General features: G+C 39.2%; 1 protein-coding gene and 3 pseudogenes across 1 annotated transcript; 2 read left to right on the top strand and 2 right to left on the bottom strand.

Annotated features, from left to right (window-relative positions):
* Nucleotides 1-16,157: 16,157 nt before the first annotated feature.
* On the top strand, nucleotides 16,158-17,410 carry LOC140946769 (uncharacterized; annotated as a pseudogene).
* A 12,361-nt stretch (nucleotides 17,411-29,771) lies between these two features.
* On the bottom strand, nucleotides 29,772-30,453 carry LOC140926265 (uncharacterized; annotated as a pseudogene).
* A 5,098-nt stretch (nucleotides 30,454-35,551) lies between these two features.
* LOC140926255 (uncharacterized) lies at nucleotides 35,552-40,112 on the top strand (annotated as a pseudogene).
* A 463-nt stretch (nucleotides 40,113-40,575) lies between these two features.
* LOC140926245 (uncharacterized) lies at nucleotides 40,576-42,325 on the bottom strand. The gene is made up of 3 exons (XM_073376021.1): nucleotides 41,438-42,325; nucleotides 40,860-41,020; nucleotides 40,576-40,654 (listed from the first exon to the last, which is right to left on the bottom strand). The coding sequence occupies exons 1-3, from the start codon at nucleotides 42,323-42,325 to the stop codon at nucleotides 40,576-40,578; spliced, it is 1,128 nt and encodes a 375-aa protein (XP_073232122.1).
* Nucleotides 42,326-62,500: the final 20,175 nt, after the last annotated feature.

Below are 62,500 nucleotides of genomic sequence, written 5' to 3'. Positions count from 1 at the left end.
CCAATGAAAAGGTGTGAAAATTGGCTGATTCCACGCGGGCACTTTCAAGTCAAAGAAGACGAACTGTAAAGCGTGCGTTTTTACAAGAAGACGCTTCTTTTTACTTCAATTTAAAGTCGTTTTCCTGCCAGGTTCAACAAAAAGTATTCCTTACGTTGGTAAGTGATGTTTTTCTCAATTTGAGTTTTGATTTACCCGTGTTGTCTCCCCTTTTCACGTACCTGGACAAGTTGGATCGGTCACCTTCGATCACGCTTCGATACTCGTTCGTTTCAATTCTAAAACGTCAGGTTGTTTTTGTGTTCATTTGCCTTAAAATCTCAACTTTTCTGTTTGCAGATACTTATTCGTTGCAGTCAAAAGAAAAGTGTATGGCACTGAAGAGCACGACATCTGCCAAAAGTCTACACGATAAGCAAATTAAGCAAACTTTAACTTGGGGTTTCGATTCTGAAACTGCTCCATGAAAATGTTGCATTTGTGTTGTGTGTTCGTGGTATTATATTGCTATAGTTTTCCATTTTTCGTGTCAAAACCCATTTCTTACCAATGTAAAAGATATTCTAATTCATATGTGTATATTGTTTTTACTATTCTGGTGATTTTTACGAGGGTATTTTAAACACCACATTTGCTTAAGCAGATCAAAACCTACCTACATAAAAGACTATGTCAATTCTATGTAATTTCTGTTTGAACTCTAATTAAAGGCCGTGTATGTGATATGTTTTACCTACTCAAATACTATTAAAATCCTATTTCAAACCTATGCAAAGACTATTTGTTCTGTGTGCAAAGTATATGTCATCTTTAAAAAAGGCTATGTTTTCACTATTCCTAGGCTATCTGAATTCTAAGGAAACCCTATTCAAAAGCTATTTAATCAACTGTCCCCTGTTCCATTTTACTATGTAAACTCTATTTCAGTCCTATGTGAAGGCTATTTATTTCCTATGATTTTTTTTATAAGGTTGACTATGAAGTCTAAAATCTCTTTCTGACAGCTAAGTAAATTGTATGTATAGGCTATGTGGAAACTATGTCATTTCTGCCTTTATTCCTTCCTTTAAAAACTGCATAGCTTTTGAGTAGGTTCCGTTTGACTAGCAAAAACATAGCATTTTCGATACAAAAAACATAGCCCTGGCATAGAAACAACATAGGATCTGGTTAAAGCAATGTATGACTCATTAACATAGGTTTTACATAGCTTTGTGACATAGCATTTGCATAGATTCTACATAGTGTCTGATTCTACAAGGGAAGTCTTGAATAGCCTCCTCAACAAACTCGGCATGTGAAAGAGAAGATCTGTTGTTTTGGAAAACCGCTGGTTCCAGAAAACTAACGAAAGGTGACAACGTTAAGAATAAAACTAGGGGTTCCAATATGCTTCCAAAATTCAAAGTTTCTACGAAGATTTCCCTTGCGTACAGCGGACTTATACTTAACTCAAACTCAAACAATTCACTATCGCAATGTACCTGAGCGATATCAGCAACCTCCTCATCAAAAACATTACTGCCTTTGCACCGGGTTGAGTGTGGGCTGGGTCTGTAGCGGCTGTATGAGTATCCTGGGGTGAATGTGGTTCCGTGATAAGTACTTCCTGGGCTATCCAAGGAGGCAGTACATTCTCTTGCCCAGTGGCTGAGTTTGTGACATTTAAAGCACCTTGCGCGGTCCACGTAAGCATCTCTAGCGCCTGAAAACAGATGAAATAAAATCAGTATCAAAAGCAGATAAAACGAAAAAACACCCGTAGAAACCTGAGAAAAGGGAGAGTGGGTGGGGCCAGATGTTAAAAGTCCGAAGCAGAAAACAGCTTGAAGGTGCTAAGGTCATAAGCGAGAGCGAGAGAACAAACTGAAAACAGCATCTTGAATTGGTAAAACGAACCAATTGGAAGCTACGATAAACGCACTGCGACACCTACAGGCGACAAACTGTAAGAAAGAATGTGAAGCTAAAATAACAGTGGAAAATATATTTACATTCTAATTCGCTTCGCTCAAACAAACGTAAATTAGTTACTGCTTAAATAACCGTAAAAACCAGGCGAAATCAGATATGGGCGGATCGCATGCAAACCCTAACAAGCGAGAGAAAAAACAAAGTACTCCAAAAAAGATCCGACAAAAACTGAGAGAGCCCAAAAAGAAAATAAAAAACAGGCTAGCTCACTGCAAAAAAGCTGCTGATCCGTCAAAGTTGAAGTTCCTTTGAACTTTTTGTCTGGTCCACGACAACCCTGTGTAGGCTGTCTCCTTCTCCTATTTGCTGCCTCCTTAGCTTTCTTCAAGCATTTCTCGTCCTCTGAGCCAGATGCTAACTCATCCGAAACATATTCGTCAACCACTTTCCAACCATCAGCGCTCTTGTCAGCAATTCTGATCAACTTCTGTCGCTTACGAATGAGATCTTTTCCTTCATCTACCAAATCATCCACTTGATTATTTTTGGAATAGTTAGCCGAGTGAATTCTATTGAAAACGCTGTCGATCTGAGCATTAAGCTCAAACTGCTTTTGGTTGCCTTTAAACTTCATTTGAGTCACTTGCTTATCCAGCTTAGGTTTTGAATCGAGCTACTTAGTCTTTTTGTCTAGCTTAGACTCTAAGTATGCTTTGAACATTGAAAAAACTTTGTTGACCATCCGCGATTCATCTCGCTCCAAAGACGTAGGAGTGCCTGTGTTTTCCTCCGCCACGTATCCAGGAGTAGGCATACTCGATGAGATCTTAAACGTCCGGAGCAGAAAACAGCTCTAAAGTGCTAAGGTCACAAGCGTGAGAGAGAGAACAAACTGAAAACAGCATCTTAAATAGGTAAAACAAACCAATCGGAAGCTACAATAAATGTGCTGTGACACCTAAAGGCGACAAACTGTAAGAAAGAATGTGAAGCTAAAGTAACAGTGGAAAATATATTTCCTCGTTGGTCGATGTTGACTGTTCATTTGCTGGTGTACTTCACCACCAGTGTTCCGTATTAAATCATTCTGTAAGGCGTAAGAACAGATCGAGCTTCAGAAATTTAACAGTCCTATTATTCTGCCAATGAAATACACAAAAGCATGTGAAAACCGCTCTAAGAGTGTGATGCAAGAGCGTCTGGTATGACGTCATACACCACAATTTATTGTTTAAAAAAGTAGTATTGACAAGTTTTGAACGGTGTGAGTTTAGGCAGAAGAAGTTTACCTTGACTAATTCTATTTTCTGCTGTTGAACTTTTTATTCGATTACTTGATTTGAGTCTGTAGATCGCTGTACTTGTCTGAGAAATGAACTGAAACTGTTCGTTTATTAAACGCTGTGATCATATTTTCCATTTTGGAATGGAGGGGTGAAAGCTCCTTCTTTAGAAGCTTCTTCACCTGCTTGATTGTAACCATTACTTAAGTAGCACGGAAAAGACAACCGAGGACTTTCACACGTGACCAGCCACCGTAACAACATATGCTGATTCCAAACCATCTGAACACTCTTGACTCCCTCATGGGAAAGCACAGCGTCTTTCATTTGCATTGCAGTTGTCACATCAGTGCCCTCATTTATGAATATCCTAATGTGAAACTTTGCTGCTGCAGTCATTCTGTCAGCTGCTCCCTTCCGTCCTTGAAATCTACACCTGCCACTCTTTTCCAGTTGAAGCCTCTATGGAAGGAAAGGCGAAAAGTGTTGCATAGGATTGGTAGCAGTCAGCGTTGTCTTGGTGAAGGAGTGCCTTGGTGATGTTAGGGTGCTCAGAGGATAGTGAATGAAGTACATGCTGTATTATGAAGATGACTGCAGAGCCGTCTTGTTTGCAGCACTGTATGGGGTGAATTAATGCTTGCGATTGTAGCTCACAAAGGAACCTGCAATAGACAACAGAAATGTGCCATGAAATTTTCCTTGTTGCATCCAATCTGGTTTACGATTCACAATGCATCTGACAAAGGAATTTCATGGCCCAGTCATTTACAATTAGTACAGTGTACTCATCCGACCTGCCTTGGTCCTGTCGAACAGTCCTTAACTGGTGGCAATTCCAGGTATGAATGGCATGTTGTGCTGTCTGAATTAGATAGAGCGCTTCATCACAGTCATCCCCACTGGGGTGAAAGGCATCTTACATCAGTCGCTCAATACCTGCTAGTGTTGATTCTATGGCTCTACATTCCTCACACCTCTCATCATGTCGATGATTACACTGCTGTTTAAATTCTGTTTGTGTTTGGCTACTTAATGCGTACACGCTACAGTGTTCTTTCAGATCTGAATTTTCACTTGCGTGAACCTGTGAAAAAGGAAACCATTCAAAAGAGCTGTGGGCAGTAGTTTATCTGCAAACGTCCTTAAACATCCATTTTTGTTTGGTTTAACAAAACGTCAATGTTAACTAAAACACTTGTTTGTTACACTGGCAAAACGTTAAAAAAAACGCTCTTTTGGTATGACTAAATAGTTAATAAATACTTTAATGCACATTGAAGATAACGTATTCAATAGCACTGAACACACTAGGACTTTGCTGGAGCAAAGTTGCTTTAATAAGTCTAAATCATTTCGTGGTCTAAATTTTTACATTGTTTTCGTCTGACTTGTCTTGTTAACCAAATCTGTCATCGACCGAAGTAAGTCGTGTAATGAAAAATAACATTCTGCCCTTCCAATACGTCCAGCCTGGAGAAACCACTGCTTGCAGGGTAGCCATCCTGCTGTACTGTTCTTTATTTTTACAGCATATCGACTGAGGTTTGAGGAAAACCAAGAAACACGTGAAGGAAACAGTTCTCTCAGACTTCTTACTTTTTGCCATCCGTTAGGGTCAATCTCAAAATTGTAATCTCTATGGGTGGATGCTCGTTGCACGGGATTTAGTTAATACTCGTTATATATTTTTGTGGAGGTGAAAAGTCAGTGAATTTAATCAACTTTAGTACAGCGTGACATCGTGATGTAAATCTCTTCGCACATTGCTCGAAATTTCGACAGGTGAATTCGTGCATGAGTAAACCATTCATTCTCTAGATAAACTGCATTGAGAGGGTATTTGAAAAACACAAAACAATGTACTACCTTTTCTGCTACTAGTAGGGACTATAAAATAGTTTATTTATAACAAAGGCCATAGTAAAACAGGAATCACCAAAATTTTTTTCTCTCATCTCGTGCTGGTTTGCTTAAATTAAGCCCCTGAAACGCACTGTTCTTAGCTTTTTAATTATCCCCTGCTGAAGTGTTCAGCTTCCAATTTTTATAATTTTTATATTTTTGTATCCAATCTGTTATACCATATTATTTTATTATTATGTAACTTTCTCTGGATTAATGTTGTAGTTTAAGTGTAAGTGATGCATCATCATACTACCTGCTTCAATTTTATTTTGTAGAATGCTAAAAAAACAGATAGCACCTGGTGAGAGTAATGCCAAACAGGTTTCATTTTAATAGTCACACCACAGAATTTCGTCAGCAGATTCTAAATTTAGTAAAAGATTCATTATTTATTCTGGGAATGAAGTGATAATTAACACATTTGTTATTGATGTACTGGTTTGTGTGACCTATACTAGCACTACACTTGGTATTTTGAATTTCAATATTTTGCGTTTAGCCTAAAATGTTAGCTGGACTTTCGGGCCGCCAAGAGAAATCAGAGTGATGGGGGAATTAAAATCGCACATAAAAATGACAAGATGCTCACATATATTAAAAAATTAGAGTGAAATCGCTAAAAGAGAACATTGCGGGTTTGATTCAGGGTTGAATTGAATCCTTATGAAATTATATGGACATTATTTTCTCTACCCACAATCTCAAGAAGTGCCAGTATGGGTAAAAATTATTGGTTATTTGTCCTAAACACCCTCGATGAGATCAAAACTAAAATCATTCCCAGGGTTCTTTTCTACCCATCCCATATTCTAGGTGTTACATGACCAGACCCAACCAGGGTCTCTCGATGGAAAGGAGAGAGAACCTGAGAACGAGGTTGGATCAAAACCTGTAAATCCAACACCTAAATGAGAACCAAGCATCCCTGTTAATTTAATGTGGGAGTCAGCACTCATTCATAATAGAGGATAATACTTTTATCAGAATTAGGACTGCAGAAAGACCATAAATGTCAGTATTTTTCTCACTGTATTCGAATTTCATGTCCAATCAGGCAGTCTATTTGCCAAAAAAATGATGCTAAGGCTTATTGTTTCCTATTTTTCCAAAGATGTTCTTATAATAAACCATTTTTACAATTAATTGCGCTAAAGGACAATTCCAAAATGTTGAGTCATTTAAGATTTTACTAACTGTAGTAAAAGAAAAAGCTAAACACTTAAACGCAACCAAATAATTTAGACGGTACCTATATAAGATCCTTTAATTGTCCAAAAAAATGTCTTATTTTATTGCCACACCTACCAACTCTCACGATTCTGCCTTGACTCTCATGACTTTTTTTACTTTTCTCACGGCCTCACAAGACTCCCAATCTCACAGTTTTTTGGAAAATATTTTTCTGAAATGAAATGCTACCTTGTTGAATAAAATTCCATGGGGAATTCTAGTGCCTGTTTTAATCTAGAAAGGGAACAACGGTATTTCATTACTTTTTTGTAGAATCTCCATTTTTTTTTCACAGGTCTCCAGATTCTCCTTTATCAGGGGTTGGCAGGTCTGTATTTCTGTTTCTTACACGTTTATCCTCCCTATGCTGTCCCTAATCAGTTAATTCTCCCTGAAGGAGAAACGGTGGTAAGTCAATAATAGTAGATTAACTACTTTCGGTCTCCACCAGTGAGAAGCACAGTACCCCGGCAGCCACCATGAGGTTGCTGCATTCACTTGATGGGCCCACAGATAACTTAGCTCTTTTGTTCTGCACATAAGGCTGCATCATCAGTAGATGTTTTGCAGCATCTCAGAGGGGTCAGACTAGCTGATGGAGCCGTGGCTGCTGGCTTCGGAATATTCTCTTTTGCCAGCTCTATCAGGTCTTTGACAGACGTTTGTTGGCTGCATGCCTTACCACTAAGTAGAGCCAGCAGGCGACTTCCCCTTCGTTGATTTTCCCCTTGTTTTCCCTGCCCCTCTCCAAACTGATCTTTCATTTCATGAGAAGATCAGAGCATACGTCCTCATCCCCAGAATTGTAAACTACCACTTCCTTTGCTTCCACTGGGGCAATCGTACTTCTCAGTTCCTTTATATCTTCAACTCTTCTCTTTCCAATGCTTTCCTTACATCCCAACTCTTTTCCTGGAAGTTAACATTATTCTACTTTATGAGACATTGATATTGAAACCATTTTGGAAAAACGAACAGTGATTTGTTATCAAAATAGTAATAATTATATAATAATAGTAATTGGTCATCGGCACTTCATTAACTGTATAGCGAGGTTTTTCCAGAATCTATCCACATTCTTGGGTTGCTCGTGTTCTGTGTACTTTAAAATGCATGGAACATGACACCACAGAGAACTGGTGTTGAGTTTAAGGTCATACTGATTTCACAGTAATCGTGGGATTGCACAGGCTAGTGATACAACAATCATTAGATTCGCAAGCACACATAATGTACACAAGCACTGTGCTCAATGTGCTAGGCAGTTGAATTCAAATTTCTCACTAACCCTGGCTTATCTTAACCTACTGGCTGTAAACAACCAAGCCCTGGAGAATAAATTTATCTTGTTCCTCACAGGGGGTTTATTTTTCCGGTCATGAACCCTACCTCCTACCCAGCTAACATTCCATGTAACTTTACTGTAAGACATTTGGTATTGAATCCACTCTCTTCCCTTGAAAAATGAATCCACGTCTGTATACTTAACAAGCGTGCACTTTCTTCTGATCTAAGGCATTTGAGTATGAAAGTGAAAAATAGTATAATCCTACCATTGTTAGACAGTTCCTTTTATTTAGAAACCGTTGCCTCCTTCTTTTCTCCTTCTCCTTACTGTGAGCTTGATGTCTTTGACTCCAATAAGATCTTTTGATTCTTTTTCCAATAACGCCTCTAGTGGGTAATAACACACCACCTGATAACATCATCTCTCTCACATACTTGACCATCTCAGTTCTCACAGAATCTTAAACATGCAAACATGGGATGTTACAAATTTTAAATTATTGCAGTTGGGACAAATTGAATTAAACAGACAATACACCCCACATGAGTCACATCAACTGTTAATAGTTTAAATTTAATGGAAAATACGTGTCCCCAACTTCAATTTTCAACAAATTATATTAAACATGCTATGTATGCTTCCAGAAAATATCCAAACCCCCACCATGGAGGGAATGGGAAATTCCCGGGTGGGCTAGAGGCCCAGGAAATTCCAGAGGTGAGGGGGTTGGACAATTAAAGTTCGAACATTGCTTCTTACGGACCTGGTAGATCATTCTTAAGACATAAATAATTTATTATGTTATTAATGATTCTTTTTTTTCTTAACTAGGTTTTCTTTCTTCCCAAAGCATTTGGGATGCAACTTCAAAGGAATTAGACCGACTACAACTCCTTTTATGGCATGCTCGTAGATTTGACTGCCATGCTTGTTACCAGTCTCCCTAAAGACATCAACACATTCTGCAACAAATCACATTGTGTCAGTCAATCAATAAACTTTGCTTCAAAAGGCAGGAGGTTAAACGTCTTGATCTCAGAATCTAGAGTTATTTTTCTATCTCCTCTCTGAAAGCATAACATGTTTGTGATCACATTGGTATTACAAATTCCAACATTTAACACAGGACGAGAAACCACAAATCTGCAAACTGAAACGTAGCAGAAGTGCGGTTAACTGTTGTGGAAATGTAATGGCTGACGTGTGTTTTCGCTAGTAGATATGTGACGATTTCTGGTGTTTCTGTCACATTATTTCACAGTGGAACTGTACCACTTACATGTTTTTGTCAATTGTCCGTTCGTAGAAACACTTGTTTCCATTGACGGACTTAATAGCAGAACTTGCGGAAACATGAGAAAACGTTTCCGGAAGCATCAACATCTTCTGTTTCCATTCCATAATCAGGATAGCTATTGGCTGGTAATCTCGTGTTTCCGTAATTTTAAATCATTCTTGTCTATTTGTTTTTTTTTACATTTAAGGTATGAATTTTGACCAATTGCCAAATAAAGGTCTCCGGAATCCTGGCTCAGGAGCGCTATCACGAGTTTGCATTCATAATCTAAGTCCCTTAGCAGTTATAAATTACGACACATGAATAAACCAGCAGATCAGTTCACATGAATATTTTTATTTACTTATACTTTGCACAATGTGGCTATTGATATCGCTGTAAGTACTACATGCACAGTACTACGTAGTACTGGTATATTTATTGGCAATTAAGTTAGGATACCCTGTTTGCTAGCTAGATCGTAGATATTTGCTCTCTAGATTAAAAAATTGGATACACACCTCTGAAGCAATAACAATACGTCGCATAACAATAACAATATATATCATATAATTGCAGAATTATTGCAATTGTACACGTTTTTCTATGAATAAACCAACAAAACGATTATGATTGCGACATGCTTGAAAAAGTAAATTCTTAAGAAAGTTCTCTTGAAACAAAAGCAAAATTATAGTCTCTACATCACAAGATTATGGCCTTTCTTTTCGAACTACCCAGCTAGGGCCGTTAATGGGACATGGCCGTGTAGAAGATCTTTCACCACGGGGCACAGTAGCACTAACTCGTCATTGCTTTTCAGTTAAGTGGTTTGAATATGTTTCATCCACTTTGGCGTTGATGTTCCTCAGTTAACTTCTTTCCCAGCGTAGTTTCCTTGTTTTCCTCGGTTTTGGGGCACTACTTGGTTGCGTAGCATTGTCGTTTTCCTCGGACAACATATACTGAAGGGCGTCTGGAGATGCAAGAATCATATATTCTTGCTTTTTCCTTGTCTCCATTCAAGAGGATTGTAGTCTCCTAACAGGATACCCGTCAAAAAGTTTCTGAGAGAGAGCAATGTTACGGTCAAAATCAATGACATCAAAAGCCAATTTAAATTATCAACTAGATGCCCCATTGGCGTTTACTCGTACCTTGTTTAACTTTGTTTGCCCCTTATGAGAAATCGAAAGCAGCTGACATTATGCACAAATTTGGTGAAGCATCTGCGATGATTCTTGTCCTGGAACCGACCTTGTAGCATGCCAACATGTCCACGTGCATGATTGTTTGCTTAAACCTCTCGAAAGCAGTTTGCTGTTCTGCCCCCCCCCCCCCATTACACAGTTAACACCTTTCCTCGTGAGGTCCTATATAAATCGCGCTAATGATCCTACGTCTGGCAATCATGAACTTCGCAGAGTATTGCACTAGTCCCATAAACGACCTGTCCTCACTGATGTCCTTTGGAGCTCTCGCTTCTTGGATAGCTGCAATCTTTTGGTTGGGTTAACACCATAACTAGTCAGTTTGTGCCCGAAAAAGGTAAGCCTTGATAGGCAGAATTCACACTTGCCACTATAAGCATCAACCCGACCCATTTGAGGCTATCCAACACCGCAAACAGCCTCCTGTCATGCTCTTCGACACTGTTCCCATGGGTAATTAAATCAGCAGTTGTATTTACCACGCCCTCACAACCTTCAAGCACATCTCGAACAATTTGCTGGCACTTCCCTGGGGCAGACGTCATGCCAAACATAAGCTGCTTGTACTGGCACATGCAACGATGAGTCACAAATGTCGTGATGTGTTGGCTTTCCTCACTAAGGAGAATTTGGTGGAAACCCCACTTCAAATCAACCTTGCTAAAAACTGCCCTTCTGTTTATATTGTGCAAACGTTCCTCTACAGGCGGAATAGGATGTCTCTCTCTGATAATCGCTTCGTGTGTATGCCGCACATCTACACAAATCCTGATGTCACCATCACACTAAGGTACAACTACCAAAGGAGAATCCAGCCAGTCGGAGCTTCTGGCACCTCTTCAATAATATCTGCTTGTAGCAACTTGTCTAGTTTCTTATCCACTTTGTCGCACAGACCAAATGGTATCCTTCACACTGGCTGAGCAAGAGGCTTCACGGTATCATCTACATGGAGTTTAAGCTCATAACCTTTGAGAAGACCAATCCCTGTAAACAAATCTCAATACCTCTGTCGAATATCATCCTCAGAATGCTCACTCACGACACTGTTCCCCGGAAGGGGACGGACATGCAATAAACTGAGTGTCTCCACAGTCTCTTGTCCAAGCAGAGTGCGCCCTTCACCCTTGACAAGCACATTTCCAGAGTCGGCAATGGTTCAGTAGCACCATAGGCAAACAACACCTTAGCTGCAAGGCGTGATTCGTACTGGATTCCATTAGCTTTCAATCAATTCCAGGTTTTCTGGCCCATCAAATTACACGTAGTTCCAGAGTCAACAGTGCATTAGGCAGTCTACTTCCGAGTTCAGATTGCGACAGGTTTGGCCAAGTTTGAGTGTGAAATTAGGACTTTCTCTGACTGAGAACGTCTCACTTCCCACAGAATTTGCTTCATTGACTACATCTCGTCTGCTCCTGTTACTTCCTCTGCCACTGCCACTCTTTACCTTCTCGAACCTCTTCCCTCCATTTTGGTGACGTTGCATACATGTAATCTGGAAATGTCCTATTTTCCCGCACTTCCTACAACCTTGATCACGTGCTGGGCAACTCTTATCTCTTGCAAAATGTCCTTCCCTTCCTTTCTAGCCTTTTTCCTTTCTCTCACAATGCCTGCGTTCCTCGCTCCACCCACGTTTGCTCCTGGATCCTCATGCTTTCCACACACTACTGAAATTTTTCCTGCCAACAGCGTTCATGTGACTCTGGCTGAAGTTTTCCTCCATTTCTTTCAAATTGCAGCTAACGGCTTCCTGCGCCCAATAAACAATCTGGGGTAACAGTTTCCTGCCCTAAAAACTTAAGACCTAAATGATTTACGTAGCAGTTATCAATAACTTGATGATGAATGTAATCATCCTGTAGGACTCCGAAATCACAGCTCGCAGCCCCCTGCTGAAGCCTACAAACAAATTGGTCCACTGTCTCATAACTAGCTTGTGCAATCTGTTTGAAAAAGTGCCTTTCAAATGGTACAGTTGACTTTGGAACAAAATAGTCATCAAGCGCCTTCATCGTGGTGGTGAAAGAGAAAATCTCTTCTTCGCTGACCATTGTAAAAAGATTTGCACATTGACTCCTGCAGCGTGTAAGAGAAGAGCTCTTTTCTGCCCTTCATCTGTAACCTGTTTTCCTGTCAGATACGATGCAAAAGATCGTTTCCATCGCTTCCATCGTTGGCTGATACCATTCAGATCGCCTTTTGGGTCGAACGCCGTCAATGACCCAACGTCCAGCAAAAGCATTATCGCATCAACACCGCCAGATCCCACTTTGTTGCTTGCATTCACCGTGCCCCCACGGCATCTTTGAATTTGTCCCAATTAAAAACCATCCAAATGTCTCAACTGAAAATCATCCTCATCGCCAATGTAAAGTACTGGGTGTGCTGGCTACAATTACACAACTAACAACCTTTAGTGAATTATTTCCCACTTTTTAAATATGTACTATCTAAATCTTTATAACACCTAACAACACCTACTACCAGTTATGAAATGCATAATGAAGAGGTAATTCCCATGACACTACAGTTATGTGTGAAGTAAGACTTCATATGCTCTGGGTTTGTTTGGATCTCTTTATGTACATCTGCTTATGTACATACGTTATATACATACATTAAGTTTTCAAACCATTCTTAAATCTCTCACTCAGATGTCCTTTGCTTTAAAATTGGGAGTTTCCATCCTGGTACCGAATTTGACCTCAGCCATCTTTAATGATTAACAAGGTCATGTGACATAGTTGTGTAAAGGGTCTATCACATGCACATGCACAAAATGATCAAGAAAGACAGAATTGGGCCTTTTTCCAAAAAGAAAGTGTTATTTTAAGGGGCAACGCCGTAAGAACCTAAAAGTGACAACTCCCAAAGCAGAGTTACTTGTGGTATGATTAGGAACTTTACTTGAACAAAAACCAAATACACACCACTTATCTCCTTGTGTTTCACTGCTGTGGAGGTCACATTCTCTTCAAGGATTGGACTGGTTTTCTTTTTTCATTGACAGGTGAAAGGCGCACAGCAATACTTTGTCTGTCTTGGGTTTGCTACCAAACCAAAAAGAAAGGGTCCACTCTTGTTGTTCTCCAGATGCGGACTGTTTGGATGAGGTACTATTTGCCTCGAAGATAATATCAAAGAAAACAGATTTTAACTCTTGTGCTACTTTGAGCTGATTGCAGGAACAATATAGTTCTTAAGAGGAAAGGTTTAATTGTCTTGTTAAACTGCAGGTTTTCGTTATTTCTTTGTCTGAGCTGTCTGGTCACTAATGATGAAATGGAAGCACTCAACAGGATAATTGGTAAAGGAAATAATAGAACTCTACAGTGTTAAAAGGAAGTGGTGCGAGATTTTTCCCAATAGTGAAAGTTAGAAAGAAAAAGCAGTAGTGACTTCTTGCAGTGGTGGCGGCCAAAGCAAAGAAACATGAGTCAGATTCTCTTTAGGGCAGAAATGTACAGTTGGAAGTTGTCGGAACGAAAGACAACAGCATAAATTGTCAGAACTAAAGGAAGATGGTTTTCCAAAAAAATTATTAGTTAAAGAAATTGCAGGTCTTTACATTGATCTCCAAATACACTTAAAAGGCGGATGAACATTTTAAACAATGTACTGTACTGTTTAATTTTTGTGTTCATTACTTTGTCGATTGCATTTCTGAAATCTGACTCCTTCTTTGGAGGTGACTTGATGCAGTTGATAAGAGTAGTCCCATCGATTTTATGCATTTCCTTAATAGACATGTCATTGCCATATTTGAGAGTAGTAAAGCGGTCTTGTTCAAATGCTGGATCCAAAAATCTTATACCCAAGGGTTGTCTTCTTGTCAAGCTGTTGTGAAGGTCTTTTTTTTTTCAGTTTGATTCATCTAACAATACTTACCCAACAAAAGCTACCTTTAGATAAACTAAAAAAATATTAACAATAAAGAAAAAATAAATTACGATACTTTACAATGAATTACAGTACATTGCATTACAGTCTTGCTACAAAAGTACAATAAAATGCAAGTGTAATGCTGAGTATAACCTTACTAGTTGTTTAATTGTTAGCAAACAAACTTCTCAATTAAAGGCTTCCATTTCTTATAATAATATTTTTGTTTTTCTATCTCGGCTTTGTTTACCACTATAGTTACATAATCACCTCATAACAAAGGCTCTTCTCTGATACTGCAGCAGTATATAATATTTCGCCGGTAGTAAGAGATGATTAGTTAACTTATTGAGGTGATTGTTACCAATAACACCACACAAGATTTTAATGGTTGATAGTTCTAGCCCTATTGATACGTGAGACTTGTACCAGTCCAGGAAAGCTTCCTAGAACTCTGAGACGAACTGACACGAGATTAGCATGTGCTTCAGATCTTGTTTTGTTCCCAAGCATAGATAGCAGAGATCACTGTTGGCGAGATTAGCTCTGAACAATATTTACTCAGTAAAACCTATGTCATGTAAAATCTTGTATTGGAACATTATTAGCTTTGTTTCTTTGGTGCAAAAAAAGCAAAGTTAAAGTAGCCGTGTATGTGGTCTGGTGGTAATCCATTGTCAATACGGCATTGTGTGGCTCTAGGTTCCTCAAATATGTGATTAAAAAAACTCTCGGGTATAGCCTTGGTTGTTAGTGCTTTCAAGCTCTGACGTTGCTGTGTAGGTTGGTGTTGTTGTGCATTTATTTGTTTAATACATTTTTTATATTCATTTGGGCATAACGTTTATTACTCTGTAATAAGTCAAAAAGTGTGTTTTTATCTTGTAACGGGTTTTAAATTCTTCATAAGTAAGGAAATCAAGATCAAGATTACGATCGAGAAGGCTTTTTATAGTGGAAACTCCTCTACTAAGCCGTGTTCGAAAGAAGATCGTAATATTATCAATTTTAATATCTTTGTTGTTCCATATGATCGTGTTTCTAGTTAATGGCTTAGTATTAAACTCAAACCAGTATTGCAGTGTTCTTATGTAGAAGAGTGGTAACTCCTTAATGTTGATATCTTTCCTGCTGCAGTTGCACTTAAAGAGGAAGGAAAAACCTCCTAAGTGTGAAGTGGCTTGATTAGGAATAACCGTCCATGCTGAATTCTCATTCAGTGTAAAGTGCTTTATCCTAGTGCATTTGTGACAGTGAAAGGCGAAATGGAGGCTAACGGTTATCCGTTTCAAGAGGGTTAGCGTTTGTTATCCATTCGTTGTTCTTTCGTACGCTTTTAAAAAACCGTTTGAAAAAATTAGCATTTGTCCGAACCGTTTGCCTATCCATTCAAAAAAAATTAACATCCGTTCGAACGGTTCGGCTATCCGTTAAAAAAAATTAGCATCTGTTTGAACGCTTTGCCTGTCCATTCAAAAAATTTGGTATCCGTTCAAAGGATTCCAACATCCGTGCAAATGGTTAAGACATCCATTTGAAGGATTTTTGTATCTGGTCGCAAACTGAACATGTCCATTCCAAAGGTTGCAGCATCCCTTCGAACGATTTAGCCTCTCATCCTCGACATTTTCTTATCCGTTCGATGTGAATGTAAAAGGATAAAATGACGATCTGAACACTAACAAACATTCGATATTTTCAGACAATAGTTTCCTACTGACAGGTGAGAACTATCCTTGTGCCTGCAGTACTGTATCTTTTTGTCGTAGCAACGATTGTGACAGCAATCGTTATCCTGCAACAAGACGCAGCAAGACGCACAAATCCAAAGATACGTAAAGATGGCTTATTTCTTTATCAGTGACTCCAACGAGATTGTACAAAAGGATAAGAAATTTATGCGAGGAACTTGCAGCAATTGTTTAAAAGGTCACCCTTGTTCAGGACAGTTTTCAGCGGAGACTGTTCTTTACAACTTATATAACTGCCTTGAGCTTTCGAGCAGCGAACTTGACCTTCAGGTCCTCTCCAATATTCAGGTCTTCACAAAAACTGAAAAAATCAGCGACAAAAGGAATAGAAGTCCTTGATGCAGCTTCACTTATCAAACAATTCCAATCTGCAAGGAGATGTTCTTACATCTTTACGGAATTGGCTATTCCATATTTCGAAGACTAAGAGAACATTATCAGGAACACAGTATTTATCCAAGAACTCATGGAAACACCAAACGAGTGCCTAAAAGCGCAACTTCCAAAAAATCGCTTGAGGCTGTTCATGCATTTATTGACAATTATGTTGAAGAAAATGCGATCGTGCTTCCTGGAAGGTTCCCGGGATTTAAAAGTGAAGAGATGAGGCTCTTGTCTTCATTGGAAACAAAGATGAGCGTTTGGAGGGAGCACGAGAAAACTTGTGGTGTTTTAAACGAGAGGCGTAAGTTACAAGAAATTCTTACAACTGTGGGACGAATTTTATCCTGACGTGGTCATCTCTAAACCCATGATGTATCTTTGTTTAACGTGTCAGCAAAACACGACGAAACTGCAGCGAGCTGCTAACCTCTCAGATGAAGAAAAATCAGATTGTGTAAAGGCTCACCAGGAACATTTGGACATTGCACAAAGCAAGAGAGAATGTTACAGGAACCCTGGTAAGGAATGCGAGAGATTTCTTCAAACAATTGACACTAATACTCTGCTGATCTGTGAAACCCGAGGGGCCTGTTCTTTAAATGCATCAATACATTACTCATGACTTTGCACAACAGATACATGTACCAAGCAATGATTGAATAACCATGATGGACTGGGAGAACATCATGCGCATCTTTATGCGGCCAATTGCACCGGCCAAAACAAAAACAGTTTTTTCCTTTGGTATCTGACATACAGAATTTTGCTGAAACTTCACCGCTCCATTACATGCTCTTTTCTAATAGCAGGATGCAAAGTTTGGTCCTGATCAATCCTTTGGCTTGATTAAGAAAGTATATAAGGTGACTCATGTCTCTTGATCGTATGAATTTGCTAGATTGGTTGAGACCTCTAGTAACAGTGGCTTAAACAAAGCACAGCTGGTTGGAGCCCATGATGGTCGAATCATTGTTACTGTACATGACTGGGCGTCATTCCTTGGCCAGTATTTTAGAAAGTTCCCGAACATTAAGAAGTGTCATCATTTCCGGTTTTCTAAGGAAAACCCTGGAATGGTTTATTATAAAGAATTTGTGAACAACCCTGAACATTCTTTCATGTTGTTTAAAACTCAAGCCGTCCTTCCACCCTCCACAGCTACTCCTCCAGTTATATATTCGAGCGAACTGTCTCAAGAACAAACACTTAAGCTCTACCGTGAGATAGGACAATTTTGTAAGCCAGGAACAGAGGACATTGTAGCTCCTGCTCCTTAGCTCTTGTCAAACTGCTAAAATTTATCGATCGAAAATATTCCCTTGTAGAATCAGACACTATGTAGAGTCTATGCAGATGCTATGTCACAAAGCTATGTAAAACCTATGTCAATCAGTCATACACTGCTTTAACCAGGTCCTATGTTGTTTCTATGCCAGGACTATTTTTTTGTATCGAAAATGCTATGTTTTCACTAGTCAAACGGAACCTTCTTAAAAGCTATGCAGTTTTTAGAGGTAGGAAAAAAGGAAGAAATGACATAGTTTCCACATAGCCTATACATATAATTTACTTAGCTTTTGGAAAGAGATTTTAGACTTCATAGTCAACCTTATACAAAAATCAAAGAAAATAAATAGCCTTCACATAGGACTGAAATAGAGTTTACATAGTAAAATGGAACAGGGAACAGTTGATTAAATAGCTTTTGAATAGGGTTTGCTTAGAATTTAGATAGCCTAGAAATATTAAAAACATATGATAAGCATAGCCTTTTTTAAAGGTGACATATATTCTGCATAGCATTAAAATAGGGAAAACACAGAACAAATAGTCTTTGCATAGGTTTGAAATAGGATTTTAATAGTAGGTAAAACATATCACATACACAGCCTTTAATTAGACTTCAAACAGAAATTACATAGAATTGACATGGTCTTTAATGTATGTAGGTTTCGATCTGCTTAAGCAAATGTGGTGTTTAAAACACGCTCGTAAAAATCACCAGAATAATAGAAACAGTATAAACATATGAATAAGAATACCTTCTACATTGGTAAGAAATAGGTTTTGAAACGAAAAATTGAAAAACTATAGCAATATAATACCACGAACACTAATACAACACGAATGCAGTATTTTCATGGAGCAACTTCTGAATCGAAACTCCAAGTTAAAGTTTGATTTATTGCTTATCGTGTAGACTTTTGGCAGATGTCGTGCTCTTCAGTGCCATACAGTTTGCTTTTGACAGCAACGAATAAGTATCTGCAGACAGAAAGTGGAGATTTTAATGCAAATGGACACAAAAACAACCTGACGTTTTAGAATTAAAACGAACGAGCATCAAAGCGTGATCGAAGGTGACCGATCCAACTTGTTCAGATACGCAAAAAGGGGAGGCAACACAGGCAAATCGAAACTTAAATTGAGAAAAACATCACTTACCAACGTTAATAATAATAATAATAACGCGAATATTTATACAGGATAACCTATCAGTTCTAATAAAAAGAACAGTTATCAAAAGGGTCCTGGAATACTTCTTGTTGAACCTGACAGGAAAAAGACTTTAAATTGAAGTAAAAAGAAGCGTTTTCTTGCAAAACGCACAGTTTGACAGTTCGTCTTCTTTGACATGAAAGCGCCCACGTGGAAACAGACAATTTAATTTTCACACCTTTTTATTGGTTGAAAAGGCCCACGTGACGATAATACGCAAAATACGCATGTGTTGAACTCACAGGCTTCCCTGGGAACTAGTGGAAACAAAATGGCTGACAAACACCGAGGACTGCAGCTATTTGCCACTAGCCACTAGCGACAGCGCGTCACCCAAGCCGAAAATGAACTGAAAACTAATCAAAACACTTGAAAGGGGCTGATACCAAGTACTTTTAACGCCTGCTTATGATTAGCGTTTATACTTCTCCGAAGTAAATATTCCGACGAAAAATGCTTGGTCGTCTGGTTTGCGAAAGGATTTCAACAACGTCAAACAAAGCTTGAAATGTCCGCATTTTCTAATCGATGCATGCGTCTCGCACGGTTAAAAAACACTCGTCATATAAGGTGATAATGTAGGGCCTGTTTGTTTCAAGCGTAATCTTGTTGTTTTCCTGTGTATAATGGAAAATATTTGCACCGAATGGTGCACAAGAAAGGTAATAGTTGGCGAGACAGTTATGATTTTATAACAAAGTAAAGCACATAATTAAAGAATTAATCAAATGTATTCATTTTATCTCAGCAATAACGCATTTGTTCTTGTTGGGCTTAATTATACTCATTTCCCAACAACGACACCTCAACAGTCAGATAACCTCAGGCTAAAATCATCTTGAAGTCCTCATGTAACATAGATCGTTTTATAACAATAATATTACAATGGGAACTCAGTATTTAATAATTGCATTCATTAGTAATTCATACTGCCGAGTTCTTCTAACTCCATCTCCCCTTGCTTTGCACATTAAGTTCTGTGATCAGTGATAAAGTCAATAAAGGGCAAGAAAAAAGTTCTGGAATGTTTGCTTGAAAATATGTCTATCTGATCAAATGTCAATATGAACTCGCTAAAATGCCATGAGACATTTGACCAATGTTTACTATAAATGTTCTGTTAAGTCTCTGTTCTGCGCATTTAAGATCAGTGGCAGATCCAGGGGAGGGACCCGGGATGGCCCCCCTTATTTTTAGACCAAACTGAGACCTGAAGGGCCCAAAAAATTTGGGGGGGGACCAGGCTCCCCCCATTATGCTTCCCTCTTGTCTAAGGGTCTGGGTGACTGGCCTCCCCCCCCCTTTATCTCAAGGTCTGGATCCGGCACTGAAGATGGACTTCTGTTTCGGATCATCCATATTAAAGTAGGAGTCCTGGTTAGAGATTCTGAATGAGGTCTGAAATGAAGTATTTATACAATACTCAGACAAAATTATTTCTTCGGAAATGTTCAAGAGTGGCGCATACAACAAATGTAGTTTGCATTGTCATCAATGTAATCACAGACCTCATGCACCCAGCATTGACACTTTTCACACTCTATCCACTCAAATGTGTCCTTGTCTTCACCAGGTGCGTTTTCCTTGAAACAAAATGCACACACTTGGACTTCCATGTCCTCCGATCCTTTGGAGTGGCATCTGACAGATTAGAAGAGAAGCGCTTTTGCTACTCATACAGTTTATTAGGTGGAAACAACTGTGTTTTCAGGTATTGATGGTCAGATCCAATGACAGACAATCCCTTAGCCACGGATATTGCAGATCGAATGTGCTTCAGTGTTGTATCTGTGGTGTCTTTTGTCGGGGCACTCTGAATCAATTCACTCAATCCAGCAATCTGATTAAGTGGATATGTTTTGAGGTCAGCCAGCTGTTTGTTTTCCTGGAGTTGTTTGTCCTGTTTGATAATATTAGACAACTCCTCGCGTTTCTTCTCTATGTCACTGTCACTGGTGGTCTCCAGCTCTGTACGAGGAAATTCTAAATCAGCAGGATGTTTACAGAGTCGATATGGGAGCACAACACACCCCTTATAGAATAATCAGCACAAGAACATTCAAAGGTATGTACGCAAGCATCGCAGGAAGGGCAATTCAACAGGCATGAGCAACCTGAACTTATTCTTGTCACATGATGCACAGTTTGTTTATTAGAGGCCGACTGAACTTTCCAGAAGCTCTCATCCTGCTTATAAACCGCTTCCTTCTTCACTGATTCCCCTTGTTTGTGCCGCTTGATACTTTCACGTTGTCTAACGGTATTTTTGCCCTTCTCAGCTTTAATGAGCTGCTGAAAGGCATTATCTCGAGATATTTTCTGTAGCTTAAATATCAGGTGATCAACGCCACGGTTTTGTTTCTTTTCTAGGTAAACTTCCTTGAGCATTCTATGGAAGCGCTCAACGAACATGGTGTTTGCCCGTGATCCTACCAGAAAACAAGCTGCCCGTTCCCTTGTTCTTCCCACGTATTCTTTCTCGAAATACTTAGCCAATGGCTTTGATTTGCCCTTGATCCACGCCATGAAGTGCTGCAAGGAACGCCTGAAGCTTGTTTCGGATAACTCATTCTGTAAAGACTTCAGTGCGGCATATACCTCCGCCATTTGTTCCTTGTCTTTCTAATGTTCGTTCAGTTTTCGTCGCCAGCTGCGGTCGACGTGCCAGCTACATAACAGTTTCCGGTCTGGCCTCGAAAATGTAGAAACCCAGGCGTTGTAGTAAGCGTCTGTGTCATCACTCATAAACGTTTCTGTCTGTACTTCGCTACAGCGTTCTCGTAAACTTGAAAAAAAGATCTTCAAAGCGTCCGTCGTTTCTTTGTTACTAATGAGCCACGCTACCGGTATACCTTCGTTGTAGTCATCTGTAACAAGAACTGTGACCAGCTAGAAGTCATATGCTGTCGTACCGTGGGTGGCGTCGACGCATATTAATTTCTGAGTATGTTTTTCAAACATTTATTTTTGGAACTGCGTTTGCAATACCAGTAGGAAATCTTTTTCTTCCACACCATTGAAATCAGATTTCTGGCCTTGTGGTTTGAAGAACAAAACTAGATTGAATTCCTCGCATTGCATCTCTTGTACCTAGTAGAGAACACTGTCAGTGTCATCACTAGCTTTCTGCATACAGTTTATATTATACTGTTGCTTGATATTGTGTAGGTCTGCACGGGTTATTAAGACGCAATTATTGCGGCTTGTGTTTTATGCAATATTCGCATTGAAAGGGGAGACCTACACGATGCAGACGACAGCGACTCAGACTATGGCTCTGATGATGACAACGGAGGGCGAAATGCTTTTGAAACCGGCAACAATATTCGAGATACGTTAAAAGACTATGTGTGGGAAAACCTGTAAATTAATGGTGATGCAAACTTTTTAGAGTCTTCTTTGCTGTTTCACATAAAAACGTGAAGCATAAATCAATCCCTGTTCTGTTACAAGGTTGTTTTTTCTTTACAACTTCAGATCATACATGAGTCACTGCCGGTACTAACATGATTGAATGAAGAGTGAAAATAATAACATTTTTCTTGGATTGAACAAATGTGATGTATAAATCTCTAAAGGTAAAGAAAGTTAACTCATTTTCTGCCCTACTTTGACAGCAAGTCTTTGAAAATAACTTTTGAACCTGTAAGTATAGCATTTGTTTGATCCATTTGCTTGTTCTGGGCCTCGCGAAACATTTCAGCAGAACATTCAAATCTCTTGTTATCTTGTTCAATACTACGCTTCCACATTTCCATAATGGCTGTCTGGAATTCACCTGCAAAAGATCCACTCGGTTCTGGCTCATCTCGACGCTGTCGTTTTCCCTTACGGCAACTCTTTTCTGCGGGCTTGTCGTCTGCCTTCTTTTTGCCAGAGTGGGTGCTCGGATTTGAGGCTGGTGGACTGCTTTCCTCCGGAACATCTTTACTTTCTACTGAGCCTCCTTTCTGCTCTGTACTAGTAAAGATGGAGCTTCCTTCAACGGCCATTTTTGTTGGATTTATGCAGTCGCGATGCCCCATTACTTCCTCAAAATAATCAAAATATGAAAAGCCATCTTTGATGATTTTTATTCCAGCTTCTCCGGTCTTCTGGGTTCGCTGTTTTAGTTGTTTATACTCGTACTCCGAATTCTGTTGGCGTTTCTTGATCTGTTGAAGGGTTCTCTGGCTCTCGGGAAAGGCATTCTTGTAAGATGAATAAATTTCATTCCATATTTTGATCTTTTCCTTTTGAGAGGTGCTTCGAAGCTGGTTATACCTGGGCCCCCAAGCTTCCAAAAGATCTTGAGTCTCGTCAGTCCAATCAGCCGACTTCGATCGTGCTTTGCTTGTCTTAACCTTTGGCCATTCCTCCTCTGACTGTAAAGGTGAAGTGCTTGCAGTCCTTGCAGTGCTTGCTACTGAGATGGGCGATTGCGCTCTTGACACATCAGAGATGTTGTGGATCGTGCTGAGCTGAGATGAATCTTCAAGTTGCTGTTCATGTAACTGCATACGTGTCAACTCGGACGGCTGATAAAAAGAGTTGCTGGTCGAAGGAAAGGGCAATAACTGTCTACTAACCATAGGCGGTTGTAAATGCTCAGGAGAATTTACTTGGCTTGCAAAATGCTGGTTCAAGTTGTTTCTGTTGAAGAAGGCACGAGTGCAGGTTAATTGCGTGAGCTTCTGGGCCTGCTGCGCAAATTTAATAAATTTCACTCTTACATTTTACAAAAACGTGAATACTTACATAAGACCTTGGTCTAAATAGTCGTCATCCATGGCTTTGTAAGAGGATCTAAACGGATTCATTTCTCGATTAAATAAGCAAACAGGCAATGCAATCGACAGACAACTTTTGCGTGTTGGCGTGCTCTTATGTTGTGATTCTCCTGCTTTTAACATGTTTGATTGACGTATCTTTGCGGAATGTGTCTAGATAAAGCGTAAGTTAGCTGCTAAGGATAGCTGAAACCACACTTGGGAGTGTACTTCAGTTTCTTTGAAGTCAACGCGTTACCATGGGCACAAAGTAGGCTACTTGAGTTGAAATTCGACCCGTTCACATCTAAAGTAAGATTCAAGTATACTTAAGTTCTACTTACTTCGCTAGTATGAACCCGCCTATAGACTGGGTTTAAGTTCTAAATATTTTAAGAAACGACAAAACGTGCACGGGAGTGAAACATGCGCGTCTTCACTCGGACACGGTCGCCCCAGTTTCCCCAGTCTCCCAGTTTTTCAACATACCCATGAGTACAAATTACGTCTGGTAACTGATTCTTTTATTTCCTTTCATTGCTCCAATGTGCACTGCAAATTACATGTTTCTGCCAGTTTACAATGTCGTTCATGAGAACTTTTGCATAGCCTTTTTGCCATTCTGGATCAGTTGGCAACGTAAATACTTGACCTCCTTAGTGCAAAAAGTATTTGTGCACAAAGCACTTACACAATTCCAGTGCCATCCTGAAGTTTTCTTGCTTTTCGTGACCGCCATTTTGGAGACCAGCTCACTTCTGTTCGGCAAACAACTTAAGTAGGTTCAAGGTCCCCAAAGCATGAACATGGGCAATGGTGCATCAACTCTTGTCTGTGGTGTTTGAACCTGTTGCCGTTTGATTTGCCCCACCTTTCAAAATAATTGATTTATGTACTGCCATTATTTAGTTCTGATTTATGTGTCACCCTTTAAGCAGCTTCAAGACTAGCCAGAAGTGTTGACGTTGTACAATTTTCTCCAAAATAATCTGTCCGAATAATTACTTACGTAATAAGGCTGTTTTTATCTGTTACAGCTGCTGCCATCCCTTGAAATAAAGCTAACTTTTAAATGAATAAATGACAGTAATATATCTCAGCTTAGTTAAATATGGTAGTTTAAGTGAATGTTTAGTAATCTAAGTTAATTGAAATTCTTTAATTATGGCTTTGTTTTGATTTTACTAAGAAAATAAAAACAACTGAGTTCGGTAATTGAACTCACCCAAAGGTTCATCAACATCGATTGTATTCAACAGCTGGACAACACTAAGTTCGATTGTCAGATTTGTCAATATTATACACCATTGATCACACTGGGTGCCGTGGATGTTTGCGTGAGATCATCCTTTGTAACTATTACTACATAATAGTCCACTTTAATTGTAGCATTGTTAATAGCACTAACCTTTTGGTTGTTTTTTCCATGCAGTGACCACAAAAGCGTTGTACCACCTCGAGGAATACTTCACACGAACATTTTGGCCTTCCTTCAAGCTACGGGAAAAGGTGGATCAACATTCTTTCACCCGATGGGCGATTCACGTCCCCGTTCTAAACTATGAATGCATGCACTGCATGCATACTGCAGCCATGTTTCTCATTCACGACACGTGCATGCAAATTAGCATTAATATTCCTTTCATTTATAAATATTATTTCATGCATGTAATGTGCATAGATGCACGTCAGGCTCATTGCATGCATCCTAAATGTATGTTAATTAAAACCACAGAAATGTTCTAGAAAACTTCTTTGAATATTTCATTTGTCCTGGTTATAAACAGTTACAATTACAGTGGCTATCAATTTGTGTTGTTTATTTTTTATTTTGAGAAACTGGACTCTTAAGAATGAGAAGTTTTCACACAAAAAAAGAATAATTAAATATTATCTAATAACCTTCAAGAATGATAATTGTTCTTTTTTTAACTTCTACTGGTTTATTTGTAATAAAAATTATATAACATTTACATATTTCTGTAAAAGTATTTTGTTTATTTTAGGAACTGGAAATGGTATGTAAATGCAAAAAAAACATTAAAACTCTAACAATGAGAATACTGGCTAATACTTATGAATTGTGGGGCTCTGTGTTAAAACATGACCCCTTCTAAAACTAACCTAAAGTATGATAGACTGACCTTTTAAATTATATAAAAAGAAAAATTGCCTAATTTTTCTTTTTATAGATCGTTTTCACTCACGTGACTAAAAGCCTAGCAACCGTCACTACGCCGCCATATTGGTGGACCAAAAGTGTAAACAAACGGGGTTGCGTGCTCACTCTAAAGGTCCTCTGAAGATGGTATTTTGTTTGATAGTTGGTTGTGCAAGTAAAAGTACTCGAGAGAAAGATCTTAAATTTTTTCGAGTGCCCTCAGTGGTTACGAACCAAGGGAAAAAAGCTGAGAAATTATCAAAAGAAAGGCGTTCACTGTGGATTTCGGCTATTAGTTGGGATGATTTAACGGAACAGATTCTCGCGAATGATCAAGTCTGTGACTGACATTTCGTCTCAGGAAAAGGAGCAAAAAGTTGGGACAGATTTAACATTGACTGGATACCGACGTTAAACCTGGGTCATGGCAAGACCATCGTATTGTTATATCTGGTGTTATTCCGGTTCCGCTGAGTGATCACTACTTTGAGAACAAAAGCAATATAGATGACGCCCTGTTAACCTGGAATAAATTGTTTTCTGAGGTTGCAGATTCTTACGCACCTGTCAAAAGGCGGCGTGTTAAAGGGACACCACTTACTTGGATGAACAATAAAATCAGCGAAACAATGAAAGAACAAGACTGGATTCAGTGAAAGGCGCGAAAATCAAACTCCTCTCAACACTGGAACACCTATAGAAAACTGAGAAACAAGGTCAATTGCTTAGTTAAATCTGCCGAGACGTAGTATTACTGTGACTTGTTTCAGGATGCCAAAGGGAATGCGAAAAAAGTTTGGAATGCGGTCAATGAAGTTTGTTATCGCAAATCTACTTCAGAAAGTGTCCAGTGCATTATTTCTGATGGAATTCAGCACACTACACCTAAATATATTGCTTCAGCAATGAACAGCTTTTTTCCGTCTATTGGGAAGCGACTGGCTGATAAAATAACAACTACTTGGCCGAGTTGTAACTCAAGTAAAGACTTGCCGAAGTCTCAGTTCCAGTTGGCTGAACTAGAGGAATCTGTTTGTGCCTCAGCAGCTCCTCGCTCTGAAGACAAACAAGGCGATCGGCTTGGACAAAATTAGTGCAAGATTGCTCAAAACCTCTGCTCATACGATTGCACTATCTGTTACTAAGTTACTGAATCTATCAATTAAAACTGGTAATTTCCTAAATTGTGGAAATGTTCTAAAATTACAGCCCTGTTTAAGTCAGGGGACCAGACAAATGCATCAAACTACCGACCTATCTCTATTCTGCCTACACTGTGCAAGATTCTTGAGAAGGCTGTACATACACAGTTATACCAGTTCCTGGTTGTTTTTCACAGTTTCTAACACTACAGTAATGCCACACCATAGAGCAGTATTGAAAGTGGGGAAAAATGAAAGCATTATACAACTTTATCTTGGTAGCGGTACAAATAAGGTAATATTAGTCAACATTATTGTATTGCTCGAGAAAATGGAGGGATGCACGGAACAAGTCCCTAATTGAGTGATTCATGATCTAATATCAAGTTCTCCCTTGCATTCACAAGCATATAAACATGCACTTTAAGGCCTCGCACAGTCATGTTAACAGTTCTGTATGGAGCCCTATAAGGGACACACATCTTTTCTATTTTCGTGCCACTTTTATTGCCACTTTTAGTGCGACGTTTATTGCGTCTTTTAGTGCAACTTTTAGTGTGCCACTTTTAGTGCATGTCAGACCGGATGTACATATTTAAAACTATTTTATATATTTTACTTGATTATGTTCTAGATTATTTTTCTTTAATTATTGATGGTTGTAAATTGACCAGTATTGCACAGACAGTAATAGCAAAACTAACTTATGGTTTACATGTAAGAGGAATAACCCCTGTGTGGAAGTTAAACAATTTCAGTCGCCTGATCATGCGCTCAATATGAACCTTTGAGGTTGCAACTCGTCTTGTGGCAGTTAATGCTCGTGCAGACACATTATTCTTGGGCATCATTGGGGGTGCAATTAGTAAAGTGTCATGTAAAGCTAAAAGATCTTGAATGTTAAAGCCCTTATCAGCCATTACAGCATCACCAGGTTCAGTTTTTCAAGGAAACCACTGACATTTACAATTTCCTTGTCACTGATTCTTCCACTATACAATTTTGAGACAAAATTAAAATGCAAAATAGAAGACAATGAAATGAGTAACTTAAATGTATTTAAGGGCTTGTATTGACTGTAGGTAGAACTTTGGCTGGACGGTTTACCTGGTTTTCCAACATAAAATTCTGTACAATCTATTATTGCTCTCATATTTTTAAAGCAATTCTTTTTGAAGCAATTGGGTTTTGATATCTCTCGCAATTCCTCCTTTGTTGAGAAAGGTAAAAGAAATCCCAACTCCTTTTCAAAAAATAAAATCCAAGTTATAAATATTCTGCTTCCAGTCCCTTTAGTAATACTGAAGATATCTCACAGCATTTCAACACTTGGGTTCCTTCTTAGTCTAACAAGAGTAAACACAAAGTGTTCTTTGGTTGTCAGCTTGGCAAGCTCTTTCATGTGGGGCTGGGTAACAGAGTTATAAGTTAACAAAACGTCAAGTCTCTGAAATAGACTACCTTGATGTGCTTGTCCTGGAGCTTTCCAGCCTTTGTTTTCGTGAACCTTTCCACACGTTCATGCACAGGTCGTTCAAAGAGCAGATAACTATCCAGCGGATGAAATGTATCAGCTGTAATGCATTTTGTCAGCTGGATAGCGACTTACCGGCTCTTTGAACAACTGGGGCCTGACCACTCTAAAAACCAGAATGATCTAGGCAATCGACTCGAATTCCGAGGAAACATTGCTCAGACGAGCGATCAGAGCAGAACCACAGTGCGCAATGCTTTGTCAACTTTTTCTAATATAATAACTCATTCCCACCAAAGCCCAAGTTCTCCAGAGGAGAGGCGACTTCAGAGGTGATAGGAGAGCTCAAAATAGGCAGGAACACAGAGTAGCGCTGCGGGGAGGTGGAATAGTCGCCGATGCCTCAGCAATTCACGAAAAGACAGAATACGCGCAAACTGAGAAACTCGGGTAATGTTATGCTTGTGGTCAGCAGCATTACTTGCCATTACCCTAATTGTGATTGGGTTGGTAGCATTTAAAGTCAGGGTGTTTCTTCACAGGGGCATTAACGAGAAATTTGATGGGAAATTCAACTTTATCTCATAACAATGTATCTTTAAATCTAGGAGCCATTCCTTCTTTCCAGTAATTCTAGTCTTAGATTCATTTTTTATTCAACACATTGTAGCTAGGCAAAAACAGACTGAATTCTTTTTCTTAAGTTTTATGTCTGACAAGGTTAACCTACAATGTATATTGTTGACCACGAATATCATCTAATGGCTTGAATCCATACGTTTTGACCACAAATAAGAAAAATTAAGAGGACCTCGTCACCTTGATTCGGTCGACGTCTGTAATTGACAGTAAAAGTGATTTTAACCAACCAAAGTGCTGCGGCTAAGAATATTCCGCAAATGAACAAAGTGACTTAACGCAACTCCCTTAAGTTTCGAGTTTTCTTAAGTAAATTGCGCAATAGGCTAATGCCTATGCGCTGTTGATAACGGTCTGTGATATATATCAGACACAGAGGCCAAAAAACACTGAAAGAAATGGATAGTTTGGCTTCTTTCAATTACTTGACAGCTCATGAAGTTTTCGGGCCAAAGTGTGTTATCACTATAAGTCATCAAGAAGGTCCAAAAGGACAAAGTATAGTTGGCAAGCCTTGTCGATGGTAGTGGACGTGTCTAATCGCTCGTCTTCCATTATCATTTCTCCCAGATCCTTGAAGGCAGGACAACATCCTTTTGCTTGTGGTCACGTTGCGCACATTTGGTCTACAATTTCAATTATGTCTACGTCGATCAGGGTAGAATAATCTTGCGCACCTTTCAGCTCCGGAAGAAAGTAAAGAAAATCTGGCTTCTCAGAAGGGGATTCCAGATTGGCAGATGGTCTAATTCTATGAACATTCCACTCCAGGACAACTCTGTGTAGCTCTTCTTGCATCAAATCCATCAAACAGAATTTTAAGCATTCTCGATGTATAGCGTTCTTATCATTGTACAAACCAGAATCTATTAAATTCTTAAAATACTCTATCCACCAGTCTGCACATCCCTGTCTCAAACGTCCCCACCATGCTTGTATTCTTTGATTTGAAGTTGATTTTTTCGTAAATGAACTCTATTCTCCCGAAAAATCATCCTCAGAGGACCTGCGAAAGAATCGTTGAATAGCTGCCACGTTCACCATCTCAGTACCCCTGTCGCCCAGAATAATGCGTGCAGTAGCTCCTAACTGCCTAACACAGTCAAGGTAATACTGAGCTACTATTTTGGGGTCGTTATTTGAAGATGCTACCTCAAGCCATAAAATTCTTCTATTGAAAGGTTTCAATTTGTCATAACCGTCTATAGACCCTTCTTCGAAGTCTATGCCTTGATCAGTGTTCCACTCCTTCAGGGTCAAAGACCTTCAATACATGCCGAACAACGTCTCTCATAGTAACAAGTCCGTAATGATTCACGAGTCTCTGGTGCATTGCTCTGTACCCAAGAAGACTACCACTTCCCCTTAATTCCCCTTGCACTACCTGTACTTTTTCATCTAGGTTGCTTTGAAAGCGACGTCTTCTACACCCCAGCCTTCTCAGAATCCTTTTCAAATGTGTCAGACTAAAACATAAACCATGCACACTTGCAAGGAACAAAACAGTTTCTTGAGCAGCAAATCCAAGGTTAATGTAGGTTTCAATTAGTTTGTCTTGAGCAAGAGCGTTACCTCTGGTTGCAGGCAAATAATGCGGAAGCACTCCCCTTGAAGTTGTGCAAATAGCTGCTAAAAGGAATATTGAACAAATCTTCATAGCTGCAGCGACTGTCGAACTTGTAGGGGAGGAAAAAAACCAGAACTCCTTGAAGAGGGAGTTGGGGTATAAGACATGCACAAGTGGTGCGCCTGCGATTTGTATTATGCTGATAGTGAAAATCGCACTAAAAGTGGCACTAAAAGTGGCACGAAATTAGACAAGATGTGTGTCCCTTATAGGGCTCCGTAGTTCTGTTTCCTAACGACGCAAGTGTAAAAACAACAACACCAAACATGCTGACACTTTTCACACTTAAGCAGCCTCACGTCAATAGTGTAAGAGAATAAATAAAAAGACCATGATGGTGACTGATACTGCAGAGTACGCCTGTACACAGTATTAAATAATGACCTATTAAGAACTGTATTTAAAGATGCATCGAACTTCTCAGAGCTGCTTAAATGTGGAGGTAACTTAAATTCCATTTTACAAGTTGACGCAGAGATGTCTGAGATTTCTTCAACACTAAACTTTATACAACCTGGGCGAAAAGCCACTGTTGCCAATTTACATTCAGTATCCATACTCCTGCAAACATAGGTCTCCGAGTACATGTATAGGTCTTTCTAGTCCTGCAACCACCGCACCTCCTGCAGCCATAGGTCTCCGAGTTCACGTACAGGTCTCTCTACTCTTTCCAACCACGGCAACCCCTACAACCATAAGAGTCCCAGTACCCATATAAGTCTCACCATGTCCCCCAAGCACTGCAACCCTGCAATGGTAGGTCTCCAAGTATGTGTATAAGTCTCGCCATGCCTCACAACCATAGTTCTCCCAGTACAAAAGAATATTGCGTATTTTTTAGTTTTCAACCATCAGAATGTCATGCCTTTTAATAGTGTTAGTCCCCTCACTTTTCTAATCACTAATTCATCAGCAAAAGCGTTATGACAGGTAAAAGGTGTAAGGAAGTGAATTGATACACAAGGCATAAATGAGGCCCTGCATCATGAACAGGCGAAAAGTAAACATGTAGCTTAACAAAACACAAAACCAAAATAAAATTTGACATGCTGACTAAAAATATAACTTGAAAAAATTCCTTTTAAACGCATTTACCAGGAAAAGGCTATCAAAGCGAAAAAACCTATTATAAATTTTCTCAGGCTGCTAAGCGTATGCAATGCGGAAGCCAATTATGTCAATAAAAATAAATATTTTAACGCTAGTTTAGAGGAAGGTCTTAAGAAGTTATTATAAAGCTAGTGCTGGTTTAAAGTCTGCTAGGATATTTCCTGTGTAGAAAAATTCATTATTGATAAATATAAGCTTTTCTGTCAACCACCTTTTGTGATAGCAAGAACTATCTTTTCCTGTTCTTTCACCAGACTTATCTTCGAATTTCACGCTTGTTGGCTTTCCAATATCGACTTCTCTCCCTTGCTTTTCAGAGCATTTATTTCTTGCTGGTGCGTGTCCAGTGTCTGTTGAGTAGTTCTTTTGAAGTCCCCGTGGGCTTTGGCATCTTGCAAATCATTGACAGCGTTCCAAGTAGCCTCTAACATCTTTTCCACGGTTTTCATGCCTCTTATTTCATCTTTTATTTCCGTGCTGAGACAAGATATTTCTGCCAAAGAAGTTTTCCATCCTGTCCTCAAAACCTAATAGTTTATCCATTATTTGTGAGAGATGAGTGGTTGTAAGCCTCCGCTCCGTCACTCAGCACTTGATTTCTTTTCAGAGATGGCAGTGATTGACACAAGGAACTTGAAGATCTCCCTTCTGTAGAGTCTCTTCGACATGCTCAAGTGATGGTTGCTTTTTGGCCTCCTGGTCGATGTTTCTTACACAGCACAAAAAAGACATCTGTCCACCTTAACCTCGCAAGCAGGCCTCCAAAAGGAAGAATTAACTCCTAATATACACTTAACAATGATTGAACAAGAACGCTCTAAATAATCTGCATAACTCTTTTCATCAAGACCTGAAGCACTTCTCACATCTAAAAGAACATAAGGATACTCATTTGTTCCAAGAAGATTAACCGCACTACTAGTTGCTGATGGTACTGGAGGTGGAGACTCTACTGCCGTGAGAGCTGTGGCAGGACGGAGAGTTTGCCCAATGTCCTCCCGCAATTAAAGCACTTGTCTGTGGGCTGCAGATGTCTGTGATGAAAGGCTGCTGACAAAAGGACTGAAAACGGAATTGCTCTGAACAAAAAGGCCGAATGGCAGGGTAAAAGGACCAGAAAGAGGCCTCTCTTGTGAAGATCTGAAACGAGCTTGAGCAGTACTCCTCGATTGCATTTTTCAGCCACAAAGCTTGGAAAGGGCCCTCCGCTCAGTAGAACGTAGCTTCTTTTCATCCTCTGAGTCAACAGCAACTTTTTCAGAGTCATATTCTTCCACAGCTATCCAACTAGCAGGACTTTTATCACCAAACAAATGACCTTGCTTCGTTTGTTCAACTGCACCTTTAGGTTTTTCTAACTACTTATTTATTACTGCAACAAGATTACCTTCCAAGAGCACGGAACAGGTCATGTTAACAAGTTGTAAAAGGTCAGAATTGAACTCAAACTGAACTTTATTGCCTTTTAACTGAAAACTGTTTGCCACTTTTGTCTTGCTTGTTAGCTCCTTGAACTGGAAAGTTGTCGTGATCTCCTCATCAAAACCACATTTATACTCGGAAAACTTCTAATCCAGCATCAAATCGAAGAGACAATAAGTCAGCTGGAAAATCTCTGTGCTGGAGAGATTAGGCTCTACGTTAGTTCTTAACTCCGAGGATTCGCGGCTTGCATCATCCATAACAAATAAAGTGAGATGTGCAAGTTGCTAAGAGAGATGCCATCGAGTTACCTTGTCCTGTAGCACTACCACGAATCGTCAGATTTTTTTAAAAAACCTACCCCCACCCCTCCAAAAAAATTCTTTTCAGCTCCTACTTAAGACAAGCCACCAAAAAAATCCCAGGATCGAAATTTTCAAACCACAAAATATCCTTCGATCATCACTTGAAATCCGGGGTACCCATTGAGGTTGTATTGATGTATTTTTACGCTGTGTGCTGCAAAGCTACAACACCAACGGAACCATAAATATTTCTAAATCAGCCCGAGGTCTATTGTTCTGATTTTCAGTTTTGACCTTAAAATGGCGATTTATTACAGTTATGTAAGGGTTACCTCATACATAAAAGTAATCACTGAATAACAATTCTCCCCTTGTATTGTTTATGTTTGAATGAATGAGGTCGAATTCACAGAACGATATTTGTGGATCAAATCACTTAGACTTTCCGGATCTCCTTTGTGAACTGCAAAACAGTAATTCTCCGAAAAACGAACATTGTAAAAATTTCCTGGAAGAAATGCAATCTCTTTTTCCTTTACTTCGTCCATAGAGGAATTCATAATTGTTGCTTGCAAGATCTTGAGAACGGCAGACTTCCTACCACATTTATTTTTAGTTTCCATCCATGTATAGGATGGCCTTTGTTTAATGAGACTTACTTTTGTAGAAGCAACGTGCAACAACTTGAAGATAACAGTGCAGTGCTGGCTAGCAAAACTATTGAAACCTCGATCTTTAATGTTAATGGCAACAGCTTACTGGGCCCGCCTTCAATTATACCAGAGTTACAAATAGGTCAGAATCTATCATTGCATCATAATCGAGCTGTGGTAAAATGGGAAACACATGAATGATAGCAGTTGGGCATTTTTGATAAATTACAGTTAATATTTTGATGATCGTGGCAGATATAACAGAAGGAGATGTACTTACTAGATTGTTTGTTCTGCATAGTAGAGAAATATTTGAAACAGATTTGGGGAAAATCATACTTTCCACCCTGTACAGTATTGCCTCCACAGTGTCACCAGAAATGGCAGCATTTAACACTGTGGAAATGGGGAAGTAGTCATTGTACTTAATAGGTGCAAACCTTTGGATATTTTTCATTATTGAATCTCCAATTAAAATCGCAGTTTTTCCTTCCAGGTTGGAATTGATCTCTTCTATCTCTTGTTTTTTTGCTTTTTTAAACTTCGGAGTCAGTGGCTCTGCTCTGTACTTAGATATTTAAGAGGACAAGTTGTGATTAAAACAACAAAGAACTGGTGCTGGAGGAGAAATGGAATTTGAAAAAAAGTAGATGTGAATAGTCTGTTGACATAATCACAAATGTGAACGTAGAGATTGAATGGCCTGGATATTTATACCTTAAGATACCCTTGGGATCAGTGAAACAATGTGTGCTATGTATATTATTTGTTAAGTGCTAGCTCAATTTATGAACTACTATTAAAGCTTTAATTAATTGATATGTACACTCCCTATACATTTTTTAAAAATTGGTGATTTCAGTTGAGGTCAATTACTTCCACCTTTATTTTCTTTTTATTCCAACTCTTTAAGCTACACTATCCAAGTACAATTTTCCAGGGTAATCGTTAGCCAATTTAAGAAAGAGATGAGAGTTTCTTAAATTACCATGACCTTTTCCTGTGCTTGAGTATGCATACTATTGGTAGAAAATTAATATTGGTCATTTTTGGAACTTAAAGGGTTATTCATTTATTTACTTCAATGAACTCTGATGGGAAATAGAGCTGTAATAGAGGTGGGCAGAGCATAAAAGGGACTTACAAAATACATTTCAATTGTACATAGCCACCTAAACCCCTTTAGCTTTAATGTCAAAATGCAAATTCTCCACCATGTTCTTCCCTTATTTCTTATTAATTTGACAATGACAGTTTAGTAGGGAAGCAGTTAATCTTAGGTGATCATTTAAATCTATTTGATGGAACTTCATAAGCTTTCAGTGCTATTTCTTGAAAAATGGTTGATTGATAGGCTAACTGTGATCTTAAAAATTTGGGTAACGAAAACAAGGTGAAAATTACGGTGGCCCACAACTGTCACATCAAATACAAATTACTCCCATCAAAAACAAATTGCTCACATCAAATACAAGTTACTCACATCAAATACAAAATCCTGACATCAAAAACAAGATTAAACGGTCAGCGGTCAGAGAACGAAACTATGTCCAGTTTTCACTCGGCCTTGAGCCGACCGCCATTTTGTTCCTGCACATAGTTTTGTCGTCAGGATGTTTTGCAGCAACTGCGGAAGAAATGTCGACAATTGCAACTTTTGTGGCAACTGTGGGAAAGGTAAGTTAAAGCTGTAAACTAGTGGCGAACGACCAATTAAGGTCTATAAAGAGTTGACTTCGTAACTCAAATCAGAGGGCTCGCTCATTACACCTACCAGATCCCACACCTTTAATAGTGTACGTTTTATTTCTTCTCTCGCCTGCGGGCATCACACCTGATTCGTGACTGTGAGTTACTGTAGCCTAACTTCCCCATTTTATATAAGATTAAGGTGTGACTGGTCGGGTCATATTCGGAAGGAAATCTTCCAACTCCCAGAGTAATTGTTCAAGATCTTTTAAAGGAGATGGATCGCATTGCTTAAAAAGACGAGTATGTCAGAATCCTGGGCCTAACTATTTCTGGCATATCGATGGATATGAGAAACTTTAGTGTTGGGGCTTTCCCATCCATGGTGCAATTGATGAATTTAGCCGGAGGATTTTGTGGTTAGAAATTACTCATTCCAATAACTCACCAAACAAAATAGCCACTTTTTACGCCAGAACAGTTTCAGAATTGGTTGTCCTGTAGAACTGATCACAGATTTGGGCGCTGAAAATGGAGTGGCAGCAGCTATGCAATCTTTCTTTCGTGATAACCCTGAAGTACATCGATACGTCTCTTCCCAAGGAATCAGAGAACTGAGGGCTGGTGTAGATATTATTCAAAAAATCATTGCGTATGGTCGAGGATTTTTTTAAGCGATTTTGAGTTTCAGGGTATCGTGGACAGTACATCTGAGATAAGTCTGGAATGCCTGTGGTATTGTTTTACCAAAGTACTGCAAAAAGAGCTTGATTCTGTGAAAGAGCAGTGGAACACACACAGAATTCGAAAGTCAAGAAATGACAGTGTACCAGGACGTCCAGACTCGCTTTTCTTCTTGCCTGACAAAGGAGGATTTTGCATATATCCCAGCATGCTTTGGTGCAATTTCGTTACGCTTGTTATGAAAATGGCGGGTCGAAGGCGGTCGTCTTTCCGGTAACGAGTGATTTTTAGCCTGCCATTTTGCCAATTTTGGCGTACTCTAGGTAAATGATTTTACCATTTTTTACGAATTTTTCTTTCGAGTTTTCGTTAGATTTATTTTTTCTGCGCTTTATGGTCGTCAAGCGTGAAGAATTCAATGAAACAATAGAGTGGTTTTTCAATAGCGCGCCTTTGTGTTTGGGTTTACAGTCGAGTGGTTCCTTTCTTTATTAATTTGCATAATGTTTAATGCAAATATAAATCTCAACGGTAGTTCCATTTCAGAAAGTGAAGGTTGAATATTGAGAAAACGGGTCTTGACCTCTTTTGACCTCTCTAGTTTTAACCGTAGACGATCAAGAAAAGCGTGCAAATTTTGGTCTGTTAAGAATTGACGGTGCTTTTGTGTGATGCAAATTTCCGCATGATCTTGTTCCTTTTCTACGTGCTTTGTTTTATGGATTTGCAATAGACATATTTGTATGTATCGTTAGGTTTATTTTGGATTCCTTTGGTATTATTTAAGTTTTAAATCACTAGAAATATTCATCCGACGTCCTGAATTGTTCCTTTTAGGTTTGTTTGTTATGGAGGAGGGAAGTCTAAAACGTAGTCATGTACCTACGTTCGACTCTCCGGGTAAACCTGAGAGCAAGCGCCGATCTCAAGAATCATCATGCAACACTGATACACCTAGAGCAAGGAAAATATTTCATGTATGACATTCATGTATTTCATGTATGACATTCTTCACATAAAGCTTTTATTTGTTCTTCAATGGAGTAGAATATATATTATCGATCAGTTTATTATTGTAACAACAAACTGATAACACACATATCTAATCACCAATGACAAATAGCTTTAAAAGGATCATTGGGCAGATCCTTAGTAAAAAGGTAATAGTAAATGCTGACAAAAAAACAAACGGGAAAAATAATATATGAGAAGTCTTTTCTGGCATAATTTTTCCTCACTGCATGCTCAAATTTGCTCTGGGTTTCCATTGGTATAGTGGCTCGGTCAGTCAAGCAAGCAAACACCAAATAAAGCACCATCCTTGAATAGTTTTTGGTAACATTATTAGTGTTGTAATGCAAACAAGCATTTTTGTTGTGGTGACAAGTACATTGTTAATATTATTAGTTTTAATGCAAAATGCACTGTTTCAATTAAACAAATGAGATTCACTCCAAATATTTCAACCTTTCACCCCTAAACACAGTTATGTCAGCCCAATTTTCTTCAATTCAAGAACTTCAATAATTTATTAAGTCTACGGAAATATTTGTTCAGTGTTAAAATTGAAAATTGAGGCAAGAATTCTGTTCAGTTCCATCTCCTTGAATATTTTTATTAGTGAGAATTCTTTATTATAACCATTGGTTGGAGTGGAAGGGTTAGTGATTTCGGAGACATGCATACAGATTACAGCTTTTCACCTAAGCAAAATATGTTTTTGGATTTATGTAGATAAGCTTTTCCTCTTGTGAAATAACTAATTTATTTTCAATAATCATTATAATTTAATATGACTTAATCAATATCAACATGACTCTGCATTATGCTTTATCTTGGTTGAATAAAAGGTACAAGGAACACGACTTTGGTTTCTAAACAAGAACGTGTCACCACTCTTATTGTTGCTTACCAATAACAGTGAACTAGATGGGAACTAGATGAAACATGATGAAACTGTTCAAATAGGTGGCCTGAGTTGTTCAACTCTTACACCTGGTCACAAAGACCTTTACACACGAAACTATGGCTTCTTTGTAGGTTAATAATCACATGGTACAAAAACTCCCTGCTTGGAAGCAAATTTCGCAGTAAACTTTGAAAGGATTGCAGATGCTCTATCTTTTGTTTTCGTCATTTTAACACAGTTTGCATCCCTGGATGCTGGTTTTGTACCATGTGACAACTAAGCTGCAAAACCTGTTTTGATTGAACTTGAAATGTTCTACATATAAAATATGAAAACACATAAATATCCCCTTTCATTCATCTACAGTCAATAAAAATAGGAAATAGTTTTCAATTATTATTTAAAAACCTAAATTTTGTCATTGTACTTGTAGTCTTTTTTGTTAGGGGGCCACCTGCCAATCTTAGACACTGAAATTGCAGGAAAATATTTTTTTGCCCAATGTCAAAAACAAATTGATAAAATACAGTTTTAAGGGTGACAAGTCTTACTTCTCGCTTTCTCATAGCAATAGTGACTTTGCGGACTTTAACAGCAGGGATGTATCCAATTGATTGCCAGCCTCCTTCTCCTGCAGACAAACTTGCTTGGACAACTATAGCGTTCTCGTCTCGAACGTTTGTGGGTTCGAATTGTAAACGGAGATCGATTTTTTCTTTTTCCAATAATCTTTCCTTGCACTTTTCGAGGCTACTTTGAAAAGAATCGTGGTAACTGCTTCCTTTCAACTGCATCAACTCTGTAAACAATTCCTCCTCCGCTTCGCTATTTGATTCATCGCGAGTACCCTCTTCCTCACTTTCCTTATCGTTCTCATCATCTGTATCGCCACATGCATCCGGTATACCGCTTAAATCGAGATTTTGCAACCGTGCTGCAATTGCTCCTGTGTCTGGTGTGCGAACTATGTCACCAACGCCAGGAAATTGAGTGCAGTTGCACGACACTTCATCGAAGGCAAGCCTCGGAACGGACACCATGTGGTCTGCTGGTTTTTCTTCTGGTTGTATTGCTGCTCCTGTCATACCGGTCGTGGGCTCAAAATCCCAGATAACAGCCATTTTCGCTCCTTCGTTGTCATCAGTTTCTTCAGGGGCAACCTGGTACAAAAAAGTTTTGTGTTATGAAAGCAAAGAAGACCTGAGCTTATTAAGCTGCGGAAAGAGGTGAGATAAGACATCGGGTGAAACTCAATGTACCCAACAAATGGGTAAAAACACAATCAAATTGGGTTCAACCCTTAGAAAGGAAAAAATACTCACATCAAATACGGCACTTGACTTCACGTCGATACAACAAGGCGATTTTACTCCAGTTAATTTCGACATCGCATCATCCGAGTCGGGCAACATTACTAGTCTTCGTTCCGACAAATCCCACATGAACGAAAAGTGGCCGTAAACAAGCTTGACCTTCAAAAGTGGGAAGCTTTTGACTGTAAGCTCGAATCGGCTTTCCAAATCGGTACAATGAAGCCATACGTAGCGATTATCTTTAAATAGCTTCACGTCGCACGGCCTTCTCTCCACGGCGTCCATCTTGAACTAACAGTATCACGTGACGAATAGAGTTTGATAATATAGTTCAAACGCAAAGCATGATGGCATATATGCAAACTCCTCCTTTTTGCCTGACCTTCATGGTGCAAAGAATTGCCTAGTTGATGTACCTGCTGCTAAAATTGAATTTGGTACACAGCATATAACTGAAGAGTTAGATGGCACTGACAATGAACATCAGGAATACTTTGATTATGCTAGAATTAGTCTTTCAATGCCTTTGCCAGACAATTGGCAAGAAGCACTTCAACTGTACAAAAAATTAATGCATGCTGCCCTTCATGGGTATTCCTCATAGTTTTGTCTACGTTCGTTAGCAAAACCAGGAGCTTTGTGCATGTCAAAAAGGAAACAACTGACATTTCTAGCGCAGGAATGGTACTGAACAAAGAATACTTATCAAAGTAATTGATTTCAATTAGAGCAGTTTTCAGTTCGGTATTGAAAATAATTCTGTAATAGGTCTAGATAGCAGCAACAATATAGATAGTCGTAAAAACATAACAACTTTCTTTAATTTTCCAGACATGTTTCGACGGTACATCCGTCATCTTCAGTGTTACATATTTTGAAATCGCCGTTGAATTTAAAGCGCGCGCGATCTTACAAAGTTCGTTACATTGCGTTGTCAATATTGCGTACTAAAACAAAGTTAAATGAGTGACGCTTAGTTCTTTACAGGGAGAGAGTCAGGTTAATGTGTTTCACCTGCTGGTTGAGATCGGGCTTCTCCCATTTTATAAACATGGATTGTTTAAGCTTCACCTGGTACTTAGTGGCTGCAGAGTCCAGGATCTCGAAGCAATCCGGTGTGCAGGATGCTCTACAAAACTCTGAACCCTGCAGGTGTTTAAAAACGTTCGAAGACTTATCTGAAAGTAAGTGCTCGCGCACTCGTGTGGAGAAGTGTCGGCTGGTTTCACCAACATAACAAGCATTACAACTTGCACACGAAAATTTATAGACCACACGCGTGCGTAACCCCTCAGGGACAGCATCTTTCACATTAAAAAGATTCCTGACTTTGAAAGTAGTAAAGACTAACCTTAAATCAATAGGTTTACATAACCGGTTAGCAAGTTTGCGTATACTCCTCTGTGCCGTGACTGAGAAGTGCCCAACGTAAGGGATTTTGAAGAAGAACTTAGGCGTTTCCTGGGGCTCGACTCCTGAATAGGGCTGTGTTTTCCCTCCCTTGACTGCTGTCTGAATATATTTAGAAATATATTTGTTGATAAGGTTTTCAGGGAAGAGATTCCTCCGCAGAATGACAGACAATTTTTGAAGGTCAGTATGGAACCCCATCCAAGTGTTGTTTATCTTAAAAGTTCTATGAATCAAGGTTTTGATTAACCCCAATTTGTAGGTAAAGGGGCAAAAACTCAGATAACTAGTGAGCAGACCTGTGAAAGTCTTTTTCCGGTAAACGGTGGTTGCACTTTGGTGTGGGTCAGTGCTGTTGATTAGAACATCTAGGAAAGGTAGAACATGGTCAGTTTCCCGCTCCATTGTAAAGCGTATATTGGGGTATTGATTGTTGATGTAATTGAAGAAAAGGGTTGCATCCCGTTCGGAGTGGAAAAGGCAAAATGTATCGTCTACATAGCGACGATAGAATAATACCTCTGAATCCCCGTATTGATCCAACCATATATTCTCATGGTGACCCATAAAGAGATTGGCGAGAACAGGGGCAAGGGGGGACCCCATGGCTACACCATCCACCTGATCATAGAAGTTACCTTTGAACAGGAAGTTAGTTTCCTTGGTAGCAAACTCAAACAGCCTTTTGAGCTCATTTTTACTAAGTTTCAACCCTGGATTACCCTCAGTAATATATTTGACGGCAAGGTCGATACAATCATCTAGAGGGATGTTGGTGAAGAGGCTTTCAACATCGAAGGAGACCATAAACATCCCGTGCAAAGATAGATCATTGATTTCCTTCACAAAAGTGAAGGAATCTGAAGCAATGAATGTGGACGGAATATGAGGTTGGAGGAGATTACTTAAGTATTTAGCCAAGCTGTAGTTGTAGGTGCCTATAGAGGAAACTATGGGCCGAAATGGAGGGGTGGAATTTGGCGCTCGTGGTTTGTGCATCTTAGGGAGACCATATATCCTGGCAGGCTGAGATCCACTTGGATAAATGGTCTCATAGACATCAGGATCAAAGTGACCTTTTTTCTTAAGTTCCCTGAGATATCGCTGTAGTTTCCCTTCCCGGGTAAGAGTAGGGTCGGATGTAAGGACCCTGAATTTAGTAGTGTCGTTAATGATTTTAAATAAACCCTTGTCATATTCTACTCTATCTAAAATTACTACCCCATTACCCTTATCCGGTTTCAATATTACAATGTTCTTGTTCTTTCTTAGTTCTTTTAGAATCCTGTGCTTTTTCAAATCCGAGGCCGTGGGTCGATATGATGATACGTACGTGTGAGCCAAATGTGACAGTTCCGTAGCCAGTTTGCCCGTGTCCTTGCTCTCCTTGAGGTTCTTTAACATCATCTGACTAATCAATTCAATTCATGCGAAGATGTCCGTTTTGTTGATCGAGGGTGGGCAAATCGAGTGCGTAAGCCCATATTTGAGAACATTCAACTGATCAGCGTTGAGAGCAACAGATGAAAGATTGGTGACAACCTCATCTGGCGTGAAAGGAAGGACCGAGTTTTTCGTGAGGTTTTTAAGTTTCTTTTCGTGGGTTTTGATGAATTCCTTGACCCCTTTTGTCACGTTGTGGTCAACAGACTTGTGAAGAATATAACGGTCAATACTGCTTAGTGTTTCAGAAATGCGATTCTTGAGTTTGTCCCTTTCGAGGACTAATCTGTGATGTTCCTTGGTGCGTCTGTTGATGGCGCTTTTCAGCAGCTTTCTTCTAATTCCAAGAGCGTCTTGCCTGTCCATGTTTGCGGGCAAGTGGAAGCAAAGAAACTTGGGAAAGACATTGAGAGACTTGCAATTGCGTAAGAACGCTAGATCCAACTCAGATTTCCGTGTTTTGATTGAGAGCTTCTCAAACTTACGGAGGTCAGAAATGTTGACCCGTCCATTGTACTTGGCTGCCAAGTCGTAGATGATTGATCCAAAAGGTCTAGATAGCAGCAACAATATAGATAGTCGTAAAAACATAACAACTTTCTTTAATTTTCCAGACATGTTTCGACGGTACATCCGTCATCTTCAGTGTTACATATTTTGAAAATTTTGCCTTTTCCACTCTGAACGGGATGCAACCCTTTTCTTCAATTACATCAACAATCAACACCCCAATACACGCTTTACAATGGAGCGGGAAACTGACCATGTTCTACCTTTCCTAGATGTTCTAATCAACAGCACTGACCCACACCAAAGTGCAACCACCGTTTACCGGAAAAAGACTTTCACAGGTCTGCTCACTAGTTATCTGAGTTTTTGCCCCTTTACCTACAAATTGGGGTTAATCAAAACCTTGATTCATAGAACTTTTAAGATAAACAACACTTGGATGGGGTTCCATACTGACCTTCAAAAATTGTCTGTCATTCTGCGGAGGAATCTCTTCCCTGAAAACCTTATCAACAAATATATTTCTAAATATATTCAGACAGCAGTCAAGGGAGGGAAAACACAGCCCTATTCAGGAGTCGAGCCCCAGGAAACGCCTAAGTTCTTCTTCAAAATCCCTTACGTTGGGCACTTCTCAGTCACGGCACAGAGGAGTATACGCAAACTTGCTAACCGGTTATGTAAACCTATTGATTTAAGGTTAGTCTTTACTACTTTCAAAGTCAGGAATCTTTTTAATGTGAAAGATGCTGTCCCTGAGGGGTTACGCACGCGTGTGGTCTATAAATTTTCGTGTGCAAGTTGTAATGCTTGTTATGTTGGTGAAACCAGCCGACACTTCTCCACACGAGTGCGCGAGCACTTACTTTCAGACAAGTCTTCGAACGTTTTTAAACATCTGCAGGGTTCAGAGTTTTGTAGAGCATCCTGCACACCGGATTGCTTCGAGATCCTGGACTCTGCAGCCACTAAGTACCAGGTGAAGCTTAAACAATCCATGTTTATAAAATGGGAGAAGCCCGATCTCAACCAGCAGGTGAAACACATTAACCTGACTCTCTCCCTGTAAAGAACTAAGCGTCACTCATTTAACTTTGTTTTAGTATGCAATATTGACAACGCAATGTAACGAACTTTGTAAGATCGCGCGCGCTTTAAATTCAACGGCGATTTCAAAATATGTAACACTGAAGATGACGGATGTACCGTCGAAACATGTCTGGAAAATTAAAGAAAGTTGTTATGTTTTTACGAATTCTGTAATAACTTAAATTTTTCATAACTACACGCTGTGATTGGCTATACAATCGTGTTACTTTCTCGACCAATCTGGCAGAAGTGAAATGGAAACCAACTCAGTCGCACATGTTTTCGGGCACTTGGCGCTGGCCACATGTATTTGCTTAAGTTCTGATTGCTTGATTCAGTTGGTTGGTTATTTCCCACAGTAATACTTTGGTTTTCGTTTCACAACACAATAATTATTGAAAACCATTCCATTGTCGTATTCTATTACTGTAACTTTGATTCTGGTCTTGAAACAAAGCAATTGCAGTTGACAATGTTCAAATGGAAAAGACTAAATTTAAATATGACACGGTGTGCGTGAAAGAAAAAATGAATAACAGATCACCGCTCATCCTCTGTAGAAATGATAGTATTAAATTTCCAACGGTTGTACGTGTATTATAAATTTGTGTCGTGTTGCAGGGTGGCATTTGGCGATCTTATCTGATGAGTGCTACACTAGTTGTATACTACGAAACTAAAGAGTAATAAAATGCCAAGTCAAGTCTACCGTTGATTTACTCATCCTATGTTATATAAATTCATATGTATAAATAAATAATAACAACAGGATGGATAAATCAACTGTAGACTTGACTTGGCATTTTTTTACCATTTAGTTTCGTACCACATACATATATAAGGTATTGAGTCAAGTGCAGTGTGTGTTGCATGTATTATATATATTTGCTTGAAGACTAGGCATCACTTTGTCAGTAATGCACTAAAATGAGCAACAATTTTTAAAGAAATTAAAAAAATACACACCTAAAGCAAGTAACTAAACAAGTTAATAAACTGCGTGGCATGAACTGTTACCCAACTGAAGCGGGCAGGGTGAACATTTTTATTGTGAGTTGACGTGAACACAGGCCCAAAAGCCTTGGACATACATAGCCAACATCACCAACACTGTTGTATTACTTTGTCCTATGATGTCAAATAAGGAAGCCAAATGGATTTGAAATCTTTACTAAACACCATTAAGCAATTTGTTTTCTGCATGTGCATTTGTTTAACATTTTGCTCAGGCCACCAAACAAATTCAATTGTTTGAACCTAGTACCGAAAAATGCAATAAAACTTGATTGAAGGCAATGCGGCATTAAACCTTACATCATTCACCCGGGTAACAACAAATAGAACGAAACTTTATTCCAGTGCCAGACCTTCAATAACTAACATGTTCGATGTGACACATGTTTGCCTAGGGCAGAAGCCTTTTAAATTTTGTTTCTTTTTTTTTTTTCAGTAAATCAGTCAATACTTCTGTAAGGTGGCTCAGAAAAGGAACTTAACATGGCTTGCTCACTTCAAAGTTTTCTGTTTCAATTTATAAAGAATTAAAAACTATTAAATTGAAATTACAATAACACATTTTTACAGACCCACTAAAGGGTAAAAGATGCGAGGTCAGGAAAAAACCTTTCTCTTAACCATAATATTTGTTAATGTCAATCAGATTGTTTCATTGAGAAACACAACCTCTCTTCTAACAGAAGCAAAACATCCTTCACAAAGGTTTACAATTTCTCACGGATGATCATATTTACCCTTAAATCCAGTTTTTAACTCTACGCACCCACTGAGTCTAGCCCAGGAAACGTGAACAAAACAAACAAGTAACATATGGTATTAGCAAAGAGGCAATTACTTGGTTTACAAGTTCTTGAGAAGAAATTATTGCTTGATGTTGTACATGTCATTAACAATAATGACTTGTACACCATGGACCACATCCATTGTTACTCTTTACTTTTCTTCCAGTGCATTTTGTTTGTTGTAGTTTGAGTGTGCTTGTTCTACATTGTTGTGTGCTTCATGATGTCACCTGGGACTTGGTACATGGTGCACAAGCCACAATCACATGTACTAGAGTAAGTTGTTTGGGGGAAGAGTTATTTCATTCCACTTCATTCCTCCCTTAAAACCACTATACTTTACACTGTAGTTTATGGACCATCATCAAGCAGAGAAAGAACTTTAAAATGTAAAGAATAAAAATGCCTTCTCTGCAACCACAATCTTAACTAACACAGTTGCACGTTCAATGGCATGAATATGACCATTTTATGAAACACACACAATGGACTTAGCTAGAAACCAAGAAATGCTGCAGGTCTCTACGGCCTTAAAAAAAGATTGGCCCTTACAGTATGCGAGAAGGAAAGTATGGCGAAATTGTTGTGTCACCCATGTTACACACTGGAAGAGTTAACTCCCTTCCACGTGCTGCAACACGTGGAAAACAGATAGTGTGCTTTGGGTTACGATCCAAACAATCGTGGTCAAAGTTAACAATAATTGTGAGGGGATCCCCATCAATGGGTCGGTGTCTTTGACTAGTAAGCCAACCTAAGACACCGGCCACATAAACATATGCTGTTTGAAATTCTTCCGCCGGCTGTTTGTCACTTTGCTGCCTTTCACTTCTCCTGTCTTCACCGTCATCATAATTCCAAGTTAGAGCCTCAGTATATCCACTGATTTTCTGCTCATCTTCCAAAGATATCAAAACGTCTCGAAAGCTGTCCATCACAGACCCCTCAACCTCCTTTCTAGTTGACCCCTCCACAGAATAAACTGGTTTCATAAGGGGAAACACATAATTTGCATCAACATCCTTTTCATGCCCCATCACAAATAGTGCCTTGCGTATTTCTGGCTTTTGCCTTATGATATCAGCAAGTCCATAAAGCTCCAGTCCTCTCGTGAATTTGGATAAATATAGTTGTCATGTTCGTGACAAGATTAATCAGAACGGATCCCGTGATATCATTGATGTGCTCTTTGACGATAAGGGACTGTTCATTTTTTACGAGGTAGGGGGGGCTGGTGGAATTTTTTGAACTCCCATTACGAATTACCATGACCCCCCCACTCAGTCCTCATTTTTTCTCATGCCCCCCCCCCCCCCAACAGACGGTCATTTTCATTCGGGTGGACCCCCCCCCCTTTCAAAAGAGACATTATCACAATTAAACCTGACATGTATATATTTTGCAGTGTACAATATGATTTGTAACATCTGTTCAATGTAAAGCTGTTGACAACTCATTCTACAGATGTAGCAGCGACTTCTGTTAATTCAAAAAATAAATTCTGTCCATTTGCTAAGGCACTTCTTCACTATTTTTCAAACAGAAAAAAATGTAGAGAATCAAAAGAAAGAAAAGTCAATTTCTGATCTTTGGTTTATGAATCTTCCAGAGCGTGTCGTTGCTAGCCTCTCAACTTCTTCCTCGTCATCGATAAAGGCAAGGATGACATCTTCACCCCCAGAGTTGATGGAATCATTGTCGCTCTTATCATTATCATCGCTTTCACTTCTGCTGTACTCATCTTCATCGCTGTCACTGTCTTGTAAGGATCTTTATCAGCTCCATCTCTTTCTCTCAGTCGTGTTTGCAGAATTAATGGATCAGGGCCTTCAGGATTCATTTGGAGAAGCCAATGCCTTGCGATTACCTTCACCTTGTCGTTCTTAGGGCTTTTGATGTGTTGGTGTATTCCATGATGCTTGAGGTACTTGTTAAGCTCGGGCACTCGAGGCTGTTTCAGTTTGGTCGAATCTTCACACAGATCTTTCCAAGCATAATCAGCATAGACTTTTTCCTTGGTTTTCTGGCTCTCCCTCGCACGCTCCTCTGCTCTCTTCTTCTTTTTGAACTCCATCACCTCAAGGTGCTTAAGGTAATCCTTCAGTGAAAGCCTTGAAAGAACATGATTCTACGCTTTTCCAGTCTAATGGGCTTATCTTGAAGCAAGGAGAAGAATTTGCTCACGATTTCAATGTAAAGCAGATCAAGTGCGTCGAGGCTAAGGTGCAAAAGGTAACGCGGGATGCAGAGACACTAGAAGAAAGTAAAGACAGTTTTTGTAGCATTTTCAAGGGCCTACATAGAGACCGCATCAGCAAGGGAAGAAGAAAAAATGAAAAATGTCGAAAATCGAATGCAAGAAAAAAGAAATGGTTTGAAAACAACGTCCAACGAGTGTATAGTATTTGTGTCGGAAACCCGCTAGGTAATGATCTTCCAAAATGTCTTCTGTATCCTCCTTGCCTTGCCGTCCCTGAAAGGTGCATCGACGTTGAGAAAGTTTCCGAATTGCTTTTCGATCGAGATGCGGCATACATTGCACAGCTCTTGCAAGGAAACCATTTCAGCAACGCCACAGGAAGCAGAATTATCACAAACTTCAAGCCGGAGGTTAGAGATAACGTGTACTTCTTCATGTAGCCTGAAGAGTATGCTATGACTGAAAACGATGAAAGCGACTCTAGCAGCAGCACGAGCGTTGAGGAAGAGCTTGGCGATGATGACGAAGAGGAACATGAGCAGAGAGACGTTGCACAGCACTAACCTGATAAAGAATCTTTTAATGATAATTTCCTAGCGTTGAAAATTGTTGTCGTGGAACTGAACACTGTCATGTAAACGCAGAACAAAAGTGTTTGATACATTTATATACCTTTTGCTTGTTTCATCATCATCATCATCATCATCATCATCATCATCATTTATTAGCCTTTTTTTACAACAAATTGAACAAGATACAGCAGGTTCAACAAATTTAACAAGATACAGCAGGTTGTTAGGCGAGGAGACCTCAAGAAACCACCAGGCTTATAAAGAGAGGTCAACTCGACATTACAATATTATAAGAAATAAGGGCTGCGAAGAAGTCCGGCTAAACTAATTTAGTAACTATTTTAATAAAAACTCTATCACTTTGTTCTTTAAGACAGAAAAGCTTGACAAGGAAGGGATACAGGAAGACAGTTCCAGATTCTAGGTCCTTGGTAAAGAATTGTGAATTTCTTGATGTTCGTACGACAGGAATGCACTCGATAATTACTAGCTGTTCTTGTGTCATGTCTATGGACTTGACTGTTTGTCATAAACAGATTGCGGAAGAGTGGAGGCAGCAGATTATTGTGGTAGCGAAACACAAATTTAGCAGTATCGAACGTATTAATTTGGAAAATATCTAGAATTTCCAATTTGGAGAATAGAGGAGCAGTATGTGCTCGATATTCTGAATTTGTAACAGCTCACACAGCCCGCTTTTGTAGATAGTAAATTCTGTTTAAATTAGATACGTAAGTAGAAGACCACGTGGAGTTACAATAAGTAATATAAGGATAAATTAATGTGTAGTACACTGTGAGTTTGGTCTTACAAGATAAGTAGAAACGCGTCCTGGATAAAATGACGATTGATTGAACGATTTGTTTACAGACAAAGTTTATGTGATACTTTCAAGTAAGATGTTCGTCTAGGTACACCCCAAGAAATTTAGTTACATTGCTTTGAATTAGAGGTTGACCTCCAAAAGAGAGAGAAAAACTGTGGTTGAGTTTCCTCTGACTCGGACTAAAGGTAACATAATTTGTCTTTTTGATATTAACTGAGAGCTTATTGCACCTTAACCAAACATCAATATTTAGTAACTCATTATTAAGCACATTCTCTAAGTAGTTTGGATTAGAGTGTAAAAAAAAGATACTTGTGTCGTCAGCAAAAAGTAGAAGCTCAGTTAACTTGGAGGCTTTAGGAAGGTCGTTTTGTAAATAAATGCCTACTCCGCCACCTGTTTTGGATTTGCGAGGGTTTGAGACAAAATTGTCTCCAGTGATATTAACCAGCTCTGCAGTACAATTAGTCAGCCACGTTTCTGAAATACCGATCACAGACAATGGTTTTTTGAGACTTCCAAGCATTAAATTGGTCAAGATTTTTTAGCAAGCTACGAGCATTTAAGTGTATAATGGAAAAATTTATTTTGTCGCTTAGGGGAGCTACTCCACTATTTATATCATCCTCGGCCAAGTAACTACTTAAGGGCAGACCAGCAATAAAATTAGAATCAGGGTTCAGATGACTGGAAAGTGAGTTGGATAACTCAGGTTGTCCTATAGGTTTAAATAAGAGTGTTTCAAGACGGTTACTATTGAAATTTAAAGGGCCATGGGATAACTCATAGAGTGCTAGGTTAAAGGAACTATTATCTAAATGATTAAATGGAAAGAGAAATTCCAAATGCGACTCGTCAGCCATCATAGTGACGGCTAGGTTCAGCTAAAAATAAAGTGTCAGTTGCTCAGAAATTTGTGAAAGGTACTTAACTCACGGGTAAACCCTTCTGATTTGCAAAGGTCACAAGGTCGTTGTAGCACTTGATTTGGATCGGGCGAGAATCTTCGGTTCGTCAAAGATAAATAATAAAGTTCTTGGCCCAGCAGAACTTGAAGCTATTTCTCTTTTGAAATTTCTTTGAATCCGCCAACAGTAGCCTGACGTTTTCCATGGAACAACTGGACGGTAGTCCGATCGAATTGGCCGACACTTTACAAGCTTCATTTCGTGCATTCATTACTTGCTCTTTCATAATTCTTCTTGTGAATTTGCAGACAATTGGTCGAGGGCCAGAAGTGGCAATTCTGGTAGGGATACGATGGGCGATATCGATGTCTTGATTTGAAATTTCAATTCCAGCGGCTTTGAAAAGATTGATACACAGGGAGGCAGTTTGGGAGGCCGATTCTTGCGTCTCGCTTTCTTGAAGGCCAATAATCTTAATATTGTACTGAAAACTATACCTTTGCAGTTGTTCAATTGAGTCTCCGATCTTTCCGACTCGGGTTTCTGTATATGTAGTTTTATTTAATAATAAAACATCATGTCAACTCTACGTGAACTAAAATATTTCGCGTGACCGCCCCCCCCTTCCCTCCGTTTTTTTTGGGATGGCCCCCCTTTTAAGCCTTTTTTTTTTTTTTTGCGTGACCGCCCCCCCCCCCTCCCAATTTCACCAGCCCCCCTTACCTCGTAAAAAATGAACGGTCCCTAACACCAGTCTAACCATGATCTACAATTGTGTCACGATGGTTATCCAAGTCATGTTGGATATTTTCGAGCATCGTCTTCTCCTCTGCTGTAATGTGCTCTACATTCAAGCCCTTAAAGTCAGTTTCTGGGTTGACCATACTTTCATAAACACATCCCTGTAAGACACAAGGTGATGGACCTCCTTGAGCCAGGCTTACAGCAGCAATTTCTCCACAAGACTGGAAATATCCCTTCTGTACACTGTAGGTTGAATCCACAGGACTGCCACGGGGAAACATAATATTTCCCATGTCTGCTGTAGGTTTTGCAAGGACCTCTTTAGCCATGGCACCACTGTCTATTCCATCTTCACCTGTGAAGTGAACTCTAAAAACTTTGTCTGGCATGGTTCTCATTGATTCACGACGCCACAGATTCAAGCATCTTGTGAAATTTGGAAGCCCTGTGCACCAAAATAAAGAACTGACCTGTCATCAACACTTTTGCTGAGTTCCTTAACAACACCGACATGGTCAGTAAGGGTTTCTTGGGTACGTTTTTCAGCACTTTCCCCATCACCTGATTGTACTTGTAGATTATCACTGTTTTCAACAACTACCTCAACTTCTACATCTGCTTTTATCTAATTGTCTTGCAAACTCTTCATCCAGTTTAATTTGTTCTTCAGGCATAGTAACGACTAGGACACTCTCAAGCTTGGAACATTTAGGTAAACGAGATATAGTGTCACCCTCATTGTCATCAACAAGCTTGGAACATTTAGGTAAATGAGACATGCTGTCATCCTCACTGTCATCAAGAAGATTGGAATATTTAGGCAAACGAGATATCCTCACTGTCATCACCACTCATGACAGTATTGTTGTAGTCTTCATTTGTGCGCAGATATAGGTAAATTCTATTATAATCTTTACCCAGTTCCTCCTGGTATCGCTTTAAAGTAAACAGTTCACTAGTCCCAGGCAAAAAAAGAACTTTCTGTCCATCTTCATAAAGAAGTAGATAGGTCTGGTTCTCGTCATAGAAGTTACTATAAAATTCCTTCCATTTCTCTTCTGCGTTTTGGCGAACCAGTGAAGATTTTGCAGAATTTAAAATTCGCAGGGCCACCTTTTTTCTCCTCTTTGGTTTGAGAACCCTTTCTTTTTAATTCCACTCGAGCAAACCAATATAGATGAGCACTTCCTGGTCTGCCGTCGAGGTCTTTCTACTTTTAGCCTTCCCACCTTTGACTTTAGAAAACCACTGCTTGCCTTTAGCTGCCTTATACTCTGCAAATGTCTTGATTTTTTTCTTGAGATTTGGTGGACTTGATAGAACTTGCTTCCTGTGCACTAGAGGTGGTGCTTGGCCCTGGATTATCCTGGTTAAATCCTAAATAGGTTTAACATTCAATTGAAAGGATTAAAAACTTCTTGGAAGAAAAACAAGACTCCATACAGTTTGTAATCCAGAACCTTATCAAACAAGACATTCACCTTTTCAAGACAGAGCGCACTCCTTTTTAGAGAAACAAGATTTATAGAAACGTATTGTTTGTGCAATATGGTAAATAACCTAAAAATGGGCATCACGCCTTTTGGTACATTTCTTTGCCATCATTGCTCGACTACCGGGGGGGGGGTACTTTGGTTAATTTTTGCTGGGTATTTGCCGCTGGCCTCTCAGGGCCCCTACGCCATTATAGTCTATTCTGTGGCCAGTCATAGACCTCCCCGGGCCCCTCCCCTGGATCCGCCACTGCTTTACGTTTCACCTACAGTACAAACATTCTGGTGCGTTTGCTACCCGTAATTATAAAGAACTGTCTTACCCCTAAAATCCAAAAATGTGCGACCCCATTCTAGTGACTCTATTGAAAATGCAACCCGATTATGGTCATTTAGTCAGGTCTCTTAAGGTCAGGATCGTTACAGAGTTGACAAAAGCACCAAACTTTGCACAGCGATAGCTTATTGCAGTACCATGAATATTAGAGGGGGTGCCCAATGCAAATATGCCACTGAAGCGTGCTACACAGGATTTAATTATTGTAAATTTCTCCCGGTGGGGTCCCTGTGGTGTTTTGATTGAAAATTGTTATTTAATACCTTAAATCATTCAGAATGCCCTTCTCATGTTGTAAACAACAATTTCACTCGAACATCTGACATTCCCATCCATTATCAGCTTATTGATTGTATAATTAAGTTGATTATTACTGTGCCCTTAAACCAAGTCCACAGTCAGCCCACATTTTCATAGGTCATTTCTAAGATGGCCTCGTCTTTGCTTCATAACTTGCAAGTACTCAGCTTCTGGGGTTCTCTTCTCCTTTTCTAATGTATTTCATTTAGAGGAGGCCTTATTGTGTGGCTTAAGCCTTAATTATCAAGTATTACTTGTCATTACATGTCACTTTAAGCTAAAGAAAGCGTACGGCAAAGTAATTCACACACAAAATTTCAGAAAAAAAGAAATTGTCAAAGAGTCTGTTGTATCACATATTATCAGGGATTTATGACAGCTGTTTACGAAGAGCAAATAACGAAATAACAGAACCCAAAATAGTTCTTTCCTAAGGAGGTAATTAATTTTTCAGCTTAACATAGGCTTGGATGCCTTTCAGTCTCTCTTTATCTGCTGGACACACGTGCATGTTTTGACAGAGAAGCAAGCACCATGGCACAAGTCATATCATTTACAATTCCCGCAGTTTGTCTAAGCTTTACAAAACAAAATTAAACAAACAAAAAAGAATCTGGTCTCATAAACGAAAAAAGAAACAAGTTAGCCCAAGCTTCAAAAAACAGCACATTTTATCATGAAGCCTCTACATTTGGCACTGAAGCACTCATGTCCAAAAATAATAACAGCTTATCGAGTCGTAAAAGTGAGACTTGAGTAATAGAAGATTGACTCAAATGATAAATGGTGTAACTGCTGCAACTTTAGAAGGGGGGCTGGGCTAACTTTTAGAGCCTGTTTACATGGAGGAGGGGACCCCAGGTGGGCATCACGTTTACATGATAGGTGGGGTGACCCTTCAAGGTGGGTAGCCCGGTCTGCCTCATAGGGTAACCCTTTCAGCTGAGGTCAAATTTTGCCATGTCAACGTTTCAAGGCGAGGTAATCCAGGCTAGTCGGGGTCGGATTCGTGATACATCAAATTCGCGCAAAATTCACTTTGGCGCCGGGTGGCTTCACATGATTATTTAAGGTAACAATAGAAAGCCACAACACTGAAGGTTGCAGCAAGAGCAGTGAGCGTAGACGTAAAGCGTAGAAGTGAGCGTAGACGTGGTTGCCAGCATTTTTCTCGTTTACTTGCTTAGCGACCATTCAATAATCTTGAGAAAGTGCTCCTCAGGATGGCGGGGTTGTAAGATTGCATGTAAAGGAGGGTTATTTTTTTACCCCACCTAAGCAGGTTACCTCACCTACCTGGGGTCCCCCACCTTTGTGTTAACAAGCCCTAAGTCTCAGGAACCGTGAACCGGTAACGGTATACCTAACCCGGGACTACCTGTGACGCTACTTCCATCTTCAAAAACCTCAGCATAGCAGCCAAAGGAGCCATTATATCGGTGTAACACGAATATTAGATTGCGGTTGTTTGATGCGTCTCGTTTTGTGACTACTTTTTGTGTTCGTTTTTGTCACCATCTCTAAATTTCAATCACGTTCAAAACACCCCTAGCTGCTAACAAAATATTTCGTAAACTCTTTAGAATTATATTCAGCAATAAAAACAAGGTGTGACCAGGAGCCGATTTCTAGACTCCTAGTCTGGCAACATAGGCATAAGTGAATGCAAACTTTTGCGGTATGTAATCTGTCAGAAATCTGTTTAAGTGGTCAAAGTTGGGGCTGATGGGCTTCATTATTATGACCACTCCATTATTATACGGGACCAGGCCATCATTATTGTTGACCCTTGCTTGTTTTGGTATTTTCTGTAATTTTCCACATCATTATTTTGTGAAAAGTTGGTAACTGAATTGCCTTTGAGGAATTCATGATCGTAAGATTTCGTAACCACGGGGTATTCGCCTAATTGCTTCAAACAAATTACATTCATTTTCATAAATAATGCATCATTGGTTGGCTAAAAGAGGCCTTGTTCCTGTAACTTTCAGCTCTTCTGAAGTTAGTTTGTTTGTAAATTGTAACGCACGCGACGACCTTCCTTTTTTTGAAAGATCGTATAGACCTACCATCAACACTCTGGTGCGAGGGCTCTGAAGTGCATGAGCTCCTTACAGGTGTCTAGGCATGCAGGGACCTCATACACTTCTTTTTAAATGCAAATGTGTAAAAAATAAAGAGTGTTAAAAATTCCTGGAAAGGCATGTTTTACAACCTCGTCCCCAGGGCTTAATAAAAAGGTAGAAAAAGGTAAAACGACCATATTTTATGTCAATAATTCGTGACAGTAATAATAACTGATAAACTTGAGGTCGACGGTGCGCTCCTTTTACCCCCCTCTCTCCATTAATGCTCCGTTTTAAGAGTATTTAAAGCTAGTCAAAGCTACACAGAAAGGAGAGAAGTTGAAATAAGGACGTGTTGACACCCGGCATCGAACTCGGGACCTCACCCACCGAAGGCTGTGCACTAACCAACTGTGCCACCCTTGCTCCTCCTTTTCCCCCTGAGGACGAGGTTGACATATTTTAATCATTATCTCAAGGACAGGGTTACCAACGAAGTAAATTATAATGTAATCTTAGCTGCACAGTTACAAAGTGGGCGCCTTGTCAGTTACGGGTCATGAGGTTGTTGAAGTAGCACGTCAAAATTTAACGATTCTATCTTTTGAGATGTGATACGTTTGGGTTTTATGTCATTGTATGACATCTTTGAAAGCTGGCTTTGTGATCTGCTTAAATTGATATGTAATGGTATTATCACTGGCAAGTCTTAGCAGTGACACTGATAGCCGCACAGTGAACATGGGCACACTTACCGTGTGGAGACTGGGCACTAGTCAGTATTATGTACATGTAAAACTATTTTGAATAGTGTGACAACAACTAAACATTACCAAATTAAAACTTAAAAATTTGAAACAAATGCTTTTTAGCCAAATCAAACAAGAAGAGTACTCACCACAGGGAACCCAATCTGCTGTTATAGGTGAAAGTTAACCCCCCCTTTTATCTGTAATTAGGACCATTTGTAACGGGCACCCCCTCCAGTATTAATCGGCAGGTGCTAAGGAAGCTCTGTGCCAAATTTGACACTTTTGTCGCGTCTGTAACGATCCGGCCTATATTTTGCACTAAGAGACCTGACTAATTCCAGTCGTGAAAATGCGACCCCATCCAGCGGTACATCCCCATTAGCCTGTTATAAGGAAGTCCCCCACCCCTCCCCCCCCCCGGGATGACTACGACGAGAAATGTTCTGTTTTGGATCCTGTTTTTAAGTTTTGAGGAGGACACAAACAAACGAAGTCTCTCCTTTTGAACTTAATGAATTTCGTAACAATTTCACTCCAGACAGATTCACCCACATCTGGCAAACTGAGCGACCTGAAACAATCGGGAGGAGTACTTTAAGTGACGATTTCGCTGCCGTCGAGTCCTGAATCTTAAACTTCCAAATTTTAGTGCGGTTCCTTCGAGCAACCACTACGCTATCTTTGTCTTTGTCGACCATCACTCGTTATCATTAACTTACCTTTCCCGCAGTTGCTGCAAAACATCCCGACGACAATACCATGTGCAGTAACAAAATAGCGGTCGGGTCAAGGCCGAGTAAAAACTGGACATAGTTTTCGTTCTCCAACCACTGACCGTTTAATCTTGTTTTTGATGTCAGGATTTTATTTTGATGTGAGTAATTTGTATTTGATGTGAGCAATTTGTTTTTGATGTGAGTAATTTGTATTTAATGTGAGTAATTTGTATTTGATGTGACAGTTGTGGGCCACCGTAGAAAATAAAATTGACAACTTTCAATCTGATTCTTCTTGAGATTTCATTTGTACCATAGGGGCTGTGAATATTTTTTACCATAGTCCCTCTTGTTATAGTCTCCATTTTCAACAGTCAAAATTTATTAAGTCCCCTATCTCTGATAAGCTCTCCACCCTTTCTTCTGTGATTTGATTTGTGTGACTAGCAGGGAACATTCACTAAATCATAAAAAAAACACAAGCTAACTCAGCACATCTCAGGGTTCATGGTGAAAGATTTTTGTACATTAATATTTGATTTCTGAAAGCCATCCAAAGTCAGGCCAGGTCACTGGTTTTACATTGCTTGGATTGTTCAGCAAACTTGGGTACAAAAAATTGATCACGGAAATACTGCCCTTTATAAGCATAATTTTGATCTTTTTGGATAACCTTTCGATAACCATAATATTACTACTTAAATTACTCCAGTAGACAAAGGTGAACCCCAAGCGAAGGAGTAATATAAAAAAGGTGGAAGTAAAGTCTAGATGGTCACAAAGAGCACCCTATTTTTTGACTATGTGTGCAAAGTACCTATTACGCATTACGGTCAATGAAGAAAGCAGCTTGTTTTCTGGACCACTTTCCCAGAAAAACGAGGCATGATACGGAGTCCTGACCAGTGAAGAACGCTTAATTTGTCTTTTTTGCTACGCGGATTATTACTCCACGGGAAATTATATTTGAATAAAGTTGTGCTTACCTAGAACTCATGATTTCCAGTGATTTACAGAATCGTCTGAAATTCGGGGAAAAGAAATGACGACATTTTTTCAACGAAGGCAAGGCTAAAAAACGTCACATTTTAAAGTATCAAATTAGTCTTTTCACTTAGCTAATGAAATGAGGCAAGAGAACACAGATTTGTCTTAGTCTGTACGAGAAACAAGAAAAGAAACGCAGTAAATTAAAGGTTACTCACCGAAGACAGGAAACTGTTGCTGTCAAATTTGATTTTCCTGCCCGCCGGAGAGAAGTACGCGGCCGGACCGGATGTGACGTCATAAATCGGTGGACCATAGGTATACAAAACAAGTACCAGGCGCTATTGGAGTCGTGCCCCCCTCCTGGCCACGCCCTTTTATGAAGGTATATCCTTTTAACCCAACAAGCACAGCTAGAACAAGTTCAACATTTCCTGCATAACAATACATAACAGCAGGATCTAAATGACAGCCCATGACTGCAACTTTAAAGTGTAACGAGGGTGCTTGAGTTCATGCTTTGTAAATTAAATAAAATCTATGCAAAGTCCTCAACTGTGTTTCTGTAATACACCTTTTTGAGGCCAACTATTTTACTTTCAGGAGGGTATGGGCGATTTCAGAAAACATATCCTGCAGACTAATTTCAAGAGGGAAAAATTAATTCCTACAATGAAAAAAAAAAAAAAAATCTTTCGTGGCTTATAATCCTGATTCCTATTATTGAATTTATTAATGGAATATCCAATACCTCATTGCATGTATTTGGTGTGTTTTAATTTTATGGGCAGTCTAATATTGTAAATGAGCAAATCAGATCCTTAAAAAAGTTGATTACAAACTAATCTTGACATAGGTAAATACTCAATGTGAAGGTCTGGATTTTTTTTACAGTATTTGTGATCATTGGGTTGTTGCATATAATATCCGCACCCCCGGCTAAGGACCTACTTTTTCTCCTTACCCTGAACATTAATTAAAATAATTGCATTCACCCCAGGTCGAAGACTTCCATAAAATATGGGTTTACCTTTGAAGAACATGGGTCCTACCCCTGAAGAATATGGGTGTACCCCTGAAGAATTTCATGGAAATTAAAGCTCCTCCCCCAACTTCCATATATATATATATATATTTTTTTTTTTACTCTTCCTATAAAAAGAAATCCTCTATTGTTATAACTTACCCCTGAAGAATTCCATGACTAGGGGGGGGGGGGGGGGGGGGAGTGAGGTACGGGTTACTAAATAAGAGGGCCAATTACAATTCCTAACAGCTAGAAAATAATGTACATTAATTCTAGCTTAATTTGCTGTGAACTTTGTTGGGTTCTTCAAAACTACAAAGTACTTCAAAGGAAAAAAAATGTTGTTATTCTGCTTACCATGATTTTGTTTTGGAGTTCGTGGTGCAGTCTGCACTGATCCCGTTGGTTCTCGCAGGTCGACAGCCATTATCATGATTGCTTTTCTTGAGCACCTTCCGCTTTCCAGTGTCACCTTTGGGTACTCAGCCAAAAGGGAGGGGATATCAGTCAGAATTTATAGCCACGACTTTGCAGCTTTTGCCGCTTTTCTTGCAGTAAATTTGGGATATTGTCCATGTTAACAAAGGAGACTTTTGCCTGCGCATGCTCGAACTATTCCCAGGTTTCTCGGGTTTTCGTACTTTTCACAGAACAAGCAAATTTGGGCGGGAGGACTTCGAAGGAGGATTATCCTTCAACAGGTCGTCGGTAAGCCAGGAAAAGGACATTAACATAAAACAAAGCTTAACGTGAAGACAGAAAAGAATGTTTCACGTTCTTTACGGTATTTTTTTCGGTCGATAAAGCTTTACTTGCAGACACATGACATCAACAAAGATGGCGATCTCACCACAAGAATGCTTCGGCGAGCAATCGTGGAGTACTTTTTATGTGGCTCAAGGCTGTTCCTTAGGTATTAATCGACGCTAACAAAAAGGAGAAGGTCTATTGTGGTAAGTACAGTGCATTACGTGGTTCCTAGCGCTTGTATTTTAGATCTTATCGTCTTGTCATGTGCTGGTGAAAAAGTCACGCTATTGGCATTTCAAAATCCGATATACAACAAGTTCTTAAGAGCTCAGTTTTAATCATTTCTTCTTTGAATTCGAGTCAAGCATTGTAATTAAGTTATTGTTTCATATTCTGGGTACAGCTGTAGTTTGGCGTCAATCCCTGTTATTTTACAGCAAGTCGTAGGCTGGGATTTATTCACTTAAGTTTTGTTCTACGTGAAAATTAAAATTTGGGTTCCAACCCTCGAGACTTTTGTGTTCGTTTTTGATATGGAAATTCCAATCAGTGAGTAACTCTTTCATGCATACACTATCTGCTGTCAAAATTTGGTACCTCGTTTCTGGTGTTCCGTAATATACAAAAAGTGGGGTGAAGGTCGTGCGGTTGAAATCTCATTTAAGAAATCCTGCTTGTAGGGCATCGAGTTTTGAAGAGTTAAAAATGAGCGGAATTGCTGTCTGTTGTTAAAGTCAAATGTACATTTGATAAAAGGTGACTGGAAGATTATTTCAGCCGAGTTTTGTTTTCTTGGGGGGTATGGAACCAACTATTTCAGCATTTTAGTGAACAATAACGCACACCTGAAAGGAGTTTTCAGAGGCGGATTTACATTGACCAGCCCGGGGTTACCCCAGAATATCCGAAAAAACTAAGTTGTGATATGTGAATCGGGTTCACAGGTGAAACTACATTTACTCTGCTACAACTTGGCATACAAAAATGATATTGTTTGTGATGTTCTTGTTGCTCAAAATTGAGCTTGAAGCGGGATCTCTTATGATCAAAATTACTCATTCGTAAGCAATGGCGTGACATCAATTTCCTTCGAACCATTCCGAATATCTAATAAGACTCTGAGAAAACTTGTGGTATGTGGTGTAGAAAGTTTAACACTGATAAAAATGTTTTGTTTTTCCTCTTGCAGATAAAGCTGTGTTGGATTACACAGACATATTTCAGGGTTTTGCAAAAATAAAGGTTGACTAAAAAAATATGACATTGAGGTAGAAGGGTCCTTTATTGCACCTATTTGGGCTTGTTTTTGTGACGTCGCAGCCATCTGATGTGAGAGCCAGGCACAGGGTAGGACTTGCAAAGGCTGAAACAGTTAGGCATTTGTACATTATGCTTGCATTTTTTTGAGCATTTTAGTGAAGCAAAAGCATTAAGCATTATTCGAGCATTTTAGTGACACTTTTCCCGGATTTTTTCGGAGAAAATAAAAATAGGGGTTAATATTGTTCCCGGAAAAAAAATTTTTTTCAGAAAAAAAAATACAAACAAAGTAGAAAAACTTGAAATTCAAAGTGCGAAGACTGGGCAAAAGTTAATTTTTGCCGTTTAAAATGTTATAAACGTGTTGTTATACTATGTGTACCATTTGAGTAGGGATAGCAATGTCTTAAAACGTCACGATTAATAAAAAACCTTTGTATGAACAGCATTATCAGAGCATTTTAGTGACTCTTTGGGGGCTGATTGACCATTTGAGTGGGAAAAAATGGAGCATTAAGGTGGAGCATTTTAGTGGGGAAACAAAAGCGTAGAAACAATGGGGAGGATATTCCCTATGACGGGCTTTGGAGGGGTGCCTTTCTCAGGCTTCAGTTATATGAAAGAGTAGGGATTTCGCTAGGGAGGACAAACAAACGGAACGGCGTAGATGTACCTTTCCTGCCAAGAATGTATACAAAAGGGTAAGAGGTTGGACCTTGGGCAGAGCCTTCCCATATAAATTGAGGGTTGATAGCAGCAAATTAAAGCAACACCCATTTACCTGACTGGATGGATGGAAAGGGCTCCATTGAAATGTTGACTTTGATTCCAAAACTAAGTTGGAAATCAGCAACCTTAGAAATGTCAAACGTGTGTGTATGTTTAGGGAGTCGGGGGAGGGGTTGGGTGGTACATTGTGTCTTTTGCCTTTTTATTTTATCATCATGAGGTTAGAAAATTATTGTCAAACAAGTAGTTTAAACAACATGAATTCTATCCATCTCCTTTAATGTTTTGATGTACATTAACCTTTTGTTTCATGAAAATACACATGTCAAATAGTGAAGGAATTAAATATAAAAATTATTGCATTATTATTTACAGTCCCAGTTTCACCACGGTGATAAAAAAATATAAAAAGGTATAATAAGATTGTCTCACAGATAAAATACATATTACATTATAAACAACATCACTTGTAATTTTTATTAAACATTATCTTCACTTAAATGTTACAATAGTATGTTACAAAAGGAAAACATTATTTGATATTATAGTGGTACTCTTTATCGACAAAAATATGCAAGTGATGTATATTTTACACTATAACTTATATGTTGTTGCAGTGTTCACTAATTTGTAATAATTATGTACAATTCCAATTACCATATTTAAAGTAAGTGTTACAATATTATATTAAAATTAATAAGAATATATCAGAGTTAATCTCATTCCCGGGGGGGGAGAGGGGCCTTTATATTATTGAAAGCTCTTGAAATTATGGTGACATAATTTTTTTTTGCATTAAATAAATTGAGTAAAACAAATTTATCTAGTTTCCCGGCGCCATCTTCAATCATTTACCGTTACAATTCCAAAGCAGCGAACTTAACCAGTTTACTGCTTTGGAATTCTCACCCTGACTTACAGCCTGAATTACTTGCTGGCAACTCCAGGGAATAGGAGCAAGATATCTATGACCATTTGAAATCATTTGAAACTACTTCTAGTTAGATGTTACAAGTTTCATTCAGAGGAAATTATTATAAACCATTAGGGTGTGAAACATTTTAGCCTAAACAT

The sequence above is a fragment of the Porites lutea genome, chromosome 1 (assembly GCF_958299795.1).
Source record: "Porites lutea chromosome 1, jaPorLute2.1, whole genome shotgun sequence".
Lineage (NCBI taxonomy): Eukaryota > Metazoa > Cnidaria > Anthozoa > Scleractinia > Poritidae > Porites > Porites lutea.
This window is presented reverse-complemented; position numbering and strand designations above follow the sequence as displayed.

What these genes read in the sequence shown, in the direction of transcription:
- LOC140926245 (XM_073376021.1), bottom strand. Translation starts at nt 42,325, where the DNA reads ATGATGTTAAAGAACCTCAAGGAGAGCAAGGACACGGGCAAACTGGCT. An exon ending in ATCAATACGGGGATTCAGAG is followed by an intron (nt 41,021 to 41,437) that starts GTATTATTCTAT and finishes AAATATATTCAG; the next exon opens with ACAGCAGTCAAGGGAGGGAA. An exon ending in TGTAAACCTATTGATTTAAG is followed by an intron (nt 40,655 to 40,859) that starts GTTAGTCTTTAC and finishes AAACACCTGCAG; the next exon opens with GGTTCAGAGTTTTGTAGAGC.